Source organism: Thermobia domestica, chromosome 4 (assembly GCF_964235325.1).
Source record: "Thermobia domestica chromosome 4, izTheDome1.hap1.1, whole genome shotgun sequence".
NCBI classification, from domain to species: Eukaryota; Metazoa; Arthropoda; class Insecta; order Zygentoma; family Lepismatidae; genus Thermobia; species Thermobia domestica.
In genome coordinates, this window is record NC_137457.1 from 1,263,782 (window position 1) to 1,335,870 (window position 72,089).

Genomic DNA, 72,089 nt, shown 5'->3' on the forward strand with positions numbered 1-72,089 from the left:
TTCTTGGGAAGCTGAATCCAAATATAAATCCATTATCAGTCTATTACCGTCTTCGTTGTGTCAGAATGAATATTTAAACCTGAAGTTGTAGCAGATTCATATAAGTTCCGTTTTGTAACGTGCGTGTTTAAATAAAACATTGAAATAGTAATAGCGCATCGTCACTGGTCAGGGTCACAATTCGCCACCCCCAATATTATAATAGAGAGTAATCAGCATACGAGGTTTGTCCGGAAAATACGTATAAATGTTGAATAAGAACTTTATTTTACAAGTTGCAGTCACCGCCAGGTGGCACTACTGCTGTAGCCTGGCACTACTCGTATAAAAAAAGAAATAATGAGTATATAAGCAGGTATAGCACTCAGCTATTAATCTGCAAAGGCGGTTTTAAATTATTTGGTTCCAGCTTCTCAATTCCACGTACCAAGAATATTATTCACTAGTATCGATATTCCAATTTTTTAGTTAGGTTGAATAACAAATAGCTTGAATATAAATGTAAATAATTACTATTTTCGTATAGAACTATAATTCGGTACAACAAATTACAAGAAAATGTAACAATCAAAAAACCGTCCCAGTATTGAACTACCCAAGGAGTTTTTAATCTATAATCTATGTTATTTCAGGAATCAATAATTATAGCAATTTCTATAGTAAGACTATTCATGTAAAAATATACAAAGTACAAAGTGAAATTTCATAACAAATATGATAAGAAGAATAGAAATGATGGAGGACGAAGAGGAAGGAAGGAAGGAAGGAGAGCATACAGAAATTCTACAGACAGTTAGAGAAGAACGGTTACAGCAAGAAAGAGTTAGAGAAGGAAGAAGAACGCAGGAAGAGGAAGAGAGGGAGAAAGAGGAATGAAGAAGATGAGAGTGGAAAATGGCATGGCATAGAAAGTATGGGAGAAGAAAAGGAGAAACTGAAGAATTTATTGAAGAAAGGAGGGGTCAGAACTTATAGAAAGAGTGGAGAAACTTTATTAAGATCAATAAAGAAGAAGAATAGAAAAGGAACTAAAAAGATTAATGAAGAGGAAGAAGGGGTCATTTACAGGGTATGGTGTGAGGACTGCGATATGTCATATATAGGAGAGACAGGAAAGAGAATGAAAGAAAGGATAAAACAACATGAAGATGATGTTAGGAAGAAAAAAGATACCAATGCCATATACAAACATGTTAAGGAGACGAATCACGCAATTAATTGGGATAAGACGGAAGTATTGGAGATGGAGAAAAGAATGATAATAAGGAAGTGGAAAGAAGCGGATTGGATAAAGAAGGTAGGAAGAGATAAACTGATGAACTGGACAGGGGGATTACCAATTAATGAATCATGGCAAGGAAGTTTGAATAACATAGAGAAAAAAATGAATAAATAAAAATAAAAAAATAATAATAAAAATAAAAGGCCCTTATAAGAACCAAAAATAAAGGAAGTGATTAAATGGAAAGTGAACACGAAGACTTATAGGATGTGCTGAAGGCCTCGGTAAATAAGAAAAATAAATAAATAAATAAAAATAAAAAAGTACAACAATGACTATATATGACTGTTAAAAGAATTTAAAAATTTTTTATAACAATGAATATATATATATATGACGGTTAAAGAATTTAAACTCTGTTATAACAATATTTATATATATGTCTGTATTTTCATTAATTTCGATCGTGTCTGAAGAAGGATATGCTAGATATCCGAAACAGTTACAAATTATAATTTAAAATAAAGTTTTAAGCTTTGGTCAGTGTCTCTTTTGTTAAAGCAATTTCTAGTAATGAAATCTGTCCTTGGAATCTTCTTAATATCTGAACAATATAAATTTAAATCAATAGCTGGAATATAAAGTTATCCGTAATACCATTTTAACCTTCAGCTTACACTTGTATAATTAAATTCGATGACGGCCTTCTTAACAACTTCTAAAGATTTAATTAAAGTCAAAATTATCAAAATCATAGAACAGACTCATCCAGTTTTAGCTGTTTTTGCACTGAGTACATTCTCGTATTCACAATAATTAGTTCTTATCAACAAATGAACATAATACACTATGCAAATTTATAAGATTTACAACACATCCTCAAAAGATCCGATCAGTTTCAATTTTCCCTGAATTCTGACGTAAACTGTATCTACAAAATATCACGCTGAGATTTTTATATTCCGACGCTAGATGGCATAATTACCAATTTATCAGTGTTACCAATACTTATTGATTCCAAACTTTTGACTGACTTTTTTTTTCTTTATTAACATACAACAGTTTGCAATAAAGATATAAATTAGGAAATGGAGTGTGTTCTTGTGATATTGAATCCATATTAGAAAACTGCTTTTCGCTATTTATTACCGAGCTCCCTCGTGGCTAAGTGGTTTGCGTGCGCGCCTTTGGCGTAGGAGACCCGGGTTAGATTCCACCATGTGGTTCCGATTCCACCTTAAGATGTAGGTCTACGTCTCATGTAGCCTCTCAACCCAAAATCAATCAATCAATCGCTATTTATCACCACGCAAAAGGAAATTGTAAAGCAATTTTAGCTTTGATTATTGTAATAAAACTATGCTATTAGAATTCTTTTCTTTTGACATAATGATAATCATAATCACAGAGCGTTATCATCAGTAAGGATATTGCCACTATACATTTAGAAAATATACTACCGAAGGTATTCAGGAATAACTCATAGATTTACTATCATTTTCATTTTCAATTTAAACCTAACTTTCCCCTTCTAAATTAAACTCTGAATTAAACATTTCTCCCGTGATTAAATCATCTACAAAATTAATTTCATTTTTGTGTAGTACTAGCAGAATCTGCGGTCTCTACACAGCCCATCATTCACATATGAGCATGAATCTCCTTGTCATTCCTTACAACATCTGTACGTGTCCCTTTACAGACAACACAACACAAGTTAAAGGCGTCTTGATAAAAACCAGCAACGGGTACGACAAAGGTGAGTTTTCTTTTTTCGATTATTTCTTCAATATCTCGCAACGTTTGCAAGATTTGAGCCTACTTCCGACTAGAGTTTCTAATTCATGTATGATCAGTGTTTTCTTTCTTCTTGCATGCAGTATATAATAAGCAAATACATTACATACACAATTAATTATAATATCAATGATATATAGTGTTCATTTGGAAAACACTACAAACAATAAAGATTCATCTTAGACTGGAGAAATTGTTATCCTTAGTTTTTCATTATCATTTGGCCATGAAACAAACACCTGAGACATATGCAACCCCTGTATACAACTAAGTGGTGTTGGAATGTATAACTCGTAGGGTATGATGCATTGCTTTTTTAAAATTTCAACATTTCCAATGTATTCCTGAATATGTATTAAAGAAACAACGGCCATGTGTTTTTTTTTTAAAAAAAATATTCAATTAGAACTGGACAATCTACACAAAATTTGGAATTGACTAGCGAAAACGGCACGTTTCTAGCACTTGTGGTTTTCTAGATCTCATTATCGAAAGGATTGGAGACAAACATATAAACTTTTCTTTGAATACAAACATATAAACCTAGCATTTTAATATACAGAAGATGTTAGATGAGAATCTTTTTTCAGAAAGCCAATGTGGAAGAAGGCAAACGGCCATTGACAGAGAAGAATGAGCCACTTTAACACAAATTCACATAAAAAAAAAGAAAGAAAAATGCAATGAACACAGTTTAGGTGTTGCTGCGAAATTGTACCAAATATACTTTATTACTATAAGAGGTGAAAAATTAACAACACTTCAAAAAAATGTCAGAAAATTTTTGTCTTTTCGCTATTATCCGTAGTTGTATCAGCCAACAAAATAATATATCCGAAGAAAGCTGAATTGAGGCTTATTACCACAAACCGAAACTGTATACTTTATTGGGATAATATATATGTACCTTTAAAAAATGAAATCTTTAAGTTTAACGTCCCACGGTTATGCCGGTTAGGCTAAAGGAGACGGTGATCGTGAGAAGTGAGTGAAATGTTGGAATGAAAAAAGTGGGAGGAAATGGGAGAACCCTGAGAAAACCACGAGCACAGTGTTTGTCCCCCACAAAGTCCACAAGGCGCGAGTTGGGATCGAACCAAGGACAGCAAGCACCGGAGGTGAACACTCTACCACTGAGGCACCGTGCATCCTGCTATACATATCTTTAATATACACATTATATCTGATTCGATTCTTGGTGGATGTGACTTTCTCCGATAGATTCTACAATTGGTTCGGATCCTACTTCAAGTAGTAGGAGTCCTAGTTTAACGTCCAGTAATTGCCCAGGTTGAGTAGCCTAAGACATTAAGATAAATATTTATCTATCAGGAGTTCGAATCCCACATAGAGCATGGTTGTTACGTATTGTCCCCATGTTTATTCATTAATTAGGTGGTGAAATCGAATACAAATTGTCCATGCTTATGATACTAACAATGCGTTACTACTTACTTCGTTGGTATGTTTCACATACTATTGTGTAAAGATGTAAGTGAAAGATGTGAACAAATGTAAGAAGGCGAAAACAATGTTAGAGTTAGGGCACAAGAAGCTCAGACATACCATAGCAACAAGCTCCATCTGAAAAGCGCTAATTAGCAGAGTGTACCATTCTGGTAATCCCAAGATCTTAAGCTTCTAAAGAAGAAGATAGGGTATTAGAAGCTCTCCTTAAAGCTTTCAAAAGCCACAACGAAGGATCACGTCTCTCGCCTAGTCAAAAGAAAGAAAGAAAAAAAAAGTTTCCAACCGGAGAACCTTCCAACAACACAAGAGGTTTCGATAGACAATCTCCTTATTGTTGGTGGAGATTCTCATCCACTCACCAGAGTGCAGCACTGAGTGAGAAGTTGAAGTGTTCCAGAAGGGAAAGGATTTGGCCTAAGAGATGGTTCTTAAGTCGAATATTAAACCGCCCGAATGGGTCAAGAGTCTTAACTGCAAAGCTTTATCTGTGCCTTTAATCTGCTCACTTTTCCACTGTTGTATGCGAAACGGATGCTCTTTATGGAATTACTGCTCTTTATATACGGATTCTCAGCTCTTTCCTCCCTTTGTAAAGCTCTCTATTACCACACACGAGAAGCAAATACTTAGCCAACTGTTGAGAACTCAGTATTGCAAGTTCATTGGTCAAGATATCATGTTCTCTGTTCTATTATTTAGACTGATTAAAACCGAGTTTACCTCTAAAACAAATGGCTTTCCTTTTAACATTCTGAAACTATAGTAGACTTCCAAACAATAGGCAATCAATACTGAAACCAGAAATAATATGTCTATAACTATCGGTTTAAATAGAAAAATAAGGTCAAAGATGAAATTTTTTCTTGGAATACTGAATCCATTTAAAATAAATCTCGCTATCTTTTTTTTATTTCCAAGCTATACTGTCAGTGACTATCGGACGTCTTATAGAACGGATCTATGCGTTTGTTTGTCTATCACTCTGTCAACTCGTAGAGAATATCAGAACAAAAAATAAAAGATAGTGAGAAACGTTTTTGTGATTTGATTCAGCGTTCCACAAATAGATTCCAACGTTTCCTTCATCCCTCTGTCCAATCGGAATTAGCAGAAACTTAGTATTTCTCAATTTAATGTTAATCAGAATAAATCACCATCATCATCACCATCATCATCATCATAGATATTATGCCATTAATGACATTTTATATGTCACAAGTGAGAAGCTTCCATGCTCTACGATCTTCCTGTAGCCTCTTGGTCTTCACTTACAATTTTTCTGTTTTGATATCGTCCAATTATTGTAATCACCTTCGCCTCCTCCTTTTCTGTCCTATCACCATATCCTTTAGCACGTTCCTCACGATACAGTTCCTTCTTAGCCAATGTCCCAACCAGTTTCTCTACCTCTTGTTAATAATGTCTAACATTGTTATCTTCTTCCTCACTATTTCTAACACGTTCTCATTCATTTTCCGTCAAAACAGTTAATCCTCTCCGTTCTTCTCCACGTCCACATTTCGAGAGTTTCCAGTCCTTTCCCATCACTTTCGCGTAATATGCATTCTTCTTCCCTATATAGTACAATACTCCACACAAATAATTTTATAAGTCTTTTCCTCAACTCTTTATGCAAAGTTCCACAAAATAGTATTTTCATCCTCCTAAAGACTTCTTTCGCCATTCCTATCCTTGGTTTTATTTCACGTTCGCACTGCTTATGAAGGGTGTGAGGAGACAACATGGTAACCCAAAATTTGGAATTACTGCTTTTTGCAGCACCCGATAAAGAGCAACGCATACCTCTTAGTTTAATCCTTGATGTATAGTCTTATGTGAAAAATCAGCTTTCCAACTTTGAAAACGAATTGTGCAGCACAAAACCTCTAATTTCTTCCAACAGTAAAATTGTTGGTTGCCATGTTCTTGCCTCGCATCCTTCACATCATCAGTAATAATAGACTACTAATCAGGTATCGAAAACGAGTCACGTGTTCTATTTTCTCCCCTCCTACTTCTATATTTGACACCATTCGCATTCATAGGGGCGCAGTGGCTCAGTGGTAGAGCGTTCACCTCCCATGTTTTGGGTCCCTGGTTCGATCCCAGCTCTCGCCGTGTGAACTTTGTGGTGGACAGACACCGTGCTCATGGGTTTTCTCGGGGTTATCCCGTTTCCTCCCACTTTCTTCATTCCATCATTTCATTCATTTCTCATAATCACCGTCTCCTTTAGCCTAACCGGCATAAACGTGGAACGTAAAACTTAAAGATTTCATTTCATTTTTTTTATCGTTCGCATTCGTTCCAATCAACATGGCTTTTGCTTTTACGGAAAAAGAAATCGAGTAAATGTTTTGTAGTATGAATTTAGAGTCGTAGTTATATATTTCAACTTTTTTTTTATCTGTATATTACAAAGTTAATGATTCCATTTTGAACAGTAATCAGAATAGAGCAAATATCATAAAGATAGTGAGAAACGATTTTGCGGTATGAAATTTGCATCTCGAGAATAGACACGTTCTCTGACCTTACCACTACCAAAACCGGAATTTTTGAAATTCACTGCAACCTTTTGTTTCATTAGTGATTATCATATTATTAAAATAGTTTTATAAAATGCAAGAAATTAGTGGCTGCTCTGAATTTAAGTACTGCAAGAATACGTTTACTCTCAGGTTGAATACCTCTATTGAATACCACGGAAACAGAGATCTACTACTAATTCTGGTTTCAATTTTAATCCACACATACAACCTATGTCCAGAAAGTTTGATGAATGACGTCATAATGCTCACTATCGTAAGAGCGAGCCACTGTCGCATTCCGCGTCAGATAGGTCAAGACATTTCTCGAAAAGTTTCCGAGCGGCGACGCTGTGAATGTGCTTATGATGTGTAAACCAATGTTCGTAGTTTGAGGGAAATTTCCCGTAATTTAGGGGAATTTCGTAGATAGATTCAGCAAAAAGGAGAAAGGGAATTTTGCGGTAAAATGTGAAAATCCAAGGAAATCTTCGCGCTGACTGATTCACCAATTTAAATCCTTAAATTTTCATTTTTCTACATAAATAAACCAATACAATAACAAAATAATACAATACAATTGCAATACAATAGCAATACAATAACAATACAATAGCAATAGCAATACAATAACAATACAATAGCAATACAATACAAAAGCAATACAATACAATAGCAATACAATAGCAATAGCAATACAATACAATAGCAATAGCAATACAATAGCAATATAATAGCAATAGCAATACAATACAATAGCAATACAAAAGCAATAGGAATACAATAACAATACAATACAATACAATAGCAATAGCAATAAAATACAATAGTAATACAATACAATAGCAATAGCAATAAAATACAGTAGCAATACAATACAATAGCAATAGCAATAGAATATACTAGCAATAGCAATACAATAACAGTAGCAATACAATAGCAATACAATAAAATACAATAGCAATAGCAATAAAATACAATAGCAATAGCAATAAAATACAATAACAATGCAATAGCAATACAATACAATAGCAATAGCAATAGGATATACTAGCAATAGCAATACAATAACAGTAGAAATACAATAGCAATACAATACAATACAATAGCAATAGTTGTGTGTGTTCAAAGTAGCATAGTTTGCACCCATTGTCGGCTGGGTGCATGTGTGTGTAATTTATAAAAAAGAAAAGAAACAAAAAGTAAAACTGAAGGAAAAGTAAAAACAGTGGAAGTCAAAAAAAATATGATAAACATTTCTTTTAATATATATCTAAATAATCTTATCACTTAACTTTTATCATAGAACTTGGACAACTCAACCAGAGATGGAGTGAGTCAGTGGGTCGGTGGGTCAGTGAGTCAAGTGGGTCAAGTTTTCTGAGTGGGTCAGTGGGTCGTGGGTCAACATGTAACCCACTGTGACCCACCACCCACCGTGGCCCACTGCAACCCACCACCCACCATGACCCACAGTGACTCAGTCTGACCTACCGAATCACTCTGCTCACTGCATTGTAGACAGTATCTTCTGAAGACTGGTAAATTTGTCTCCGTTTTACTTTCAAGATCTTCATTTCCCTTCCTTTTCCACTTGTTTCTGTCTAGGCCTACTTACTTGAGGTGAGTATATCTAACCAAGTGAAAAAAAGAACTTCACGCACTTTTGGATATTGATATTTTTAATAGTAATAATAGCAATAGGACTTACACTACAACTTGGCTTTCGAGACCTGTGAGTTTTTAGAGCTAACTACTGGAAAAATACCTTTTTGAATCACTGTAATATATAAATTATTATATAAAAAAATTGAATGTAACCAGGGCTGGATCCAGGATTATCTGAGGGGGTGCACTAATAACTACCAAAATAACCAATCACACTGAAATTTCAAAGTAACATGTGACAATATTCTTTATACCTGACAACGATAATATATTGAACGGAGGGAGGGGAGAATTTTAAAGAGGGTCGCAAGTGTTATGCAGGAAAAAATTCTTCTCTCCTCTTGGTTTCTGTTTTCTTCTCTACTTGACAAATGCTAGGGTCCATATTATTTTGCTTAATGAATCCTTTTCCTTCAACCTTTTGACAATCGACTTAAACTATTGCTTTTGCAAAACTCTGCTTTCTTTTAAGCAAGCTTCTCATTTTAGGTAGTGCATATTTACAACTAATGGGGGGTGCAACCCTCCTAAATCTGGCCCTGAGTGTAACTATGTGTGCCTAATCATCACGGTCAAATTGCAAAGTCAAATGAAATGCGGTGGCTCAGTGTTCGAGGGTTCACTTTCGGTGCTTGGTGTCCTTGGTTCGATCCCAGCTAGCGCCGTGTGAACTTATGGGGGACAAACACCGTGCAGTTCTACCACTGAGTCACCACGCTCCCTCTTAAGCAATTAGCAATACTAGATTACAGAGAATAATTAATTATTTAACACAGGACGATACAATCAATCAAAGCAGAAATAATAAATAATACATTTCGAGCAATAAGAACTTACATCCTGGCAACATTGTTAGAAAGTTTAAAAACAAGATATTCTCGAATTTTCTGTCCTTAGTTACGGCTTTGTATGGCCACAGCATTTTAATATTTTCTCTTTCATTCTGAAATTTCTCATCCGATTAATAATATTTCATCTCGCTCTTCCATTTCTTCATCTTAATTCTTCATCTTAAACTCTGTGTTAATTCCTCTAATTACGCAACCCACGAGGATAGGATTTTGACTGCAACTTGTGAGCGATTTATGTTGCAGAAATTCTAATCTCCACTTGTGAGAATTGTGGGCAACAAAATGGTGGAAAATCAGAGAATACGAAGATCCAAATAACATTTTTCGTTTGTTTATCTAAATGATAATTCCTTCCTCCCTGTCTGTCCTATTTTTCTTAAATATACACTAGTTTAAAATGCTACATTTCAATGTTGCAATCTGTCAATAGATTCCACTAAATATTCTTTCAAGTTTAAGACTGGGATTTCAATCTAAACTATAAAATTGGAAGTGACCTCTTAATCTCTTGAACCACCCAACCGATCTCGATCAAATTTTCAACATAGATGAGGTTTGGGCCTGGGAGCGCTTTTGTCATTTCACTTTGACGATAAAGCTTAGGGGAGGGGGAGGAGGGAGAGTGATAAAAAATAAGTAAACGTCATTCATCGTTGGAAATATATAAAAATAAATAAAACTTTACTCTTGAGCCACCCGACTAATCTCGATCAAATTTCCAACATAGATGAGTTTCAAGGCTGAGATAGTTTTTTTTTATATATATAGTTTGAGGGTGCAACTTAAGGGGCGGGGAGGGAAAGAGACACATAAAAATGATCGGAAATGACCGATATTTGTGTCGAATATATACACTGAGATAAACAGTGACACTTTCGATGCTGTTTAAATCCAAAATTCATCCTCGCAGCTCCGGGCAGGGGGAGATGGATATGGATATATATATATATATATATATATATATACGAGGAGCATTCAATAAGTAAAGAGACAAATTGCTATAGCTCAATAAAGATTTATTTCAATCTTTCAAAACTAAGGCTATTTTTCAATATAATCATCCTTTACAGTTATGCATTTGTCCCATCTTTCTTGCAGCTTCCTAATTCCCTTGGCGAAGAAATCTTTCGATTTACCCCGAAGCCACCTTTGCACCGCTGCCTTAACTTCCTCATTGTTAGCAAATCTTTTTCCACGTAGGGTGTCTTTGAGTGGTCCAAACAGGTAAAAATCAGATGGGGCGAGGTCTGGGCTGTAGGCAGGATGAGGTAAGACCTCCCAACCCAATTCTTGAAGCTTATCTCGGATCAGCTGGGCTGTATGAGGGCGGGCGTTATCGTGCTGAAGAATGACTCCTTTTGACAAGAGTCCACGGCGTTTGCTCCTGATAGCTGGTTTAACTTTGTGTTCTAGCATCTCAGAATAGTATAGGCTATTGATAGTTCGCTGATCTTCAAGGAAATCGCAATAGATTGGACCCTGTGAGTCCCAAAAGATGGTCAGCAGCACTTTACCAGCGGAAGGTTGAACCTTGAATTTTTTGCGAACTGGAGAGCTAGTGTGTTTCCACTCCATACTCTGCCTTTTGGTCTCAGGGTCGTAGTGATGGATCCAGGCCTCGTTGCAAGTCACTATTCTTTAAAAAAAAAAAAAAGCGTCTCCTTCAATCAAACTTCGTTGTGTTAAGGCTTGACAAATGGAAAGCCTTGATTCTTTATAAGCGTCAATAAGCTGTCTGGGAACCCATCTGGCACACGTTTTTCTGTACTTTATAATGTTCCTAATGACATTGTGAACAGTTCCAACACTTACTTGAACTTCCTCAGCTATCATTTCAACAGTAATTTTTCTATTATCACGAATAAGTCCGTCAATCCTCGATTCCAACGAAGAACCAGAAACTTCCACTGGACGTCCACATCGCGGTTCATCACCTACACTTGTTCGGCCACTTTTAAACCGATCAACCCACTTGTACACATTCGCACGGTTCATACAACTGTTACCGTACTGTCTCAACATTCGAGAAAAAATTTCACTTGGTTTTACACCTTCTGCGACTAAAAACCTAATGACGGAGCGCTGTTCTTCTAAGGTGCAATCTTCTAGAGGACTTGCCATGATGAATTGATATTTTTGAAGTTATGTTGACATAAAATTACGAAACAGCAGATCAGAGCATATCCCAAGATTGCCAGCTAACACCCCTGAAACAAAAAAAAAAAAAAAATGATTAGTGTTAAAAATATAGACTTTGTCTCTTTACTTATTGGATGATCCTCGTATATATATATAATATAAAATGATCGCGAATGGCAGATATTAGTGCCAAATCCATAGTTTTCGGAGTAGCTGTGATGAACAGTCATTTCCGATGCCGTTTTAATCTAAATTCAGTCAGGCAATATGGATGACGAGGAGAGGAGAGAATATATAAAACTAATCGAAGATGACCGATATCAGAGAGCTCTTTAGTAATACTAAAAAGTGATTGACTAACGGAACATATTACGACTTTTTTCTTAATTTAACCCAGCCAAGTGAGTTATTGATACTAGTTATAAATAAAATTAATGAAACATTTAGTTGCTTAATACTCTATGAAACTAGAACGAAAGAATGATTTTTGCTTCCCTCCTCTCTCTGAGAATGTTTTTGTTCTGTAAGAATGCGTAAGAGTCTACAGTCGAGATATCCTTTTGTCGAATGTAACAATCGATTACCTTAACAGATTTTCTAGTATTATTACTCATTATATGAGAATGCTGACTACAACCTTTAACTTTGAAATGAAAAGAAATCTTTCAGTTTAACGTCCCACGATTATGCCTTGCAGGATAAGAGAGACGGTCAATAAGGCAAGTGAATGATGATGAAAGAATGGGTAGAATGAAAATGTGGGAGAAAACAAGAGTACCCCGAGAAACCCCAGTGACACGATGTTGTTCAGCAGAAAGTTACGAACCAAGGACCCCACTCATCAGAAGTAAGCACTCTACCACCGAACCACCGTATACCCATAGAACCTTCAACGTTCGATATTGTACAAACATTTCAAACACATATATTTATCAATTTAATAGAAACATGATCAATGTTAGGAACACGTCACACATCTCGGTTTCCAACGGTCAGGTGGCGACCGGAGACCCAACCTGTTGATGGTGATGTTTTAGGACAATTCCCATACTACGGCATGATTAGTTGAAAGACAGTATACAGTGAACTAAGGAGATGGTAATAGTGTTAAATGGATGAATTCTATGATTTTCGAAAAAAGGCAAATTTTTGGCACTCGGTTATAAGTGCTGAGCGTGGCTAAAATGGAAAGTGTGCTGGGTATATTGTGAACTACAGTATTCAAAGTGATGACATACTACAAACTTCACGATAAAACTACATCAGGACAGAGGAACAGTAGTTGTATGATAACACTCAGTGGCATCTTACGCAAAATACTAAAGCGAATTGGGATTCGCAGTGGCTTAGTAGTATAGCTTTCACCTCTAATATGTGTAATGCATGGTTCGACTCCCGATCGCGCCAAGTAGACGAACACCATGTACGTTGGTCTGTTTGGGGTTGTCCCATTTCCTTCTACTTTCTTTGTTCTACTATTTCATTTATTCTCATAATCACTGTCTCCTTTAGTCTACAGGGCATAATCATGGGACTAAAACTGGAAGGTTTCATTTTGATTAAAGTGGATTGTCACTGTGTACCTTTGTGCCACGTGGTGCAAGTGACGGAGGAATTCAAGCCATGCCTCTCACAGCCTGTATCTTCAATCCCAGTCGGCTGTGAAATACATGACATGGACAGATCGGATTTCAGGGGAGATACCGCTGATAAGGTACCATAACGCTATAGCACGATGCCAGTGGTGCCACGAATGGAACATGGCCGAATTAGTTATCTTTCACTGTATTTCAAACCACGGGCCGTGTTTATATGTGATGGACGCCTAAAGAAACATGTGAACCGCACTGTCTTCGCCAAACCATGAAATATGACAGCGGCTCAGTATCACTGTGGGCCTCAATGTCCTAGTTTATAATAGGTTCTCTCGTCGGGTCACTGCTGGTGGTTGTGTCACCTTTTCGAGGAACCTTGTGCATCCTATAGTCCAAATTTTGTTTCCAGAACAACGATGCTATTATATTCCAGGGTGATGAGCACCCATTCAAATATAGCAGAAGCGTAGTTTGAGGAACACTTCACCTGGCCGGCACACTCCCCGGACTTGAATATAATTGAACTTTTGTGGTCCGTTTTGGAAACACGAATCCGAAGCAGATTAACATCGCGTGCGGATTGGTGTAATATTGAACTTGCTACCATTTCCGACCTCTATGACTCACTTCTACGTCTCATCAGAGCTATTCTGACAGAAAATGGTGGTACATCGCTATATTAATCTGGTAAGTTCATCCCCCCCCCCCAGATGTGTCCATTTAATTTATAAGGATCTGAACATACATACACACAATAGAAAGAAGAGACTTACAATCATAATAAAAGTAGGCTATAAAAGATAAAGGTCTCTCCCCTTTCGGAGGGGCCGCGGGGGCTCAGTGTTAAAGCGTTCATCTCTGGTGCATAGGCTCCCTGATTCGATCCCAGCTCGCGCCAACTGAACTTTGTTGTGGACAAATTCTGTGTGCATGAGTTTTCTCCCACTTTATTCATTTCACCATTTCATTCACTTCTAATCATCACCGTTTCCTTTAGCCTAACTGGCATAACCGTAGGACGTAAACTCAAAGATTTCATTTCATTTCTCCCCTTTCGGAATAGACCATAAAGGACTTGGGGTTTGTATAAAGGAAAACGATCCACTTTTTCTTGACTTGGGCACTCACGAAGGTAATATGGACAGCACCATACACTGGCCTTCTTTATTTTCTGAGGTTGCTTAGATTTAAAGAGGCTGGATAAGCCTAAGAGTTATAGTGAAACGAGAGTAGAATAAGAAAAATCCCCATCCTTATCTAGAATGAACCTAGAAATTTTCCGCTGTTATCCTTCTACCAAAACCGGAAGTGGTCGTAATTCACTATAATTTCCGGGTTCAATATTGATCCTCAAAGAGAAAAATTGGTGGCGTTAGATATATATATAAACTAGAAGTCTAGAACGCGATTGAACAATAGTAGTACCATGTACCAGAGATGGAGTGGGTCAGTGGGTCGGTGGGTCAGTGGCTCAAGTGGGTCGTTTTCTAAGTGGGTCAGTGGGTCGTGGGTCAACAGCATGCGACCCACTGTGACCCACCGTGACCCACTGCGACCCACCACACACCATGACCCACTGTGACCCACCACCCACCATGACCCACTGCGACCCACCACACACCATGACCCAATCGTGATTCCTCCTCTCACCATGGTTAAGTGTGTCTGTTAGTATAGTGTGTGAGCTGTGATCACACGGCCGAAAACCCCTCCTAAACTGAGTCGTTTTCAGGAGGAGTGCATTCTATAACTTTTCCAAATATTTATGTTTTCTCGCTGAACCGAACATGACGCCCAAGCAGTCGCGTTTAGGAAGGTTAAATTGTAAGCCTTTAGAACGCAAAGTTTAGTGTTTCAATGATCAGGAAGCAATGTAAGGTCAAGGGTTATGACGTTATCTTGACCTTAATCAAGAATGTGATTGGAAAGTAAAAGAAGTGTAAAAGTGTGTGTCTTCAATGTTCAGTTCTCAAACACGAAAACAAGGCCGTGCTTACAAGCTACTACCGACATGCGGGCGAACAAAAGAATCCCCCGATCCAAAAATAGATGGGAAATTCTCTAAACGCGTTTTTGAGAACTGTCAACCGCATCTTCGTCGACAACTGAATTTTAAAAAGGTGCTCAAGGGTAGTGGTCATCACTTTACCGGTGCCTACAGACAGAAACAGGTATAACGCTCGGAACCAAAAATGGCGGAATATCACTACCTTGGCTGAGGCGTGGATGTATCTTTGTGACTATGCCAAACCAAGATGATGATGATGATGATGTCTTTTAAGCTTAAAAAAAAGGTGGATGATTAATGAAAGTGAAATATAATGAAGGGATTGGTGGAATGAGAAGGTGAAGGAAAAGGGGGAACCTAGAGGAAAGCCGCGAACACGCTGTTCCCTTCAGCAGAAACACTCTGGGATCGAACCACTAACTTCCATAAGCAGAGGTGAGCGCTCTACCACGGAGGCAGAATATTTTACCTCTCTCCCAGGCAAAAGCCGAAATAATGATCCAGTTTCAATCTGATGGTTCTATTTCACAGTTTACAGCAGAAACTTCTTGCTCAATGATCAACTGTGTCATTAAAACAGAATTATACAGTTTAAAGCCGTTTTATACAAAAACATTGCTTGGGATTTGGGCAATAAATATGAAGATAATAACTTATCTCCGGGAAGAAAAATAAAGAACCGAGAAATGATGTATCACGTGAGTTCATATCTTGGATTCATAAATTCTTAACTATTTTCGTTCTCCTTTGTTCGGAAAAAGAAAACAAAAATGCAACATTTTTTATATTGTTCTGGTTTTACACAAGAAAAAAAAGAAGAACGAAAAAGGAAAATAAGAAATGTGGCAAACTTTGCAATCATCCTCTGTTTATCTCATAGTTACACGTGTATTCTATTCCATAAAGAAGAGACCAGCAGAGTCCTCTATCAACGAAATCCTGAATTACTGCTACTGATTCTCTCTTTCCCCCTGTGCTCTGTCTAGAGATTTCAAAGGGTCCAGAGGCAGGGATTTCTTTCAAAGTGGAGAAAGAAGCTGCAAATGCTTCTTATTTGATACCAGCAGGTTCCGGTTCATGTTTACCAAGATCCGCCAACGGAACTATCGATCTCAATGGGGAAAAAAGGGGAGGGGAAGGACTTGCGAAACTACTTTCCCACAACCGGAAGTGGACTAAAACATTCATTAGCAGAAAATTGGATTGACTTTCATTCATGCTTTGATCTTATTTTGAGGAGGCATCCAACAATACGAAAATATGTCATATGTGCCAATAGAGCGAAGACAGGGCTTGGGATTAATTGTCCCTACATTTATAATAAAGTTTCTATGTTCTTAATGGTTTCGTACTATTACCCTCCACATATGTAAAATACAAGGTGAGCCACATTCGGTTTTTATTTTAAGAGTCTTCATCCCGGCGAAATTAAAATACCGCTAATTTTACCGTTATTATGTGATATCTTCAAATAGATAAAACATAATCGAAATGTGGAACAATATTATTTTACATGAGAAATAGTTATCACGACTAACTTATAGTAGTAGTCCCCCCGTTATGGCGAACTGAGTCAGCAAAATTTTTTGTGACGTCATAGGTCAAAGGTCAATGACCTTGGCCCGGGGTCAATGACCTAGGGGTACCTAGGACCACCCCCTCTAAATTTTGGCAGGGGTACCTTGGCCCACCCCCTAAATTTTGGCAGGGGTACATAGGACCACCCCGCTTAAATTTTGGAAATTGTCAAATCTAAAAATTTGGTATGGTAGCCTAGGACCATAGTATGTACCTCCATTAGTATTGGGTGTCTATGTCGTTCCCTTTTATGGGTAAAAAATTGCCAAAAATTCAAATTTCGGGGTTTTTTGACCTAATTTATCCCCTTTGATGAGGTATCATTACCTTATATAGTTATATGGGCGTATACAGGGGTCCATTCCCTTTCATAACATATGTGTACATTAATGCACCCCTTGAAAAATTTGGGAGGGGTACCTTGGCCCACCCCTTAAATTTTGGAAATTGACCAATTTAAACATTGGGTATTATAGTACAGGACCCTAATATGTATTATGATAAATTTGGGTGGCCCACCTCGTTCCCTTCTAGGGGTACAAAATTGCCAAAATATAAACGTAAGTAATACGTTGTACCACGTGTTTGGTTTCGACCTAAGTTATCCCCTTGGATGAGGTCCTATTACCTTATATGGTTATATGGGCGTATACAGGGGTCCACTCCCTTTCATAAGATATGGGTATATTGGTGCACCCCTTTAAAATTTGGGAGGGGTACCTTGGCCCACCACCTAAATTTTGGAAATTGCCCAATTTAAACATTGGGTATTATACTACAGGACCCTAATATGTATCATGATAAATTTGGGTGGTCCACCTCGTCCCCTTTTAGGGGTACAAAATTGCCAAAAATATAAACGTAAGCAATACGTTATACCACGTGTTTGGTTTTCGGCCTAATTTATCTCCTTAGATGAGGTCCTATTACCTTATATAGTTATATGGACGTATACAGGGGTCCATTCCCTTTCATAAGACAGGTATATTAATGCACCCCCCGGGAGGGGTACCTTGGGCCACCCCCTTAAATTTTGGAAATTGCCAAATTTAAAAATTGGGTGTGGTAGCCTAGGACCATAGTATGTACCTCTATCAGTATTGGGGGGTCTATGTCGTTCCCTTTCATGTGTAAAAAATTGCCAAAAATTCAAATTTCGGGGGTTTTTGACCTAATTTATCCCCTTTGATGAGGTGTTATTACCCTATATGGTTATATGGGCGTATACAGGGGTCCATTAGCTTTTATAACATATGGGTATATTAATGCAACCCTTGAAAAATTTGGAAGGGGTACCTTGGCCCGCCCCTTAAATTTTGGAAATTGCCCAATTTCAACATTTGTTATTATAGTACTGGACCCTAACATGTATTATGATAATTTTGGGTGGTCCACCTCGTTCCCTTTTAGGGGTACACAATTTCCAAAATATAAACGTAAGCAATACGTTATACCACGTGTTTGGTTTTTGACCTAATTTATCTCCTTGGATGAGGTCCTATTACCTTATATGGTTATATGGTTATGTATAGCGGTTTATTTCCTTTCATAAGACATAGGTACATTTGTGCACTCTGGGAGGGGTACCTTGGCACACCCCTTAAATTTTGGAAATTGCCCAATTTAAGCATTCGCTATCATAGTACATGACCTCAATATGTATCATGATAAATTTGGGTGGTCCACCTTGTTCCCTTTCATGGGTAAAAAAATTGCCAAAATATAAACATAATCAATATGTTGTATCACGTGTTTGGTTTTTGGCCCAATTTATTCCGTTTGATGTGATCTTATTACCGTATATGGTTATATGGTCAAGTATATAGGTTCATTTCCTATCATAAGACATGGGTACATTGATGCACTCCTTTAAAAATTTGGGAGGGGGTGCCTTGGCCCACCCCTTAAATTTTAGAAATTGCTCATTTTATATATTTGGTATTATAGTACTGGACCCTAATATGTATCATGATAAATTTGGGCGGTCCACCTCGTTTCCTTCTAGGGTACAAAATTGCCAAAATATAAACGTAAGCAATACGTTATACCACGTGTTTGGTTTTTGGTCGATTTTATCCCCTTTGATGAGGTCCTATTACCTTATATGGTTATATGGTTATATATAGGGGTTTATTTCCTATCATAAGACATAGGTACATTTGTGCACTCCTTTTAAAATTTGTGAGGGGTACCTTGGCCCACCCCTTAAATTTTAGAAATTGCTCATTTTATATATTTGGTATTATAGTACTGGACCCTAACATGTATTATGATAAATTTGGGTGTTTCACCTCGTTCCCTTTTAGGGGTACGAAATTGCCAAATTTTAGTACAACCACGTGTTTGTTCTTTTGGCCCATTTTATCCCCTTTGATGAGGTCCTATTACCTTATACAGTTATATGGTTATGTATAGGGGTCTATTTCCTATCATAAGACATAGGTACATTTGTGCACCCCTTTAAAAATTTGGAAGGGGTACCTTGGCTCATTCACTCAGTTTTAGAAATTGTTTAATATAAGCATTTGGTATCTTCGTACAGGTCTTCAATATGTACCACTATAAATTTGGATGGTCCACATCGTTCCCTTTCATGGGTAAAGAACTACCAAAAATCAATTTTTCGGAGGTTATTGACGCCTTTGATAAGTATTTAGCACGTTATATGGTTTATTACCTTTATATGTGTATGTGCCCTTTTAAATTTGGGAATTATCAAATAACAAAATTCGGTAAACGTTTTTCTAGGACCCATTGTAAATGTTGGTGTTCCTTTATGGCCAAATATTCAAAATTTAAAGGTTATTGACCTATCTTTTGATACGGCTTTATTATTGAATAACTACAGGATTTATTACTTTTTCATAAGACATAGGTGTATTTGTGTACCTATCTTAAATTTTGGGAGAGGTACATTTCTTATTGTCATATTAATAATTGGTAATTGTTCTTAAAATTGGATAGTATCTCATTCATTGGATAAATCATTATGATCACGTGATCAGTTATTGACCTATGCTGGGATTAGGAGTCCAGGACAGTGGTACATTTAAACTTTGTAGGATAATTTGAGAATTGTCAAATGAAATTGCGTCATTGGTTTCGATTATTACAACCTATGGACCAAATATAAACGTAAGCAATACGATGTACCACGTGATTGACCTTGATGAGGTAGTGTACAGGGATACATAGCTAACCTTATTGAATCTTATGACTCATAGTCTTAAGGGAATACATGCTACATCACTGGCAAAGTTATTGTTGATGCAATTTGATTGGTTGATCACTATCTTTCGTGCAATCTGATTGGTTGCTGATTTTCAAATCTTTGCTGCATTCAGTTTTAAGTTTTGTTTAACATTTAAAAAAGTTTTTGAAATTTTTGTTTGAAACTTTGGTTTGACATTTTTTCGTTTGATATTTTTAGTTTGAAAATTTTTGTTTCGAAGTTTTTGTTTGAAATTTGTTTTGAAATTTTTGTTTCAAAATTTTGTTTGAAATTTTTTGGTTTGGAATTTTTGTTTCAAAAATTTTTTTGAAATGTTTTGTTTTGAAATTTTTGTTTCAAAATTTTCTTTGAAATTTTTGTTTTGAAATTTTTGTTTGAAATTTTTGTTTCAAGGTTTGATTTGACATTTTTAAAAGTTTGTGCACTCATTAGAAAAGAACCGGAACTGTTTAAAACAAAAATCTCTGGCAACATTGTTTATCATGGTGCAATAATACACGTCAGAACATGATAATGCAACGTCATCAGTTTTGCATCATATATAAGTATCGTTCGAGTTAGTATTCATGATAACATCATCATGGCTACTTGTCTGCAGTTTCTAAACACACCTGATGTGATGAAATCATTTACCAAGATTACTGATTTACAACAGAATGTACCTTATAGAATCTTAGCTAGCCAAAAAATCCCTACAAAGTTTGGATTAAGAATCGTAGTGAAGCTTGAAAATGATAAGAATATAATTTTACCATCAAGATATTTTCCCATGGAAGCATCAAAACAAGAAGAACTGCTGCGTTTCTTAAATACTGGATCTGTATCTTTATGTTACAAAGGATTCTTGGGTCGAAGTCATCAGTTTGAATTTAGTACACAGCCGGATTCGTCAGCAATTGCGATGAAATCATGAATTCAAACGTCAGCACATTAGACATAGTTCTACGAACTTGGGCCGTCAGCATGACGGCTGCAACTGTGATGAAATCATGAATTCAAACGTCAGCACATTCCTTTCCAATGACGTCAGCCGTAGTTCTATAAATCAACCAATACACTGTCATCCCACGAAATCATTTGAGCAAGTGCTTTTCAGGAGGAAAGATGTGTACTTCTAACGATAAAGAGTTCATCTTCTCAAGCTATTATTCAATAAATGTATTTTAAACAAAACATGTGATAATTGGTATCAGTGCTAGAACATTTGAACCAGTGATTCGATTGGGCAAAGCAGAACAATTTGGTGTACAACTGACCTGTGAAGAATGGCAAATATTATGTTCACAAATCGATCAAATAAATGACTATTTTCATGATGAGCTAAATGTGGCCATAGTCAAATCATTTGGCTCAAATATTGAAGTGGTGTTGCGTACAGTCCTCGAAGAAAAGATGGTGCTGTTACGTAAAAAGAGTACATTCCATGTCCCTCGCAACAAGGTGTATCTAACGGAAACAGAATGGAACAAATTCATCAGCGTATTTCAGTGTGTGAAACATGCAGTGGAAGTGTGCTACAAAACAAGTATATTCCTGAAAAAGTACTATTTTGAAAAATGTGTCATGCATATTGTACAACATGTATCTAGATGCTGTGATGGTTGTCAACATCGTTGGTGGGTGCATACCTGTATTGATAAACAGTTTATTTGTGATCAAATGGACATTGAGTTTCCACCAATTGATATTGCAATAGACCTTAAAAGACTTCAACTGGAATTAAAATTATACGCTAAAGATATACTAGTGCAAGAAGTTCAAAATACATTGTATCAACAATATCCAGATAATTTATCTGGTATGGATGTATGTGCAGTGTAATAAAATGATCCATTTCAATGATTTGTGTTTTTTCATTTCAAGTACAACCCCATATTCTGACGTGTACTATTGCATCATGATAAACAATGTTGCCAGAGGTTTTTGTTTTAAACAGTTCCGGTTCTTTACTAATGAGTGCACAAACTTTTAAAAATGTCAAATCAAACCTTGAAACAAAAATTTCAAACAAAAATTTCAAAACAAAAATTTCAAAGAAAATTTTGAAACAAAAATTTCAAAACAAAACATTTCAAAAAAATTTTTGAAACAAAAATTTCAAACCAAAAAATTTCAAAAAAAATTTTGAAACAAAAATTTCAAAAAAATTTTTTTAAACAAAACTTTCGAAACAAATTTTTCAAACTAAAAATTTCACACGAAAAAAATTTCAAACCAGTTTCAAACAAAAAATTTTGAAACAAAAATTTCAAAACAAATTTCAAACAAAAACTTCGAAACAAAAATTTTCAAACTAAAAATATCAAACGAAAAAATGTCAAACCAAAGTTTCAAACAAAAATTTCAAAAACTTTTTTAAATGTTAAACAAAACTTAAAACTGAATGCAGCAAAGATTTGAAAATCAGCAACCAATCAGATTGCACGAAAGATAGTGATCAACCAATCAAATTGCATCAACAATAACTTTGCCAGTGATGTAGCATGTATTCCCTTAAGACTATGAGTCATAAGATTCAATAAGGTTAGCTATGTATCCCTGTACACTACCTCATCAAGGTCAATCATGTGGTACATCGTATTGCTTACGTTTATATTTGGTTCATAGGTTGTAATAATCGAAACCAATGACGCAATTTCATTTGACAATTCTCAAATTATCCTACAAAGTTTAAATGTACCACTGTCCTGGACTCCTAATCCCAGCATAGGTCAATAACTGATCACGTGATCATAATGATTTATCCAATGAATGAGATACTATCCAATTTTAAGAACAATTACCGATTATTAATATGACAATAAGAAATGTACCTCTCCCAAAATTTAAGATAGGTACACAAATACACCTATGTCTTATGAAAAAGTAATAAATCCTGTAGTTATTCAATAATAAAGCCGTATCAAAAGATAGGTCAATAACCTTTAAATTTTGAATATTTGGCCATAAAGGAACACCAACATTTACAATGGGTCCTAGAAAAACGTTTACCGAATTTTGTTATTTGATAATTCCCAAATTTAAAAGGGCACATACACATATAAAGGTAATAAACCATATAACGTGCTAAATACTTATCAAAGGCGTCAATAACCTCCGAAAAATTGATTTTTGGTAGTTCTTTACCCATGAAAGGGAACGATGTGGACCATCCAAATTTATAGTGGTACATATTGAAGACCTGTACGAAGATACCAAATGCTTATATTAAACAATTTCTAAAACTGAGTGAATGAGCCAAGGTATCCCTTCCAAATTTTTAAAGGGGTGCACAAATGTACCTATGTCTTATGATAGGAAATAGACCCCTATACATAACCATATAACTGTATAAGGTAATAGGACCTCATCAAAGGGGATAAAATGGGCCAAAAGAACAAACACGTGGTTGTACTAAAATTTGGCAATTTCGTACCCCTAAAAGGGAACGAGGTGAAACACCCAAATTTATCATAATACATGTTAGGGTCCAGTACTATAATACCAAATATATAAAATGAGCAATTTCTAAAATTTAAGGGGTGGGCCAAGGTACCCCTCACAAATTTTAAAAGGAGTGCACAAATGTATCTATGTCTTATGATAGGAAATAAACCCCTATATATAACCATATAACCATATAAGGTAATAGGACCTCATCAAAGGGGATAAAATCGACCAAAAACCAAACACGTGGTATAACGTATTGCTTACGTTTATATTTTGGCAATTTTGTACCCTAGAAGGAAACGAGGTGGACCGCCCAAATTTATCATGATACATATTAGGGTCCAGTACTATAATACCAAATATATAAAATGAGCAATTTCTAAAATTTAAGGGGTGGGCCAAGGCACCCCCTCCCAAATTTTTAAAGGAGTGCATCAATGTACCCATGTCTTATGATAGGAAATGAACCTATATACATGACCATATAACCATATACGGTAATAAGATCACATCAAACGGAATAAATTGGGCCAAAAACCAAACACGTGATACAACATATTGATTATGTTTATATTTTGGCAATTTTTTTACCCATGAAAGGGAACAAGGTGGACCACCCAAATTTATCATGATACATATTGAGGTCATGTACTATGATAGCGAATGCTTAAATTGGGCAATTTCCAAAATTTAAGGGGTGTGCCAAGGTACCCCTCCCAGAGTGCACAAATGTACCTATGTCTTATGAAAGGAAATAAACCGCTATACATAACCATATAACCATATAAGGTAATAGGACCTCATCCAAGGAGATAAATTAGGTCAAAAACCAAACACGTGGTATAACGTATTGCTTACGTTTATATTTTGGAAATTGTGTACCCCTAAAAGGGAACGAGGTGGACCACCCAAAATTATCATAATACATGTTAGGGTCCAGTACTATAATAACAAATGTTGAAATTGGGCAATTTCCAAAATTTAAGGGGCGGGCCAAGGTACCCCTCCCAAATTTTTCAAGGGTTGCATTAATATACCCATATGTTATAAAAGCTAATGGACCCCTGTATACGCCCATATAACCATATAGGGTAATAACACCTCATCAAAGGGGATAAATTAGGTCAAAAACCCCCGAAATTTGAATTTTTGGCAATTTTTTACACATGAAAGGGAACGACATAGACCCCCCAATACTGATAGAGGTACATACTATGGTCCTAGGCTACCACACCCAATTTTTAAATTTGGCAATTTCCAAAATTTAAGGGGGTGGCCCAAGGTACCCCTCCCGGGGGGTGCATTAATATACCTATGTCTTATGAAAGGGAATGGACCCCTGTATACGTCCATATAACTATATAAGGTAATAGGACCTCATCTAAGGAGATAAATTAGGCCGAAAACCAAACACGTGGTATAACGTATTGCTTACGTTTATATTTTTGGCAATTTTGTACCCCTAAAAGGGGACGAGGTGGACCACCCAAATTTATCATGGTACATATTAGGGTCCTGTAGTATAATACCCAATGTTTAAATTGGGCAATTTCCAAAATTTAGGTGGTGGGCCAAGGTACCCCTCCCAAATTTTAAAGGGGTGCACCAATATACCCATATCTTATGAAAGGGAGTGGACCCCTGTATACGCCCATATAACCATATAAGGTAATAGGACCTCATCCAAGGGGATAACTTAGGTCGAAACCAAACACGTGGTACAACGTATTACTTACGTTTATATTTTGGCAATTTTGTACCCCTAGAAGGGAACGAGGTGGGCCACCCAAATTTATCGTAATACATATTAGGGTCCTGTACTATAATACCCAATGTTTAAATTGGTCAATTTCCAAAATTTAAGGGGTGGGCCAAGGTACCCCTCCCAAATTTTTCAAGGGGTGCATTAAAATACACATATGTTATGAAAGGGAATGGACCCCTGTATACGCCCATATAACTATATAAGGTAATGATACCTCATCAAAGGGGATAAATTAGGTCAAAAACCCCCGAAATTTGAATTTTTGGCAATTTTTTACCCATAAAAGGGAACGACATAGACACCCAATACTAATGGAGGTACATACTATGGTCCTAGGCTACCATACCAAATTTTTAGATTTGACAATTTCCAAAATTTAAGCGGGGTGGTCCTATGTACCCCTGCCAAAATTTAGGGGGTGGGCCAAGGTACCCCTGCCAAAATTTAGAGGGGGTGGTCCTAGGTACCCCTAGGTCATTGACCCCGGGCCAAGGTCATTGACCTTTGACCTATGACGTCACAAAAAATTTTGCTGACTCAGTTCGCCATAACGGGGGGACTACTACTCTTATCTGCTTTCGATTTCGAGCCATTTTGAAAATCATAATTTATTTTCGCGTTTCTAAATGGCTGAAAACGGAAAGCAACTAGGTGACTTGTGATAACGGTACCTCACGCAAAATAATATTGTCTAGGGCGGTCTTGTTCCATATTTCAATTATCTTTTATATATTTGAAGATACCAGATAATTACTGTAAAATTAGCTGTATTTTAATTTCCCCGGGATGAAGACTCTCAAGTCCCACAATTATGGTCTTAGGCTAAGGGAGACGGTGATGATGCTAATGTATGAAATTGTAGACTGAAGAAAGTGGGAGAAAACTGAAGACTCTTGAGAAGACCCATGCATTCGGTGTTTGTCAATACCCACTTCTCGATAGGTAGGTTCGAATCTGGAACTCCACGCACTAGATGGAAGTACTCCCGACTGGTGTGAGCATACTGTCTCTTGACAGTTATCAATTGACGAGAGTAGTAGTAGCTGATTATCATAAGTCGCTTGATAGTAGTAGTTGTTCAGTTCTCAGTTGACTAGAGTAGGAATAGCTGGTTGACGTAAACGATACGTTATGGTGCGATTGGTGTATAATAGCCAGTTCGTGAATACGTTGATTGAAAGTTGTGATTTTATATACCGATATTTTAAATATACGGCTACTGTAATACGTGGGAGCATTTCATAAATACTATGTATTGCTAGCAAGTGCTCCAACGTGTTACTGTGGACACGAGCGTCCTTTGGAGGAGTCGGGGAGACGCGTCCCCCCAGATTTTAGTCAAATGCTTTTAAAGAAAGTATGCTACTTTGTATATATAACTTTTGTCGGAAAGAGGATTTTGATTCTGATTCATCCGACCTTCCCAGATTTAAAAAGCTAACGACGCCAGTGCTGTGGGCAATATTTATCTTCTTTATTCTGCATCTTTGATATAAAAATTTGTCTGAACTTTAAGAATCGCAGGAAATTCGAACACCTCACTTGATCATCTTAGTGATCCAGTCCCACAATTTTTTCTTCCAAATATACGAAATGAAAACTTCGAATGGTAATTTTGCGTCTCTAATTTATTAAGGCTCAAACTGGTTTTCCTAGTGCTGATAAAAGTTCAACAAATAAGGGATTCCGAAATACAGACATCTTATTGTTATATTCACATAACTCATCCGTTTTAATTTCCATCCTTTTCTTCCTTTCTAGGTGAAATATCAAGAAACATTCAAACACATGTTTGAAAACAAAATTTTATTTCTCTACTTTAAGAGATTCGGAGCAGAGATCTGTAAATTTTATTATCACAATTGCAACATTCATTTCACGCTTTCCACATTGAATTCACAAAAATCCAAATTCGTGTCCTTTTTCTAAAGTGATGTCTTCCGTCACAAACATCGTGTACTCACCACAATTTCAAGTCTCTTGAACCAGAAAATGAAACCAATGAACAAACCCACGTTTATTTTAAAATAATAACTGTGTGACTGTTTCGCCAACCAACTGAACAGTGGCTTCATCAGACATGTAAACCTCTAGTTTTTATAGTGTCTGATGGAGCCAAGATGAAGCCAATATATTCAGTTATTTGGAGAAACTGTTACACAGTTATTATTTTAAAATAAACGTTGCTTTCAGCACTGCCAGATCTAGCATAATTTGCATGTCTTTAGCATCTAGCATCTTGCTTTTAGCATCCTTTGCAAATCTAGCATAATTTCAGCAAGTTTATCGAAAGAGTCACAAAATCTGGAGATGAGAAAGAAGTTGGTCGTGGTAAGAAAACGGCAGAAATGTATCCTCTACCATTGATTCATACAGTCGGTAAATCATACAGGCAGTCTTATTCTTCGAAGCAAGTTTGAAACCTCGGAAGTTCATCCCTTTACAAATACATGTGACTCAAAGGCCTTTCGCTATATGTTTGACCCAGTCCACCCCAGAGATGCATTTTTTTGTAGCTCCATCCAGGGTTTTTTAATCCTTTGACTGCGACGTCATTTTCTTTCGAAATATGTAAACAAACACTTTCCATTTATTTATAGGACATATTTTCCTTTCTTTATTCTTCTCAGAAGCCAAGCTTTTCCTGCTCTTAAAACTAAAGACTATTCAGAATAATTCCAAGCTGTGAGTCTGGCAACGACTGCACTAGTTTAGTTAAAGATTTGGTGCATAAAGTACTGAGTTCTATTCTAGCATTCCTGCGCTCTGAGTATTTTAAGTTACGTTACCGTATCTCAACTTCGTTTTTTTTCTTTTCTTTAAAAACTCCTGAATTAGTAATTATGAGGATCTAGCATAATTTGACCGAATCTAGCATAATTTCGATCAGGTTTTGGAATAATTCCGAGCTATGAGTCTGGCAACGCTGGTTGCTTTCTTCAGTGATTTGATTTTCTAATTTAAGATATTTAAGACAGAAAAGCTAATATGAACTAGTTAGTTATTCAAGTTTCTAGTTTAAAAGTAGTTTCACCTACGCGTTAATTAGTCAAAGTTTTTTTTTTATAAATAAAGATTTAAACTTTATTGCAATTGAAATTACTTCTTACGTGACAATTTTATTGAATGAATAAGCAGACCAGGTGCCAGTAAATTGTCAGCACGTTTAGCAGATCTCAACCCAGGGCCGTAGCCAGCCCAAAAATTTACGAGGGGCCGGACCCAATCATATTATACTTCATCACCATATTATAGTTCATTTGCAAACCTACCGTGAAATTTTATGGGGGCCAGCCAAAGCTTACGGGAGGCGCGGCCTCCCTTGCCCACCCTTCCCCGTGGATACGGGCCTGTGTCAACCCAATGAACCTTTTGCTCTGGGTAATAACGAAATATAACATTTATGTCCTTAAGAACCAAATATATATGTGTAGGACATTTAAAAGAGCACATTACTTCTGAATTTAATAAATTATCATCCAACAACGTTAATAGTTTAACGTGATCTTCTGTGCTTAAAAAGGTATAACTAATATTTGAATTTGAAATGATAGTATGATCATTTAATTTTAGGTAACTTTATTTCTCAACCTAAGATAACGTTACGATACAACTTATAATAATTCATAGTTTCGTACTTGATAAATAATTCATTTCAAATACATTTTTTTTCAAGCGACCTACATTTCTACTGTGTGTTTTTTTTTTTTAAACCTGTAACCGTTACTATGTAACTTTACTTGAAGTCTTAACAGCTTATGCAACTTTACTTTGAGATGTTTTATGAGCCAACATTACAAATATTTTTCACTTAAGAACTATGTTATCCATAAAAAAAAAAAGTGAATTTCGTTTCAAAGTTTGGAATTACCGTAGACCAAACTATGTGCATTCTAATACCGAAATGGGGGGCGTGGTGGCTCGGTGGTAGAGCGTTCACCTCTGGTGCTTGGGGTCCCGGGTTCGATCCCAGCCCCTGCCAAGTGAACTTTGTGGTGGATAAACATCGTGCTCCTGGGTTTGTTTATTCCTATCTCTTCCTGTTGTCTCTCTGTGGAGACCAATATTGAAACCGAAAGTAAGTGAATTTATACAACTTCAGATTTTAGTAGAGAGATGTATGTGTGAAGATGGTATCTTTTCTTCAGACGTTGAATCGATTCCAAGAAACAGTTTGTACATATTGTAAGGATCCCCACCTTCAGCACAAGCACATGTTCGCTCAACACGTACTATTATTTACAAACAACACTAGCAGACAAGAAACTACAACAAGGAAGACACGAAACCAAGACGACGGAGGCCGAGAAGGAACGATCCATCAAGAGACCAGTTATAAAAGCGAAGCCTGAGGAAGAACCAGCTATCAGTTTGACCGCCAATCAAATTATCTACACTCAAGTAGGGATGCGCACGAGACAAGATTTGTGGCTGTCTCGTCTCGAGAATGTGCTGTAAAAGTGATGTCTCCACTCGAAAAATATATATTTCTCTATTGGAAGAGCCGTGTCTCGACTCGAATTTTGTCAGAAAAATCTGTCTCGACTCGTCTCGCGCGCATCCCTACACTCAAGGGCGCCCATGTTCTGGTTTCCAAGGGGGGCAAGTATAAGCGACATTTCAAATGTAGTGTCAAATTTTGCTGTAACTATTCTAAAAAAAATTATTGGGTTTTCGATCATCCTAAGTACAATTTCCTCTAGAGTAGTGATGAGCAAGTTCAAGACCAAGACTCGGGTGGTCTTGGTCTTGCGCACCCAGTCTTGGTCTTCGTCTTGCACTGAAATACTTAGTCTTGGTCTTGGTCTTGTAAACCCATTCTTGATCTTGGTCTCGGTCTTGCATGCAAGAGTCTTGCAAGTCTTGCTTTTAAGAAAGCTTATGCTTTTCATAGGTAAATTTTACTCTCGATATAAGGGATAATATATTTCCTGTTAAGTGCCAAAAATAGAAAAACTCGGTCTAATGTAAAATGTTGCTATGTGCCTAACACTAGGCCTACTCAATGAAAAATTGGTTACCTAGTATTCACTGTGGAAGTAGTTCAAATAATCCCCAGAATGTGACGCATGCCTATATGTCACATCAGTTCTAAAGTAACATCTGAGCTGTTTACTCAATATTTTCGTTTTGACACTTAGCACGGATTTAATACTCAGTCTACAACTGTCCATGTCTTTTGTGTAAACTTAATTTATATTACTTTTTACCTATATTAGAAATAACGGCATCAAACTCTAAGTTATATTGAAATAACTGTACAAAATCACTCTCACTTGTGAAAATGGATTATTCACTGTTGTATAACGGTAAATAGGTAAAGATTCGGTAAATAGGTATAACGGTAAATAGGTATTGTTCAATCTTCGATGTGCCGCAAAGTGGTCGAAATGAAAAAAGAACTGGACAAAACCTCCAAAATGAACTCTGAACGAATCACTGGAACGAACGTCTATAATCTTTTAGAAGGAAAATGTTCACTCTATATAGGACACATCTGTTTTTCATCTTTTCATCACTCGTTCGTGAGGAAATACCTGTCGAAAGTGGATATGGCCATCCTTGTAGAAATGCTTTTTGTGTGTGGTAGTATGACGGATCTGTTCTGTTACTCTTAAGTATGTTGATACTTATGAAATGCTAAATTTGGTATTGTTGATCAGAACAATAGCAATCCTTTAAGGCCAATGGCAGGCCTCTGAGGTACTTGGTATGCGCACTGAGGGCATTTTTACAACACTATCTTCAAAATCAATGCTTTGCTGTATATTTGTAGATTTTCAACATTTTCCTAGCAAGTCCAAGATTTCATTTTCATTTTAATAATTTTTGTGGTCTCTCCATTAATGATTTTTGCTAGAACTAGCTGCTACTACCTGCTACTTGACAAACTTTGCGAGCTTCAATGAGTCTGGGCGCGCGCTCAATGGACACAGGAAACTTGACTGCTAGTCCCGTTGTGTCGTGTCATCTTGCCACCAAAACAAGTCTTCGCGTAAATGACAAATCGCCTCCCAATAGAGATGCTAAATGAGGAAGCTTAGACGTCTCGAGAAAGACTTCCGCAGGTATCGCGAGAAATGATACCGGAAAACTTTTTTTTTTTTTTTTTGTTATCGTCTGACCCGGTAATTTTATCCGGCTGAGACCCAGAATGCCCCAAATCATAACAATATGCCGAACGAAATTTTACAACTTTTAAATATCCATCGCCAATCTCATGTATGAGTACCAGAGACTTTTGAAACTGATTAATTTCACAATCGAATTTTGTGATTTTTATTGTAGTTGATTGGACAACTCTCACTGTTTTGTCTTCAAATACGCAAGTTGCGAAAATAGTTCCGTTTCTGTAAACATTTCTTACACGGGCTGATTTCTGGTTAAATTCATTATTGGTGTCGTTACCGTCCAAAAATAGGTTTATTTACTTTAAATGAGATCTTTATTCTGCAATTTTAATAAGAATGGCATTACCACAGGCTCTAACTTACTTTTTTTCCATAAAGACCCAAGATGGTATTTGTAAATTTTATTTTGAAAATGTGGACTTTCTTTCGCTACCTACATAAGCAACCAGCATCCCTAACCATAAACGATAAATTACTATTCACATTACAGCAGAATAATCGATAATAGCCTAATGCGTCTTCAAAAAATACCATATCGACAAAAACACGCTTTCAATACGCTCCCAAATAGTTTCACAGAATTTTCTGGTCATTCCGAACACTGTGTGCCGTATAAAGGCATACAGGAGGCTAAAAGTTATATTAATAAACAATTATTCAACGTATAAGCATCCGGCCATGAAATCAAGGTTGCGATCACATGCATTAAGTTTTGTCAATGTCATGACAATGTTATTTTGATATTAATTTTATGAGCACACATTAAAAATTTCCAATGGATGCTTGAGCCTCGTAGCCAAGACCATATCCATGTTGTCGGCACCTATGGTGTATGGAATTACCGATGTTCAATACTACATTTCTCTTCAGTTTCGAAAGAAAAACACCACTAATGTTTTGAAATGAAATTAAATATCCAGTTTAACGTCCCACGTTTATGCATCGAGGTTATGGAAGAGGGTATTGATGAGAAATGAATGAAATGGTGGAATGCAGAAAGTAGGAGGAAACAGGAAAACCCACTCACACAGGGTTTTCCCACCAATAAGCTCACATGGTGCAAACTGGGATCCAACCAGGGACCCCAATAACCGCACGTGACTGCTCTACCACCGAGCCGGTACTTGTGCAAGAGTCTTGGTCTTGGTCTTGATCTTGCAGGTATGGTCTTGGTCTTGGTCTTGCATTAGGATTCCTGGTCTTGGTCTTGGTCTTGCATGCAAGACTCTTGCGCTCATCACTACTCTAGAGGGGCCGAGTGCACCACCTTTCCTCCCCTAATGGGCGCCCTTGCCTACACTCGCTTCCAAGGTCGCTTTGGACTAAGGAGTTCATCTATACCTAAACCCGACGTGGCTTTGGACTAGGAAATCCTAACCACAACTAAAGCTCGCGAGGCTGCTTTAGGCTGAGGAGGTTTCCTGCAAGTACTCACCTAAAACCCTGTAGATTTTCTGGAGGCTGCTATGAGCAAAAGGGGCACTGTGCAAAACACATTTCTCCTTCATCTTGGTCATTTATAAGGAAAGACACTAATAGATTTCTCTTTGTAAATTCAAAGATATTTGTATTTAGATTTTATAATAAAATTGGTGAAGGGAAAACACCCGGACCGTTATTGACTCTACCTCAAAGACATTACAATGTGTTGTAGACTTCTTTGTTGTATGGTGATAAACGTTGAAACCGGAAACGGTTAATTTCTACCACTTGCTGATTGAATAGAGAGCTACCTCATGAGATAACGAAGAAAGAAGAAAAGAAAGTTTCTCGATCTTTCTTACCATTTTTGGTCTGATAACTGTCAACGGAGAAACAGACGAGTAAAGCCGTTTTATAAGGCTTTCAATATTTGCACTGGAAGACCGGTAGTCAAAGTTTCATATAAAGGCTACGTTCGTCTGTCTATATGTCTGTCGGGAGATATCATAGCAAAAATGGAAAAGAGGTGGTAGAAACCTATTTTCTGATATAGGTTCGATCTTCTCCACTAAAGGTCTAAACGAATTGGAAGTAATACAAATCTACAATTTGTGGTTTTAGTGTTCATTGCATTAGAGCAAAAGCGACACATCATATTGGGAAACGGTTTTCTACATAGATTCAGGATTCAGTTGACAAAATGGCAGAAATTTCAACTCCGACCTTAAGGCTGTGTCCAACACTCGAAATGCGTTGGGATTTCCCTATATAATAACATGGCATATTTTTTCCAAAATATTATGAAAACTATTTATTTTATACATTTCAAAATTCGTCCGAATGTTTGTTAGCATTAATATTGTATGCTCACTTTTACTTTTTCTTGCTAAGGTAATATTAGAGCGCGCTAATTAAAAATTAATTTTCTTTCATATAAAAGCTGTTTAATATATGGCCCCAGATTTTGCAACAACGCAGAACAACAGATAGGAGGCTAACCAGGTAGGTTTATTTCATTCTCTGCCCCCCGCTAGGTCACGTGCGTGAACTTTGGGTTGTTTCCGCAGATAAAGAATCGATGGAATGCTGATTGACAGCAGATAAGAGCAAAGTCTGTTTTCTCTCTCTTCATAGATCTTAAAGATTTCATTTATTCTAAAAGATCTCCGCGAATAGTTAACTCTAGGGGCATATTGGAACTAACGACGTACCAAAGTTTCAGAAAATCTGTCTATGTTGCTTTCAAGTAAGGGAAGTGTTTATCCTATAAAAGTAATTTCAAACTGTGTAGTGTAGAGTAAACTCTCTTATTTGTCGCATCAAGTGACAAAAGTTTACAAAGAGGTAAAAGAGAATTTACCCTGTCGTGATGTGTAGCGAACTGCAAAATGGTTAATATATGTGTAACAAGAAAACGATCGAGAACTGCTTTTCGATATATATCGTATCGTTTTTGCGCTATGAAAATCAATATTGAAACCGGAAATAGCATTAAATTTCTACCAGTTCCGATTTTCAATAGAGAGATAGAGATAGGGAGGTATATTTTCTAGAGTCGTTGAATCAATTCCCTAAAACCCTCGTCGCTAGCTGTTATAGTTTTTGATTTATGGCCCTTAAGTGGTCGATCACTATCATTCCAGATTGACGGATAATGTGGAACCTATTCTTAGGACGCTAGATAGATTCCTCTTACCGTTGCCCTGTGCTTCGGAGATTCCCTTGAACCGAATAGACCAGGCCCATTTGACCCACATACATTGAAATATTGTCATAATATGAATGAGGCTGCTGATGTGATCCTAACAAATGTGATTCTTGTCTCTCTCCCTATTTTCTCACTAAATTTCTAATTTCCCTTTTCTCCTGTTATGTGTTTCTGCGTGTAGCCTATATATTAAAGCACAGCACTGAAAGATAACTGCAAGATATAATAAAGTTTAAGTGCGTGAGAATCACAGATAATAAACCTGTATGTTTTTTTTTCTCATAAACAGTGATGATTTCACTGGGTGGCCTGGTGAGAATTTCCCCTCGGAGCTACAAAATCCCCCAATGAGGCACATCTTTGATCGTGCTCAATGTTCAATATTAATATTTTCGAAGTATACTTTTACCCAAGTGTATTGAAAGTTACTCCTGGGAAGAATCTTCTAAAATTTTCACTTCTTATGATGATTCATCAAATATTACTTGAGCATGCTTCTAAAAATTTGTCGTATAAAATATGAGAGATTCCGCTGATCACAAACAGTGTTTTTATGTAAAATCTTTTTGTGTAAATTGTTTTCCAACAACCCTATAATTTTTTTCAGTTTGGATAATATGAATAACCATAAAGTAATGTTTCAAATTTTCTACACATGGTACCAGGATAAAGTAATCTCCTATAAACATTTACAGTACTATTGTATAGCTGATACTATCGGTTACTTTCCGCTTACCGAGTTTCCAGGTATGTCTAGATCTCAGAAACGAGACCTAGATCCGTGTGATACGAACAAACGTTTGCTCCGGACTAATGTTATCCAAGTAACTCAGGTGACCTGTGGGGAAACACGGTGGCTTAGTTGTACAGAGCTTACACATGGGATCCTTCCTCGATCCCCGGCTAAGTAAGTTTGTGGTGGACAACATCGTGTAGGTGGGTTTACTTAAGGTCTCCCCTTTTCTCCCATTTTCTCATTCCACTAATTTTTCATCATTATTCACTTGCCTTAATCATCGTCTCCCTTAGCCTTAAAGACATAATTGTAGGACGTTAAACTGATTTGATTTCATTTTATTTCAGGTGATAAAATGACAGAGTAGGTAGATGGTTAGCGCATTGAACTTATATTCCGGAAGCCTGGATTCAAATTCCCGCCACGTTCAAACTTTTAAAGGGCTGCGGTGGCTCAGTGGTAGAGCGTTCACCACTGGTGCGTGGGGTCGTGGTTCGATTGTAGCTTGCGCCAAGTGAGCTTTGTGGTGGACTAACACCGTGTGCGTGGGTTTTCTCGGGCTTCTTCTGTTTTCTCCCACTCTATTCATTCCACAATTTCATTCAATTTTCATCAGTGCTTATACCTACAAGGCATAAGCGCGGGACGTAAAGCTCAAAGATTTCACTTCACTTCAAGTGACCTCTGACCCCTAACAATACTCTTCTGTTCCTCGGTATATTACATGCGAAGACATGAAGTGTGAAATAGCAAGTCAGTCCTGTTTCATTTTGCGAACAACGGTAGACTTCCAAACTACATAAACTGAACACTGAAACTGGTCGTAATAAATGAGATCCATAATTTCTAGTTGTAAAATGGTGTAAGCGGAACTTATTCCTGGGACGTTGAAGGCAAACCAAAAAAGTCTTCCTTGTTATCTCTTATTATTTTTTCTATATGAAAACTAATATTCAAATCGGAAGTGGTAGCAATTTCTACAACTTCCGGTTACACTACAGAAACAAAGTCGGAAGTGGAAGATATTCTTTGAACGATTCATCATCATCATCATCATCATAGGTATTCTGCCTTTATTGGCAGGTCACTTGCCGCAGCTGAGAAGCTTCCATGCTTCAAAGTCCTCCGCTAACTTCGTCTTCGCGTATCATTTTTCTGTTTTTATATCATCCATTAATTGTAGTCTCCTTCGCCCCTCCCTCTCTTTCCCGCCACCATACCCTCTAGGACGTCCCTCATGATACAATCTCTTCTTATGCAATGTCTCAACCAGTTTCTCTTCCTCTTCCTAATAATGTCTAAAAGTGTTCTTTAATCACCCACCATTTCTAACACTCTCTCATTCGTTTTCCGCTCGACCCAACTAATTCTTTCCATTCTTCTCCACACCCACATTTCGAAGGCTTCCAGTCGATTTTCATCACCTTTACGTAATGTCCACGTTTCTGCCCCATACAGTACAACACTCCACACAAAGCATTTGAACGATTAATTGATTACAAAGAATTGCTTCTCATTATCTCTTATCGTTTTTGTTCTATTGAAATCCATGATAAATCCGGAAATGCTAGTAAATTTCTGTCACTTTATCTTACCTTGAGACGTTGAATCAATTTTAAGGAAATGTTTGTCGTTACCCATTGCAGTTTTTATTCTATGAAGAAAAACGTTGAAACCGAAAAAGGTTAAATTGTACCACTCTCGGTTTGTTTAAGGCTTAACGGATGAGGCGAAACCTGTTCTTCGGACATTAAATTGATAGCCCCTACCAAACAACAGCTTCTTGATGACTTTTTCTGCTTTTGCTCTGATATTTGTTGACAGACAGACAGATGGGCAAAGACATTCTGTAAGATTTGCCTAGCATAGTATGTAAGTCTAAAGCAACTGTTAGAAAAGCGAAAGAATCATTTAGGAGGACGGAAAGTCAATTTTAGGGATCTTTGAATAAAGAAATGAAATGAAATGAAATCTTTGAGTTTTATGTCCCACGATTATGCCGGTTAGGCTAAAGCAGACGGTGATTATGAAAGATGAATTAAAATGGTGGAATGAAGAAAGTGGGAGGAAACGGAAGAACCCCGAGAAAACCGACGCACACGGTGTTTGTCCACCACAAAGTTCATTTGGCGGGGGCTGGGATCGAACACGGGACCCCTAGCACCAGAGGTGAACGCTCTACCACTGAGCCACCGCGGCCCCTCTTTGAATAGAGAGTTAAGGGGAAAAAATCTCACAAGTTGTTTCATGAGGAGTGTTGAACTTTATGGAAGGTAGAAACGTGTCCATTACAATAAAGCAACAAAAGGAAGTAGTATCGAAACCTTTCGAAATGTGGGTCTGAAGAAGAATTGAAAACATTATATCTGGGTCGAACGGTAAACGAATGAGGAAGTATTAGAAATAGTTAAGGACCGGAGAACAATTTTAGACGTAATTAAGAAGAGGACTAAAAACTGGTTGGCTGATTGGCTGAGAAGAAAATGTATTATTTGAGGTACGGTGGAAGGAATAAGAGGGAAGGCGCGAAATAGGTTACAATTGATGAATAATATTAAAAAACAAAAAATCGCTACGTCAAGATGAAGAACTTATCTGAATATCGTGATTCTTGCAACTTTTCAGTTTCCGGTTAAATAACCTGCCTCAGCAGCGAAACATGCAGAAGTTCGTCACGGGGGATTCAAGTTGCTAAATTCATATAATTTCAGGTGTCTATATACATATCTTAATATGATAAATGCTTATTTTTACATAATATATTCCTCAATGGGGCTAAATCCCGCCCCCAACCAGGACCAGCAATATATAATTTTCCGCCCCGTGTAATGACGTAATTTGCCGCCCCTCCCTATTTCCAGAAAGAACAAATCTTAAAAGCCTCGATTTTAAGTATGCTACCCCACCATGAACAACGAAGAGGATTGAAAACGCACTCGCACTCAGAAAGGCCTAAACACTACAAATAGAGTCTCGTTATTTTTCCTTTTTTCTTTAAATAGTAATTTATTATGTTAGTGAAATATAAAACAAACACACCTGCAGAGGAAAATGGTAATTCTATTTATAGAATTTTATATCGAGTTTCAATCTCAATATATCTGTTTACAATTTCAGTGCAACTAGCTCTTTTATTTCTTGATTTTCCTTCTACATCGGTTAAAAAAAAATTAAAAGAACTTGTTTCCACCGTCAAGGATGAGGAACTTGTGACAAAGACAAGACTAGTTTTCATATCTAAACTGTGATAACTAACTGAATGGAACAGGTATTAGCTTCTGTTCGAGAATTTAGTTCTTGTATTTGACAACAATCAAGCTATTCATGCTGGGATTTGTTTGGCCATTTCCTTTATTACTGGCCATGCTACCTAAACATGATTCATGATTTATGACTGTAATATTCAAATAAAAGGCCAGCTTAGTAAATTTAACTACCATCATCATGAGCAGCGTTTCCCAACCGGTGTGCCGTGAATGGGCCGCTGGTGTGCCGCGAGGAATCGAAACAAAATTATTAATTTTATATCAATCAAATTGCAAAACGTAGGGGAAAATGTATATTTGTATTTCGCATTATTATGAACCTCTACTATGAGCACACAAATTTTAAGTTTCATACCGAGTTACTGTTCTGTACATTTCTAATGTTGAATAAAAGTATTTGTTATCATTGTTATGACGATTATTGCTTCTTTATTGTTGCAGACTATTTCGTAACTTGAAAATTTAAAATATCGTTAAATCCTTTCGAAAAATTACCTACATTTGTGTTTTAAAAGTAAAAGAGATTTGTTTGTTCGCTCGTTATTTAGTGATCTTCCTTCTTAGTAAAATGTTGGATACAGTTTTTAAAAAGAAAGCGTATTTTTAAAAAACCTGAGTCCAATATTTCATTGCAATTGTTTTTTATTTTTAAATTAGAATGAAAATAAGCATAATGATTTACCACGGGGAAAAAACAGTGATAGAGCTTTTTTCTCTGTGAGATCAACAATCACAGGAAAAATACCACTGTGTTTAATATTTACAAATAATAATATCTATAAGTGTGCCGCGAGAATCCAAGTAACACCCGTAGTGTGCCGCAAGATGAAAAAGGTTGGGAAACGCTGATCATGAGTCTTTCTCCAACAAGAACTATTTATGTTAAATAATATACAGTGAAACTTGTCTACGTTGGCTTTCATCGATTGCGTTGAAAAGCGGCCAACTTAGGCATGTGGCCAACTTACAGAAAATGTGTGATTGGTGTATTTTTAGAATAGGATTTCTAATATTACTTCATTGTAGAATTTTAATAAGCAATGGCACGGCAGCTACTTTTAAATAATATATATAGAGTTGAGTTGATTTTGAGTTTAACGTCCCTTGTAGCAGCGAAGCTGTATGAGACGGGCCCTATTGATTAACGTGGAATCCGAACCACATGAGCTTCTGCCAGGAATCAAAAGGCAGGGAAAGGAGGGGAATACGAAAGAATTAAGAAAAATAACAAAATGGTGTTTTCCATGGCCAAGATACACAGATAAATATATCATTATCATCGTAGGGTAGACATTGCTTCAATACGGCCATTTTCCAAGATAGAGGTGGTCACCTTACAGAGAATGTTTTATGGGAAAATGTAGGTTCAAGACGAACGAGGCCCAGATGAGAAGATGGCCAACTTAGTGAGGTGGCCAAGTTGACTTTTTTTTTTTTTTTTTTTTTTACTGTAGTTATGACAGTTTTTACCGCCTCGTGTAAATGCACGTATTTCACATATGGTAGAGCCGACCCTGCTCCCAACTCCTTTGCGTACGCCAATTCCTGGTTGTAATGGAAAAATACATATAATATGGTGATGGCCATGATACAAAGAGAAACATTTTTGAATACCATTTTGTAAGATAATAATAATAATAATAATAATAATAATAATAATAATAATAATAATAATAATAATAATAATAATAATAATAATAATAATAATAATAATAATAATAAAAATTCGTAGAATCACTTACAAATACCGTTAAGAGGGATATGACGTACAGACAAATCAAGGTCAATTGAAGCAAATTTTCATCCACTTCCGTTAGGCTTACTTTTGAGAGGAAAGAAACAATATCAAGGAACGGAAATTCAAAGAAAGGAATGGAAACTTTTGAGGTGGGAAAAGAAAGAGAGAGAGATAATAAAGCAATAGAATAAATGTAACTTAATTACGGTAAACAAACTGCGGAAACGGAAAAGCTAAAAATTGCATTGGGCGGGAAACTAGTCCGACAACTTCCGTTTCTTTTTTTTTTCCGCAATTAACTTACCTGATCTGGAATCAGGTGTAGTTTTGTCTGTGGCTTCTTTTCACTTTTCAGTTCAAGAAAATCTTCAAAACTTGTTTCTCAGTGATAAGAAAACAAGGGGGTAATAATCTCACAGCTTCTGTAAGATCATTATACGCAAGATGACACACCCCTTTTTTTTTCATTTTTACCTTTACTGGCTTGTTTTAACCACTGTGAAAATTGTCCCCACCCCATTTACAGAAACGGGGAAGGGTGTTTCTACTCGTACATCCCCTTACTCTCTCTTAGAAAAAAAAAATATTAGAGGGTTAAGGAAGGAGAGGGTACGAGAAGGGTTTGTCCTGCGATATTTTAGCTTGGCTGTTTTTGTTAGCGTATGAATATTATAACTGCGCGTCACAAACCGCGTTGACTGTATGAAGAAACAGGCTATTGTTAGCTTAAAAAGACGCTTTAGAAGCCGAGCATAATTCTTGTTCTATCTGCGGTGCTTGTTATCTCTCTGGTAGAAAAGAAAAAAAAAGAAATGCAAAGAAGTTTTTAAAAAAACAGAAAAGAAAGTTTTCTCGTGGAGAGATGCGTTGTGAAATGTTAATAAATACGAGGTCCTCCGTAGCGAACTCAACTGCCTTCTTGGTTTCTTGCCCTCCCCCCTTCCGTGCTCTCTTTTTCCTCCCTTTTCACTATATAACACACACACACACTGCAATACTAACACAACTGTATGCTTGAATGAAAATTTTTCACCTTTTTCGCGAGAGTTTAAACTTCGCGAAATATTTAGAACATTACATTTCATCCCTCCCTACGTTTCACATAAAGACCTTGAGAAGAAAGGACAATTTTGTAATTAAAACAGATGAAACAAACCCACTAAATTTTGCCACGTTTTAATTTTTGATTGTCTCTTCTTTTTTTTTCTTTCATACTTCTTCAGCTACGACTGTTTGCTTTTTCTTTGGTAAACGACTCCTTGATACAAACTAAATTCTTAAGTTGGGGAAATGGGTTGCCAAGAAAATACATCCCTTAGGGTATATTTTCTCCCCGTTGCTTCTGATTCTCCGATGATTTCTCTCTCTCTCTCTCTCTCTCTCTCTCTCTCTCTCTCTTTGTCTGTTTCTACGATATCTAGGCCAACGAAAGTTTTCTTCCTGCGAAAATCTTGGAAGAATTTCCCCAGCCGAGTGCTATCGCACCTCCGACTACCTCGCTCGGAGCGCCGCGCCTGCCTCCAAGCTAAACACCACGACCGAATAACGCTATAACTCATCTATCCTATAAGATTACTGATCTTTAATCCCCTAAAAGTTAAGATTTACTGCACTCCCGGAATTATTGTGCTGCTCGTTCCGTAGAATTATGATGATATATCTAGACGAAATCGCTACGTTGTGGCTTATCTTAAATGTGAGGGATAAAATATAGGGTCCTTTCATGAATCTTATTAAGATATCCCCGGGCGAATATAAAGTTATGAGAAAGAAGTATATAATCCGCGCTATATATCACGCGTTGGTGCAAAAGGAGGAAGGAACTCATGTTCCAGTTTACCCACAGTTCCTTACAAGGCGTCAGTGCCTTGACAGCGGGTAAAATATAGAGACACGAGGTACATGTACTGCAATACTACCATGATAATCTCAATAACACATAAATATCGCCATCCGCAAGCCTTCCTGGCTTCTCAAGGATCTTCTGACGCAGGAAACTGTGTATATGTGTGTGTATGTGTGTGAGTCCTTTACAGGAAAAAAAAGAAAGCACCACCCTACATTTGCGCCAGTTTTCCCCACTTAGTTCCTTTCAGCCCCATTCTACCTTATTTTCCTCAGATTTTCTTCTTAGTGGAAACTTATAGGATAGCACAAAAACACACACACACACACACATAAGAACGCTCAATAAAGGGTTTCTAAATTGTTTTTCCGCAAACGCATTAATATTTATTGAAGGTACAAGGATTTCAAGGCTCAGATGCTATACCGTCTTTGTATCTTTATTTGCTGTCTAGTTCATGCATCTACATTTTTCTCATCTAAAGCAAATTATTTGTTTGCTATATTTAAGTAATAAGTATAAGATTTGTTTTTAACTCTTTACAAATTTGTTTATTAACAAGGTACTTTACGTTGCATTTCAAATGCGTTTATTTTTCTTCTACCACCTGGAATATTCTTCAATTATTCAGTTAACTAGTGATGTGATGCAGGGGCGAATCCAGGACGGACTTCCGGCGGTGGCGGTCGGTATTAATACTGCTGCTTAGAGCTACTTTTAAGAGCTCCAAACTTTTTATGGATGAGTTTATTTATATATAAAATAAGAAAGTTTCCTCTTCTGGGGGGGGGGCGATCGCTCCGATCGCCCCCCCCCCTGGATCCGCCCCTGATGTCATGAAGGAAATGAATCACGATTGAAAAATAAAATTTCTTAGTTTTACATCCACGGTTATGTCCTTTAAGCAAAAGAAGACGAATAACTACTGAAAATGAAAATTATGAAGTATTGGTGGAGTGTGAATGTAGGAGAAAAGCCACGCAGGCCATGTTGTCTACCACAAGCTCTCATGGCTCGAGATTGAACCAGGGACCCTTCGCACTAGAAATAAGCGCGCTTTAGCACTAAGACACCGTGTCCTTTGAATGATTATTGGTCGCTGGTGGGTTTCATTTGTACTTACGTCCTTAGTCATTCAATAAGGTACATAGCCCTCATTTTCAACTGAATGCTCTGAGACGTCAGAGTTGTCTGCATCACTTCTTAGTAAAGTGGACGGAGAGTGGAAGGAGCTGACAGGTAAGCTGGTGTTAATAAAAGACAGTGGTGACGGGAACCCATGCCCTAACCTCTCTGCTGTTAAATAAACTCAAGAATTTATGACTACGCGAAATCTGAAAAGACTTGACTATTCCAATCTCCTACGTCATTTTCTCTCTTCCTTTGCTCTATTGTTTATCTATAATTTCCGCAGCTTGTACAGTCCGCAACAAACGTTCTTTCTGTTTGATAAAAAATTATTTTGGAAATAATGGTGGTAATGCTGCAACGTGTGCAAAGTTACATTCTTTTTTAATTTACTGAAAACTGTACTCAAACTCTCCTTCAGTTCTGAAGTTATTTATTAAACTAATTTCGTCAAACACAAAGAACTTTTGTTGCTGACTGTACAAGCACACTCGTGTGTCATACATAGGCTAGCTAAAAGTGACTACTAACGTAAGACGAAACCTAAATCACCGTAATGTGTTCAGAAAGCTCCGCCATCGGGAATCAAACTTAAGACTACGTACACCAAAGGGGTGTGTACAATCCGTCAGACCACTGAGGAGACTTAAAAAGACTTGAATTGTTCGCCAAGTCGTACTTAAACTCTCCTCGTTAATCTAACGACTAGCCGCGCGTCTTTTGCGCACGTGGTTCTAAGTTCGATTCCCGGTGGATAAACATTGAACATATTACCTTAGGTCAGATTCTACTTTAAACTGTACGTCTACGTTCCTTAGAGCCTCGGTGTTGAAAAACGGACCCTAAACTTAAATAAAGAAAGAAGTAAGTCACACTGAATCAGATTTCGTTTAGGATTTTACTTACTCGTACCGGAGGAATCTTGAGATGGTACCATGATTCTACCACAAGTTCCTTCCCAATTTCCATTTTTAATACTTCGGGTATAAAAATGGTCGTCTGCCTAAATCTGAAATCATTTTCCTTTCACGCAAATCAATCATTATTAAATCTGTCAGTCTAACGTCTCACGATTACGCCCTGTAGTCTAAGGGTGGTGCTTGGGGTCCCGGGTTTGATCCCAGCCCCCGCCAAGTGAACTTTGTGGTGGACAAACACCGTGTGCGTGGGTTTTCTCGGGGTTCTCCCATTTCCTCCCACTTTCTTCATTCCACCATTTCATTCATTATTCATCATCACCGTCTCCTTTAGCCTAACCGGCATAACTGTGGGACGTAAAGCTCAAAGATTTCATTTCATTTTTTTTAGTCTAAGGGAGACGATGATTAAGGCAAGTGAATGATGATAGATGATCTGGTGAAATGAGAAAGCGGGAGGAAACGGGAGTATCACGAGTGAACCCACGAATACGATGTTGTTCACCACAAACTTACTTCGGCAAACATTATTATTTACTTTTAAATCAATGAATTTATAGAAATAACTTTTTTAAAAAAAGAGCCTGGTTCACCAGTTAAAAGTTCTTTATAAAGTATACTGTAAGGATCCCCACATCAGGACAAGAGTACATATCAACACAACACGTGCTATTGATTAAAAACAGCAGAGCAGAAGAAAAGCCAACACGAAAGGCACCGAGGAACGCCGAAACAAGACGGACCTCACGGAAGGACCCGAAGAGGACAGATAAAAGGCGGACCACCGAGGGACCCAGCATCAGTCGTCCAACTAATCAAATCACTTACACCGCCCTGAGGTCGCACTGGACTAGGGGTACACCTATACTTACTCGAGGTCGCACTGGCGCGAAGCTGCCTTCAGATGAGGGGGGCTATCCTTCAAGACTCACCGGAACCGGCAGTTGCCTTGGAGACTGCCTTGAGTGAAGGGGCACCGTGCAAACACCTATTTCCTCTCATCTGGATATAACGAAATACGCACTATTTTACTCTTTGTAATCAAAGACGTTTTGTACTTAACAAATTTTATAATAAATTGGTGAAGGGGATAAATCTCGGTCCATTATTGACTCTACCAAAATCATTACAATATTTACCCTTTCTGTCCGTGTTCATCCGGGAGATAAAATACCTAAAGAATTACTGGATAGATCACCATCAACTTCCGTCAAGATGTCAAAGGCTCAAATTTAAGAATCGAGCTCTTTGATGGAGCTGATTTATTCAAAGCGAAAGTGGCTGAAAATAGGGTTTTAACGTTGAATCACTACACAGAAAGGTGGTAATTGATACCTAAAAGTGGCATCCTGTAATCGATTAACTGCCCCCAAAACAGATTTTAATTCCATTCTTAACTCTCTACTAAAGCCGGAAGTGGTAGAAATGCACTACAGCTTCCGGTTTCAATAGAATCCAAGGATAACAGATACCAAAAAGCGGTTTACTGGGATCAATTAGCCGTTCTAAGAATACTTAACATTCCTCTTAACCATCTATTCAAGCTGGAAGTCCCAGAAATCAATCATTTCCGATTTTAACGTTGATCGCTATAAAGTAAAATAAAATAACATGATAGATAGCTGGAAACGCTTTCCTGCAATCAATTTAACGTCCCAATGATAGACTATATTTAATTTCAATTTTAATGCCTCTACTAAAATCACAAGCTGTAGAAGTCTGCTACCATTTCCGGTTTTAAGTTATAGACAAAATATAGCCCTATACAAACCAAAGTCTTTCACGTGCTATACGCGTGACATTGGTTCTTGCTTACTTAAATAAAGAAACGAAGTAAAAAAAAAATAGATAAGTTTTGGCTTGTTTTAGGTGCTTTAGTGACGGAACGGTAAGCACATCTAACCTTAGTTTTGTACGCCCATATTCGATTCCTGCTTACGGTACAAAATATATTTTGTGCTAAGCTCACATTGTAAGACAATTTAATGATTACCTGAGTTCAGAGTTAATTAAAGCACTAATAACTGCGATAGATATTGACTTGTGATTTACTCATGAATTATCATAAATTATTCGGACAAAGAGATGTTAATGAGAACTGACAATTCAAAGAAAACTAATATTGTGGAAGGTTATGCTTCAATATATAAATGAGACTCTATTAACCGTGAATAAGATTGAAGAGTTTCAAATGACAAAATAACGACTATATTAGGTAGAAGGTAAAAGAGGGGAGAGAAGAAGGAAATTAACTATTAGGATAGGATACAAGCACTTGCCTTGATTTTCCTTTGTTCTTGATGCTTTGGTTGTTCCAATTAATGAGAAGACTTACCGAAGTTGCTGCTTGACTTCCTGGCGTGGATGCAATGCAACCAATGCTGATGTTAACGATTCGATTTCATAACCATCAAATCTGCCAGGGGCAATGGTAGCTGAACTTGATGATGACATCTGGATGACGGTCTGCACTCTTGCAGGTTCGAAGTTCCGGGCAGCCTGGAGACGGTCCTAGCCTCCAATAGAGTCTGGTTGCTTCTTCACTTCATGTGCAACAACACAATCCGCCACTTCAAGAAGTGTCTTCCAACAGTATTGATGAGAGAGGACAATAACGTCTTGGATCATGGAATCCGGACGGCTCGTGAAATACAAAGGAATGTGGCATGATGACTGAAGGAATACTAATCTATTGTTTATTGGCTTTTCTTACAAAACAATGAAATGAATGTAATGATTTTAGAAATACTTGTGTGGTAATGTACAGTCTGAGTATTATGTCCTTTGAGAAAAACGAAATAAAGTCTTTGAGTTCAACCTCCCATGACTATGCCTGTTAGACTAATGGGGCGTTTACACCTAGTCGATTTGCGTTCGATTCAGTTGAATTGACGTCACTTTCAACTTAATCGACCGTGTAAACAGGACTTCAACTTAATCGCTTGTTGATCGAAAGCGACTAATCGACTAGCAACTGAATTGAAAGACGTTCTATTTTCTGTGGTCGATTCTATTTTCTTCTGCTATAACACCGCAAATTTTACCAATTACTTTTTGCTTGAACATCTTTAAAATTGCCAGTCGATTTCGAATCGACCAGAGGAGAGCGAGTAGACAAGCAGCATTCAATTTCGGTTGAAACAATTGAACACATCCATCGATCTCATTCGGTCTAGTTGCTTCGATTTAGTCGCAAATGCCGTGCGACTAAATCGACCAAGTGTAAACGCCCCATAAGGAAGATAATGACTAAAGCAAGTGAATGATGATGGAAGAATTGGTGGAATGAGGATGTGGAAGGAATCTGGAGTACCCCCGAGAAAACCCACGACAACGATGTGGTCCACCACAAACTTACTCAGCCGGGGATTGAAGCAGAGACCCAGAGGTAAGCGCTCTACCATTGAGCCGCCCATGTAATTTGAAGTTAAATTAATGAATTGAGTGATATTTAGAAAGGCTTTTGAAATTATGTAATTTTAACAGTAGTTTCATAGTATTGCACAGTATTTCACGTCCAAATTCTCTCTAAAGAAAATATATAGTGTGCGAAACGCGTAATTATATATTTATATGATTCTGCAGACAACACGTTCAGATTCTCGACCGGGCTTAGAGCAACATATTCATTCACGATGGCGTGTTTACCACAGAATGACTAACACAAGGACGCTACGAGGATTTAATGTCCACTACAAACCCGGTTTTCTCAAATTTAGAAATCAGTTTCAACTTAGTCGATTTATTCCATTGACCAAACATTCCACGGAGTTTGAGAACAGTCTCTGCATACAACGATATTGTATATCTATGCGATAAGTTACTTCCATTTTCGTATCTTGATTTTGGGCAACGGTGCGTAAAAGTACACAGTCTATTGAGTAGAAAAAAAAAGAAGAAAAGAGATAATATGTTCTTGATTCTAAATATAAAGAAATAAGAAGTGTTGCCAATTTGGGGGAAAAGTCGCAAAATCTAGAGGATTCGACTTCCAGGATAGCGACAAAAAGTAAATTTTCCGATTAGCGCCTTTTTTGGTGATTTTTGAATGACAATTTGGCGATTTACTCACAAATCTAGCGACTTTTGTGCTGCGAACAACTTGTCCTGTAACCAAGCACTATTAGCTCGAATCAGTTCAGATATATCTAGGTTTACTTTTCTTTTGTTTATTTGAATCAGCGCAGGTGTTGACAAACGGGGAAAGTAGATAGTATTTATCTCCAAATTCCCCCTTTGATTGCTGTTATCTCGTGTCCTCTAACGAGAACCAACTCCAACCTTTAATATCCTTTAGTTTACAGAGCTTCTGTTCAGAAGCGCAAATAATATATTACCGATAGCAAACTGATTATCTGTACAAACGTGAGTAGAAGTGAAGCGTATAAGATTTTTTTTAGGTTTTTATTTCTTTTCGTTTTTCTAAACTCATATTTTTGATTTCGTTGAAATGAAATTGGTTATAAGGTTAAAAAATATGCATTGTATGAAAAGTGAAATTATTGTTAGTTACATATAAATCTTTCATTATATATATATCTGAGAAAGAGAAAGAGAGAGAGAGAGAGACGAGATTCCACGAATATATTTTTAGCGATTTTTCACCCAAAATTGGAGTTATTTCATTTCCTATTGGGCGACTTATTGTATCAACTTGTTGGCAACACTGGAAATAAGAGTTAATCGTAGTAGCTGAAAATCCATGTTGGTTTTAAATGTATAAACTGTACTCTTAGTTATCGTAATAGTAAATAGTTGTTTAAAAGGTTGCTATGACGACCGAAAAAGATTATTATTAATGGAGTTGCGAAAAGAATAATAAAAAGGTAATAGAGATATGTGACGTGTCTGATTTAAAGTAATTTGATCGTGTTGACATATAGTTAAAAATTATACGAACGGTGGGCTAAATGTAACGTGAAAAAATAATAAGTTAATAATTTTAGATGGTGTTATCTCTCGGTGTCTTCATTAAGAACACCGGGAATTAAAAAAATTAATATTAAACTCGAATAATGAACATTATTAATAAAATACAAAATGCTGCAGAGATATTTCTGTTGTTTCCACAGCTGCTTGGACTACCAGGTCTCTCCGGGTCACTGGACCTGTCTGGATCTCCAAGTTTGTCCGGGTATCGGATCTGTCTGGATTCCCAGATCTGTCTGGATCCCTTCGTCTGTTTGGATCATCGAATCTGTTAGGATCCCCAGGTCTGTCTAGGCTACTGGGTCATTTTAATTTGAATCTCTAGGTCTGTCTGAGTCAATCGGATCTATCTGAATCCCTAGGTCTGTCTGAGTCAATCGGAACTATCTGAATCCCTAGGTCTGTCTGACTCATCAGAGTCAATCAGGTCTGTTTGATCTCCAGGTCTGTCCGGATTATTGTATTTGCTTGGATCAACAGGTCTATCTGGGTCACGGGGTCAAACCAGGCCAAGTAGCAATACCCAGACCTGCATTAGCCGGACAAAACTTGTGATACAAATGATTCGGTGACGTGAGACTCATTTTATCGGTAAGTACACAAATATTTCTATTAAATTGTATATATATATATATATATATATATATATATATATATATATATATATATATATATATATATATATATATATATATATATATATAGATATAGATATAGATATATAGATATAGATATAGATATAGATATAGATAGATAGATAGATAGATAGATAGTTAGATAGATAGATAGATAGATAGTTAGTTAGTTAGTTAGATAGATAGATAGATAGATAGATAGATAGATAGATAGATAGATAGATAGATAAATAGATAGATAGATAGATATAAATAAAATCACAATCCAATCCTGTAAAAATATACTGACGCTTCAAACTGTATGAAATAAATCAAACCATGAACTCTTTTAAAGAGTTAACAATCAATAACTGAACAAGTTAGTTCCTCAGATAATGATTAAGTTATTAAAGATGGCGGAAGAACGTAAAGATTGAAGTAGATTTGGGAAACTCATCAAATTGTGAGCTGTAAGGACCCACAAAGATGACATTAAAACTGCTTCTGGAGTACTTAAGTAGAAACCTAAAGTTTTTATCCTATAAAAACACCTTTTAACGAAAAACTTGCATTAGACTTTCAGTTGTTTTCTATTTTTTCGTTCACTCTTTAATTTTCCCACCTTTTCTTGTGCATCAACATCATCATCTTTTGTCGTCTTCTTTTTCACGTAATCTGGGAAGTTTATATTCGATCGACATTTTATGAAGGATAACTTTCCTGCAGGGCTACTTAAGATTTAGGGCGAAGGTGATTTTCTCTGGAAGAACCAACGGAAGGGGTGTAAGGGGTAAAAGGGGAGTTGTGCATTGTTAGATGCTAAGGTGAGAGGACTCTAAGAAAGGGATTTTACGGTATCTTGCCTCCGACACGTCTAATCGTTCAATGTATGTCTTAAGTTCTTCTCCCCCTTTACAAATACTCTCCTCGTCTTAGTCTACGGAAACTACCAATTTTCTAGGGCCTTCGTTCTCAAACCTATTTTCTTTACGCCGCTAATTTTCTTCTCTTAACAACTTTTGCCTAATTCTAGAAACAAGACGAACATTTGTAGCTATATATATATATATATATATATATATATATATATATATATATATATATATATATATATATATATATACGGGTGTTCTAAAACTCGCGTTCGTGTTGATTTGGGGTCGCTGCTAAAGATAAAAAGAAAATGAAAACATAATATAACATTTAATTTCCAGTGACTTGTTTCAGTGATAGGGACCAGTGACGTAACTAAGGGGAGTGGCAAAGGGAGATTGTGCTTTGGCTCCCGATTGGGGAACACAAAACTAGACAAATAATTATTTTTACTCTAAGGCATAGAATGGAGTTTTAGGAGATCATTTAAAAAAATATCTTTAGTTAATTCAGAAACTTAACAGAACAACAACGAATCACCAACCTTAGAATCATATCCATAGTGCATAAGTTAGCTTCGAAGCTATTAAATATCTTTTGGAACATTGCATAAATCTTTGCAGCCAAAGGAGCCCACTAAGTTAAATTTTAGTTCCAGCTTTTTGTGTTTTCATTTAACTTAAACCGGTTTCAGAGATTTGTAAAATATCAAAATATAATACTCGAGATAATAGCTTGACTGTTTGCCATAATTAAATAGTCTATTCTAAAGCAACAGATTGTTAATTCATTTTATACATATGTACACCCCGATATAATTCCCAAAACATTGTGATTTGCGGTTATGATAAGACTATAGGAATATATATGTCAAGCACGCTTTTCTCAGATTATTTGGCAATCAAATACTAATTAGTTTAGTGTTTTATCTTATACTAAAAATAAAATTATGTACTGCAATTTTGAAATCAAGCTTTACCACTTGAAGAAAAAATGGAACAGAAGAATGCCAATACCAGGTGTAGTCGGGGAGTGTTTTGGTTTGGTGGTCAGTGGGGGAGGAGCGCTAATGCGACAACTAGCCTAGTTGCATCGCTGGTAAGGACCGGTGAAGCTTTTACGATGTGGCATAACCATAAGGCACAGGGAAAAATAAGTGTCCAACAGACAAAACATAGGTGTTTAATTTGGACTACAAGGTGTACAACGTCCGGTTGTAGACTTGATAAACACAGAAGCAAGTTATATACATATGCATGATATATGAATTCTTTGCATTCAAAGCTCTAGGACAGCGTTTCCCAACCTTTTTCAACTTGCGGCACACTATGGGTGTTACTTGAATTGTCGCAGCACACTTATAAATATTGTTATTTGTAAATATAAAACACAGAGGTATTTTTTCTGTGATTATTGATCTCCTCCTCATAGAGAAGAAAGCTCTATCACTGGGTTTTCCCCGTGGTAAATCGTTATGCTTATTTTTCATTCTAATTTAAAAACAGAAAACACTTGCAATGAAATATTTGACTCAGGTTTTAAAAATACGCTTTCTTTTTAAAAACTGTATCCAGCCTTTTATTAAGAAGGAAGATCACTAAATAACGAACGAACAATCAAATCTCTTTTACTTTTAAAACACAAATGTAGATAATTTGTCGAAAGGATTGAATGATATTTTAAATTTTCAAGTTACAAAATAGTCTGCAATAATAAAGAAGCAATAATGGTCATAACAATGATAACAAATACTTTTTTCTACATTAAAAATATACAGAACAGTAACCTGGTATGAAACAAAATTGTAGATTCATAGTAGAGGTTCATAGTAATGCGAAATACAAATATATATATTTTTCCCTACGTTTTGCAATTTGATTGCTATAAAATTAACAATTTTGTTTCGATTCCTCACCGGTTGGAGAACGCTGCTCTAGGAACCTCAACTTCAGTGTGTACACAAGCCTGGTTTGAGTCCCGATGTTGACACGTTCAGACTTTCATATGGTAAATCTCTTTATTTCTGTTTACTTACTATTACTCACGGGATGATACGAGACAAAAGAACCTTATTTTCTCGTCTCATCTTGCTTTGTAACTATTAAAACGATATAGAAAATATGAATGTAAAGCTTATGTAAACCGTAAACCGTGTTTCTTTCTAATATACTTCCTTGATTAAATTTCCTTCTCATTCCGGAACTGATCGACCGACCTACGGAAGTTCAATCATATAAATTAAATTAAGATTTCAGATTACTCTTGCCCGTGAGAATGTGACAAGTGGGTAACATGAAAGAACATGGATAAGAACTTCGGTGGTCATCTTAAAACCAGTCATATTTGATTTTAGCCAGAATTATTAAACAGGAATTATAAAATAAGCATCGATTACCCACTTCAAGGAGTTAAAATAAAAGTTTTAAATGCACAACTCCTTATATCATGTTCTTGGTATCTGTGAATTATGCGGTTTTTGCTTTTAGTGCATGGATTTAAACGGCGTAGGAAGTAGCACTGTTAATCTCACACTGATTGGACACTAATATCAGTCATTTTCGATAATTTATAAATGCCTCTCGCTCACCCCCTTTCGTAAGTTGTACCGTCAAAGTGATATGACGAAAACCATCTCAAGCGCGAAACTCATGTATGTTGAAAATTTGATCGAGATAGGTCGAGTGGTTCAAGAGTTATTACGTCACAAACATAATCACTTTCATTTTTGTAATATAGACTATGTTATGCTCTGGTAAGATGGACTATTAAAAAAGACAACAGTGTAGGTACTTTTACTCTGTTTTGCTGATAACGAAATTGTGATCTGTTTAATGAGAGTAATGACAATGATGCTTTTATTTCTCCTTTTAGGCGATGAGATAAACTAAGATGACATTGATAGCGGGTAAGCAAAGCGGAAACTGTGTCACATCAGGAGAACACAACACAAATTCATAGTAGCTAATTGCAACCACCATCTGAAAGGATCTGTATTGCCCATAAGACTGTAGTAGAACATGTTGTTGAATTAATTTAGGAAACCAGGAAAAGTAAATTGACCATAAATTCGTTACGAATAAAGGTGGAACAAAAGCAATCACATTGATATCATTACGGAAATCGCGCACTACCAGAAAATAGCATCATGTTTCCCGGTTTGCATGATTGGTTCTAAGATGGACTTCAAGCAACTGTAAAGATGCTCATTATGTATACCGGTGAATACAACAAATTTTGTAAGCTAAAAGGAAAACAACACCAGCACAGACAATATCACATTCAGCACGCCTTCAAGACACAGCTGCCACATTAGCTTCAAGACCTGAGCCTAAAAGATCACGCACTATCGCAGTTCAACACCGAAGACGTCTCCTGATGATACCCCATCCATTGAAGACTTCATCCAAAATATTATAGAACTTCTTCAACTTCTGATGGATTTAAACCTGACCAACATATTTCACACTCTATGTACCTACATGACAAAGCAGAGAGCCTCCCCAGATCTGCTCAGCACTCACCATCCTCACGGATTTTATCTCTGAACTATTATCTAGAATCAAGAAGCCCTTTCAGCACTTCAGCATTTCAGCGCTCTGAACTGCTACCGTAGAGTCGAGAAGACTTTTCAGCACTTCAGCATTTCAGCGCTCTCAACTGCTACCGTAGAGTCAGGAAGCCTTTTCAGCACTTCAGCATTTCAGCGCTCTGTACTGCTACGTAGAGTCAAGAAGCCTTTTCAGCACTTCAGCATTTCAGCGCTCTGAACTGCTACCGTAGAGTCAAGAAGCCTTTTCAGCACTTCAGCATTTCAGCGCTCTGAACTGCTACCGTAGAGTCAAGAAGCCTTTTCAGCACTCCTTTCACAAATAAATAAATACTAACGGCCCAAGAGAAGACGTTAACTTCTGTGTCCCGCCCATTTGCAGATGGAAATGAAAGTGCACTTTTAAAAAATAAAAAGGAAGTATATCAAGATTTTCGAACCGTCCTGCCCATTCATGTTTTATCACTATTGTTGTTCACAAGAGACGAGACGAAAAATAAGGTTTTCTCGTTTAGTAAATTTTGTATGTCTCGTCTCGATTCATTCTTGGTAAGGTTTCTCGTCTTGTGTCGTAGATTTATGTAGAAAATTTATGCTTTGATGTGTTTCATTAATTTCATTTAGAAGTTATGAGAATTATATTGCGACAAGGAGATCCACGAAGAATGTGTATGATATGACAACATTTAAAGAATATTTAATATTGGAGCACTCGTATATGTAGTAATAATTTGTGTATCTTTAAAACTTAATCATAAATTCTCTTCATTCCGCTAGGTCAATCATTTTATCAATATATAGTGTTTATACGGTTTGCAGATGATATGGCGCTTGTTGCAGAATCTGAAGAGAAAATCAGTAAGACGTAAAAAAAACAAACAAAAAAAAAAACTTGAAAATGAAATGAAATCTTTAAGTTTAACGTCCCACGTTATGCCGGTTAGGCTAAAGGAGACGGTGATGATGAGAGATGAGTGAAATGGTGGAATGAAGAAAGTGGGAGGAAACGGGAGAATGCCGAGAAAACCACGAGCACGGTGTTTGTCCACCACAAGGTTCACTTGGCGGGGGATAGGATCGAACCCGGGACCCCAAGCACCAGAGGTGAACGCTCTACCACTGAGCCACCGCGCCCCCCCCCAAAAAGGAAAACTTGAGGAAGGGCTGTGAAGAATATGGAATGAAAATAAATATTAGGAAGACTATAGGTATGCTGATTGGAACGAAGAAGTATGTCACAAATATAGAAGTAGGAGGGGAGAAAATAGAACAGGTCATTAGTTTTAGATACTTGAGTAGAATTATTAGTAATGATATGAAATGTGAACTGAAATAAAAGCAAGGATAGGAATAGCGAAAGAAGCCTTTAGCCCTTTCCGCACGGGAGTAGAAATTCTTAGATTACTTTCATGAAACCCGTTTTTTCCACACTGAGAAAAATCCATTATCCGGACAGCGGTATATTGTACAAATACAAGGATTCGTTATGTTTACTAAGGAAATCTGTACGGAGCGTACTTTATCCATATACTACATAGGTACTGCCTTTTACCCGCTTAGATATTACATCATGTCTCTGCAGGATGTCTGATATCTAACAATCTTCTGTATTTTACATACGTATACGTATGTTAAATACTTCAGCTATACGTTATATACGTCCATCTGTGTGTAAGATCCAGACCGCCTATAGACACTCTTTCTTTCGCCATGGCTGACGTCATTGAACTACCGTCTTTTGCTTGCGAAACGAGGTTGTTTACAAACGGAACAGAAGAGAGGAAGGAAACCTGGGAAGCCTGGGTAAGTACAATAGTTAACTATTACTTTAGTTAAATATTCCCATTAATTATATATTCTTTTAGTGTAACTTGCTTTAATATAGTACTAAGTAAGTAATGTAGTTTATGACTACAATTCTTACTATTGTAACTCGTAAATGATTGAGGAGAATGGAATGGGTGAATCTGAATTTTGAAAAAAACTTTGAATATTAATGTTTTGAAACATATTATGTTTCAAGGTAGCAAAATGAATGTTATGTGTTTATTCATTCCATTTTATATGTGACGATTTATTACTTGGTGCAGATTTACTACAGGACTGCTTAACATAATTGCTAATAAACCGTTTTCAGCGCGGAAATTTCCTTGTGTAGTGAAGATTTAGGATTTAGATTTCTGGGCTTTCGGCATCAATGGCCTTGTTACCCCATATGAGGGATGACTTTCCTCGGCGAGTACACTATCCGGGGAAAGGAAGGGAAGAAAGGATTGGGGAAGGAAGAAAACGGCCTGGGACCTATATGTTAGGTACCACTCCGGCATTTGCCTGCTGTGAATGAGGAAAACCCAAGGAAACCTCATTCAGGATGGCTGGACTTAAAATCTTTTGATACTTTTTCGACCGAGTTCTCCCCCGGGATCGAACCCGGAACCGTTCGCACCGAAGGCGAGAGCGCTAGCGACTACCCTACGCGGGGCCACTTGTGTAGTCTAGAAAACTCATTTTTACTAGGATATTTGCAAATTTTTTTTTTTTTTTTTTTTTTTGCTTTTAGTTTAACGCCCCATGATTGTACATCAATGTAAGAGAGAAGGTGACAATGAGATACATGATAATGGTGGAATCAAGAAAATGTAAGGAAACTGGAAAGTCTTAAGAATAACCACACCTACAGTGTTCACCAAAAGGCTATTTGTCGGGAGCAGGAATCGAACCAGGGACCTAACGCGTCAGAGGTAAGCGCTCTACTACAAAGCTTTCTTTTGTTTAAAGAACTTGTTTACATTGAAATATATATATTTTACGAAGATACTAACATATTTTACAGCCTCACTGAAATTAAAAAAAAAAAAAAGTAGTCAGGGAGAGTTTACTTGTCAGATTTTTATTTTTTAATTTAATTTATTTTTATTTTTATTTATTTTTGCTTTGTTATGTTCCCTAGTTAATTAATGTTTGGGTTACTGAAAATTAAAACCTTTTTAGTATTATTGTTATGTCATCACTTTGGAACCAAAAAAGTTACATTTTTGTTTTTTTTGTGTTCTCATATAGGAAGTTGGTAAGTTTGTGCCTTAGCATTGGTTTGGTTTCTAGAACGTAATTGAAGGTCATGTTGAGTTGAGTCTTGGCGGGTTTAGAGTTCGTGAAGTGTCAGGCACTGCTTGTGCCCCTGTCTTCTGTCTGTGATGTTTCCTGGCTTTGGGCTGTGAGGTATTTATGTTGAGGAGTACCAACGCAGGCCGCGTGATATACAGGTAGCTTCAACAGCTACGAGTGCCAGATGTTCATCTTTCGTTACGGCGTGACTAATGCAGTATAGTACTAGGTTCAAATTCTATGGGTGGTAAAAATGGTCGTGGTGTGGTAAGAAATACAACGTAATTGTTATTAGTTTATTAGTGTTTCTTCATAGTATAGTTTCACTATTTCTAGAAGGAATTAAGTATTAACGAAGTAATAAATAAGCAAAAGCACACTTTGATTGGCGTTAACTATTTCTCATACTCCATTGAGAATGTTTTGATCCTCAGTTGCGCAAACATCCAGTGTGCGTTTTTTTGTTTGCTTACACTGCCTTATAGATGAGCTCCCTCGTGGCTAAGTGGTTAGTGAACACGCCTTTGGCGTGGGACACCCGGGTTCGATTCCCGGCCGGGGGCCGCGGTGGCTCAGTGGTAGAAGGTTCACCTCTGGTGCTTGGGGTCCCGGGTTCGATCCCAGCCCCGCCAAGTGAACCTTGTGGTGGACAAACACCGTGTGCGTGGGTTTTCTCGGGGTTCTCCCGTTTCCTCCCACTTTCTTCATTCCACTATTTAATTCATTACTCATCACCGTCTCCATTAGCCTAACCATCATAACCGTAGGACATAAAACTCAAAGATTTCATTTCATTTTTTCGATTCCCGGCCGGAGCTTATGTGGTTCGGATTCCACGTTAATCTGTAGGTCCACGTCTCATACAGCCTTGCTGCTGAAAGGAACGTTAAAATCAAATCAGCACTGTTTTACAGATGCAATTGTTCGATTCCGAGTTCGAATGAAGCTTTTTACGGGCAGGGGGCGACTTTTATATATACAATCCAAGGATTTTAGTTATTAGTCAGTGATGCAATATATAGACCTATATATATTACAAAATTGAAAGTGACTATGTTTGTGACTCTTAATCTCTTAAGAGCTGCGGTGGCTCAGTGGTGAGCGTTCACCTCCGGTACTTGGGGTCCCGGGTTCGATCCCAGCCCCCGTCAAATGAACTTTGTGATGGACAAACATCTTGTGCGTGGGTTTCCTCGGGGTTCTCCCGTTTCCTTCCACTTTCTTCATTCCACCTTTCATTCATTGCTTATCATCAGCGTCTCCTTTAGCCTAACCGGCATAACTGTGGGACGTAAAACTCAAAGGTTTCATTTCATTTTTTCTTAATCTCTTTGGAATCTTGTACTTAGGTTCACAGCGGAAGCGACGAAATAACTCGACTCATCCATTGTAGCTCTCTTCGCAACCAGTTTCCAAAATGTTGGCAATAAGTTTGCGAAACGGGATATGACGACTCCAATTTTGGGTGAAAAGTCGCTATAAAAAATAATAGAGAAATTCATTGTCTATAAGCATTGTTTTAAAGTTGTAGATGTAAACTAAACAATATGTTCTACTCACTGGCGCAAATCCGTGGGGGGGGATGACGGATACATGTCCCCTCCAATCTTGGAACTGAGGGGGACTTCTCCCCAATAATCCGATTTGAAATGTGTTTTTTGGGAGAAATTTGATTATTTTTGTCCGATTGCTACAAAGGAACGTGAGATAAAATAGATGTCCCCCAGAATAAGCCTCAAATCTGCAGCCTCCCAACGCTGAAAACAACTCTGATCCTCCACAACATTGTTTTTCTACTTCATAAGTATTTTGGACATCGTCAAAAAAAAGTATGGTAACGGTCTTACCCCCCCCCCCTCCCAATGTTGAAGACAGATTTGCGCCGCTGGTTCTACTCACATCTTTGTAAATAGGGCGCAACCAATCCTTTAATTCAGGGATCATTTTTTTGTAAAAGAAAAAGTGCAGAATAATTAAAAGACCCCAAAGGACAAATATAACAAACATCTTCTTCGCCTTTATTCACGCAATCTATAGCTAATCTTGTTGCTATCGGTAATGATGTATTACGTGTGTCTCTCAACGGAAACTCTGCGAACTAAAGGACATCAAGTTTGTAGTTGTTCTTCGTTAGAGGGCAAGGGTAACATAATGCAGGATTGTGGGGCAGTGAGTATGCTGTATTTCCAAACTCTTCATCAGTTGCGCTGATTAAAACAAACAAACAGAAAAAAAGAACGTAAAAACTGTTTTGAACTAATAATGCTTCTCTACAGATGAACATTTTGTTTGGAGCAGAAAGTCGCTAAATGTGTAAGTAGGTAAATCGTCATTTAAAAATCACCCAAAAAAGTCTCCAATCGGAAAAAAATATTTTTTGTCGCTATCGTAGGGCGACCATACGTCCCGTTTTGACCGGGACAGTCCCGTTTTAGTGGCATGTCCCGGCCGTCCCGTCAGTTGATGGAAAAAGTAGTATTCGTCCCGTTCTATGTAAATGAAAGAAGTAAATAACAAACCCAGTATCTTTACTCCTTTTAAAAGTATTAATAATTAATAATAACAAAGAGGCAAAAATTGAACTGAAATTCCCTATATTAAACATACTCTATAGTTCGCAGTACTGCTCGAAAGGCAGCAGAGGTTTTAGCAGTTGGTTGTGTGTTGAACAAATTTCAACGTGTCTTTCCTTTTTCATAAGTACCCGTTCTGTAACAAAGAGAGAGAGGAGGAAATCTGATATCAAGGCACTGATAAGAACAAAGGTAGATCTAAAAGTCTAGGGTTGCAAGAACCTGTCCCGTTTTTAACTGAAAATTTTATGGTCAACCTACGCTATCGTTGAGGTCGAATTCCCCTTATTTAGCGACTTTACCCAAAATTGGCAACATTGACCCCCACCGAACAACCAGGGTTGAATTCAGGGGGTAGCCCGGGGGGAATCTCCCCCCCGAAGAAAATTCATTCCCCCCCGGAGAAACTCCCAAAATTTCAGTCACAAAATGTAGAAATTACTTCACCCAATTATTTGCTTTTCTGTCCGTGTACGTGCAGACGAAATCCGATCTCTCAATATACATATAAATGACGCAGACCCATTCTATATAAATGTTAACATGTAACATCTAAGATAGAATACCAAATAGTGAATAAAACTTGTATTTCTTAACGCTATGACTGAGTTTGGCAGAACATGAAATTGTTAACTGTTGAAGAAAGGTTTGTATTTTAGTAGGTACTATACTCTCGCCCTATATTATATACTAGCAGCGTTCACCCCGCTTCGCTGCGGTCACCCCGGAACGCAATAAACTTTGTTACTTAGATAATTTTTACTTTTTCGCTTTCAAGTGATATGATAGCAGCGTTCACCCCGCTTCGCTGCGGTCACCCCGGAACGCAATAAACTTTGTTACTTAGATAATTTTTACTTTTTCGCTTTCAAGTGATATGATAAAAACCATAGAAGATTGCAGTAAATGTTAACATTATATCGCCTGTCATTTATGTTAACCCGCCCCGCTTCGCTGCGGTCACCCCGGAACGCAATAAACTTTGTTACTTAGATAATTTTTACTTTTTCGCTTTCAATTGATATGATAAAAACCATAGAAGATTGCATTAATGTTAACATTATAGCGCCTGTCATTTATGTTAACCCGCCGAGTGACACGGTCATGCGGGTTGCATATAAATACGTTTATTTTTATACCTATGATGAACTAACAAAGGATTTGTACGTTATGGACACTTGAATGGTCAATTATCTCAAGACACTGGTAATTAAAAATTAAAGTGATATGATAAAAACCATCTAGGGTCCAAATCCTAATAACCCCCCAAAAATGAAAGAAATTGGTTCAGCCGTATTAGCGTGATGAGCTAACAAAGGATTTGTGCGTTCTCTTTTATATAATAGATTAGTAGGTAGCACTAGCACAGGTTGAGATACGAAAGGAAAGATAGGGAAGATCTTTCGATCATTCCATATAATCTCTCATGTCAGCAGACTTCAGTTCTTGAAAATATACAGTTCCTACATTATTTGAAATAGGGCGCCTAAATCCCATTTCTCGCATCGGAAGTAACAGACGTAAATGTGTTTTACGATTGTTAAAGTAAACACATCTTTCTTTAATTAAAAATAATTCAGTTAAAGGGTGAGATTCAGTGGGCGTCATTTAGAGGGATCAGGGAGGAACAGTTATCCCTCCTTGATTAGAGACTTATATAGAATTTATCAATATGATAATAGTATATAAGTGAAAGATTGCTATTGAAGGTGGCCAAGATCCTGCTCAGTGCCGTTCCATGGGGGAGGGGCAAGCGGGGCGACGGCCCCGGGCGCCGAAGTAAGGGGTGAAAAATTCGGGAGGGAAAAAGAAAAAAGAAGGAAAGAAAAACAGAGGAATGAAATACATGTGGACATATATAAAATGAAAGGAAAAAAGTAATGAAAAGTGCTCAAAATCAAGGAAAAGCAGGGTTTACTTTTTAAAATTTTCCCACCTTTGGCGGCTGGTCTGTCGACCTCACTCATATATACGGGGATGCCGTCGTATACTCTCGCGCCAAGCGCTGATTTTCCACGACACGGCACTAATCCTACTGAAGATTTCGTCAACTAAACTATTGATGTATATGCAGTGAAGAAACCAAGGCTAATATGTTTGATTTAGAATCAGAAGTGTGAGAAAGAATGATAACTTTTTATTAAGATATTCCTAAGTATGTTTGTTTTAGGAGAAAAAATATTTCAGTTAATTTAAATCTTTTTAAAAATTTTTACATTAGTAACAAACAGTAATTACTGAATATAGGAAATAATAAAAATAGTTACTGTAAATAGCAGTTAAAGTTTAGTGTAAACTATTTTTGCCAGTCTTTATTTAATGTTTTAGATGAAATCAAACGATTGTTTTCTTAAAATTATAATCTCATTGAATATTTATCAGCAATTAGTCTCAATATTAGGTAAGATGTGTATGTGAATGGAATTGTTAAATATGCTGCTTTCTTGAAAAAAATACAGAAAAATAACCCTCCCCCGAGCAGTTGACATTCCCCCCCGGGTGTAAATGTCTGAATTCAACACTGCGAACAACACCCCGTTATCTTTAGCCTAGCCAGCATAATAGTGGGACGTAAAACTTAAAGATTTCATTTCGAACAACACTCCCAGAAACCTATTGTTATACCATTCCCAAAACACCCTTTTGTACAGTTCTCCCTATTCGAAAAAAAAATTGTAAATAGCAGTGTTCATATATAAATATGGAACTCAATTTCCCTGAATTTTCCAGGTTTTCCAGGTATTAATTTTTCAATTTCCAGGTCTAGTGGAAGAAACTAATAGTACGAGAACACATAAATTTTAAGAATACTATATTTATATATTTGAGAATGGCCAACCTTCTCCCCAATGAACGATTGCAATTAAATATTGAGTCACAAGAAAATAAATAATTAAAATAAATAAAATTTAAGTTGAAAAATATGAAGTTGAGAAACCTACTAAGGGAATTATATAATACTTTTGTTCCATACTTGAATACATTCAAAATATACAAAAATATTGGCTTGGGGAAGAAAAAAGGGCCCGCGAGATTTTAACTGATTCTTATAGTACTCGACAACAGAAATAAATTACTGAAAGAATTTTCAAAATCGGCGCAGGTAAACATGCAGAAAATCGCATTTTCATGTACCGGTTCAAAATGGGGAAGAAAAGACGACCGCGAGATTTTAATTGATTCTTGTAGTACTCGTCGAGAGAAATCGATTAGTGAAGGAATTTTCAAAATCGGCGCAGGCAAACATAGAGAAAATCTCATTTTCATTTTCCGGTTCAAAGTGGGGAAGAAAAAAGGGCCGCAAGATTTTAACTGATTCTTGTAATACTCGACGAGAGAAATCGATTAGTGAAGGAATTTTCAAAATCGGCGCAGGCAAACATGGAGAAAATGGCATTTTCATGTACCCGTTCAAAATGGGGAAGGAAAAAGGTTCCGCGAGATTTTAACTGATTCTTGTAGTACTCGTCGAGAGAAATCGATTAGTGAAGGAATTTTCAAAATCGGCGCAGGCAAACATAGAGAAAATCTCATTTTCATTTTCCGGTTCAAAGTGGGGAAGAAAAAAGGGCCGCAAGATTTTAACTGATTCTTGTAATACTCGACGAGAGAAATCGACTAGTGAAGGAATTGTCAAAATCGGCGCAGGCAAGCATGAAGAAAATGGCATTTTCATGTATCAGTTCAAAATGGGGAAGAAAAAAGGGCCCGCGAGATTTTAACTGTTTCTTGTAGTACTCGACGAGAGAAATCGATTAGTGAAGGAATTTTCAAAATCGGCGCAGGCAAACATGGAGAAAATGGCATTTTCATGTACCGGTTCAAAATGGGGAAGGAAAAAGGTTCCGCGAGTTTGAACCGCTACGATGTATGTTCACGAATGTCCCCGTCTTCTCAAATTTAGTTAATTACTGTGACACTGAAACATGTGACACAGAGTCACATTGTGGATGACTGCAATCGGCAACCACTGCACATATACTCCTCCCGCCCCACAGTTTGATTATTTCGATCCATTCCTCACGTGCTAACGGCATGGTTCAACATCTGCAAGAAAGAGGTAAATGTAACGTTCAATTGGCAATAGCTTTTCACCAAATTAAGCTGCATGAAATCTGATTGCATATTTGACATACTGAGAAAATTCTAGTCCGTGGCCATATGTATCACATATCCCATCAATTCATAAAAATTTTGAACACAAAATTACGGTCGTCCGTGTGACGTACTCCCAAAAGGCCTAATGTGTATCACCCACCTCACATTCAATGAAACCACATCCGTGTAGAATTTAGAAAGGAACTTCTTATGATGTATACAGGATGTCTCAAACGTTCCCTGACATAGGATAACTCTGTTATTATCAGAGTTACAACAAAATGTAAGAGGAAAAACATCTCGAAATATGACGTTTTCAATCTAAAGTGAACACTTTTTAAAAAAAATCGGACGAGATGTTTGTGCTGTATACTGTTTATGCACCCAATTTTAAATGAAAATGCAACGTTGTCATTTACCTGGACCCACAACATAAGTGAATGAAGTTACTGTTTGAAACGGGGGCTGGCCATCGACATGTTAGCGTAAAAGACAGTAACTTCACTCACTTACGTTGTGGGTCCAGGTAAATGGCAATGTTGCATTTTCATTTCACATTGGACGCATAGCGAGTGTACAGCGCAAACGGGTCATCCGATTTTAAAAATTCCTTCACTTTAGAATGAAAACATTATATTTGGAGACGCTTTCCAAAGTAGTATAATTTAGTTTGTTTAAATTTACAATTTAATACAAGTAGATTCGGATTTATATGCGTAGGATTTTGTATGCATCTAACTAATGAATTCTTTATTTTCATGCTTAACTTAGTGACTTGGCTTTGGACTGCAACTGATTATTGTAACCCATTATTGCTTGAGAAGAAACAAGATATCCGAATCTTCATTTGGAGAAATCAAACGTCTATTGGAAAGCTGGGGATAACAATCATTAATTTCTACATTTCAAGGTGCGTAAATTATATATTCTGTGTTTGTTGTTAAATTACTATTACTATTATTGGGTTTAGAATCAATCAAGCACTTCATGATATTTTATGGGGATCAAGATGGGTGCCGGATAGATAAGTATTTGAGCGTCAGGCTCTTATTTCTTTTCAATTTAATATTTAATCAATGATTATTTTTCTCCCTCATTATTCCACCAAATCGTATTCCAAGATCATATATCCATTTTTGATCGATATATCCATATTTTTGATCTCTTTCATATTTCTATATTTTCGATTTTTGATATTGTTTATATTTCGATATTGCTGTATTTTTCGATATTTCGAACAAGTTTCGATAGTTTGTCAATATCGATTATCTATATCTAAATTCGGATATCCCAAAGCCCTATCGAACCCCCTCCGAAATGAAGTTTTTGGCTATGGACCTGATTAGGGATGCGCACGAGACAAGACGAGACAGAATTTTTGTTACGAAATTCGAGACGAGATAGAGCTCTTCCAATAGAAACGGATCCAGTTTTCGAGACGAGACATAACTTTCGCGGCACCTTTTCGAGAGGAGACAATCTCAAATCTTTTCTCTTGCGCATCCCTACACTTGATCATGAGGTATCAAAAAAAAAAAAAAAAAGTTAATGAGAAATACCGGTAACATGTAAATACAATATAGGTAGCTAAAACATTTTTGTTTTCATTCTTCAGTAATGCATTATTATTAATCTCAGGGGGGCGCGGTGGCTCAGTGGTAGAGTGTTAACCTCCGGTGTTTGGGGTCCCTGGTTCGATCCCAACTCGCGCCGTGTGGACTTTGTAGTGGACAAACACCGTGCTCGTGGGTTTTCTCGGGGTTCTCCCGTTTCCTCCCACTTTCTTCATTCCACCATTTCACTCATTTCTCATTATCTCCGTCTCCTGTAGCCTAACCGGCATAATCGTGGGACGTTAAACTTAAAGATTTCATTTTTTATTAATCTCTGTATTTTATAGTGTATTCTCAAGCTTAAGGTGATGTATAATTAAATTTTGAATTCAGTTAACTTATTTTGTTTCTCAGATTGTTTTTAAAATGTATGTACAAACGTTTATTTTCATTCTTGAGAGTTTAAAGTGACGTATAGTTATTAAACATAGTATTTAATATTGTACTCTTAACGTGGAAGTGATATACAGTTAACTTTTGAATTCAGTTAACATTTTTCTCTCTGAAATTGCTTTAAAAAGTATGTAAAAACGTTTTTATTTTATTTCTTGAGTGCTAAAAGTGATGCAAAGTTATTAAGCTTACTACTTTATATTGTATTCTTAACCCTAAACTGATACACAGTGCGTTTTTGAATAAATTATGTCAAGTTATTTGAGTGACGAACACTGGTAGAAAATACTGACTACTACTGGAACATTTTGATTTTAAGGTGACGACTACTGGTGCAAGGATTTTAAAATATTGTTTTTCCTCCAACGGCTACTCCTTTTTTAATTCTAACTACATGGTCATTATAGGAAGGATCAGTGAGTCTTTCCAACTATGGTACAGCTCCGACAGATTCACGATGCTCAGAGAAGAGACAAAATAGTATGTTTTCAACCTTAAAGTGAGAACCACTGGCGTTTTTACCCTGCTATGCAAAAGTAAGTGAGTACTCCAATGGAGTTCCAATGCGGTACTTAATTTCTGCGTTTTAGATATATGGAAATAAATGTCTCTAAAATGTAAAGAACTGTTTTTTTTTTTTTTTTTTTTTTTTTACTGAAAACTGCAACTCGGTAAGCCTTATGGATACCGAGGTATGGGAAAATAAACTATAGGTATGTGGGGCTTGCATACTTGACGCTACAATTCGGAAATTGAATTAAAATATGACTAACGGCTATCAAGATGTTGTCAAATAAAGGGAGGACCAACACAGTTAAGGGGTTTTCGTGTTAGATGCTAAAATTTCCGAAATCGGTCATGGAAAGTTAATAAACACCAGTAGCAATTTCATCTTAAAGTAATTAGATATCTTCATGGGGTGTTAGAACATCATGGAGTCTACCAAAATTAAATTTTAAAAGCTTTTGAAAATATAATCTGACATTTGTAAACAGTATTTGAAATATGTATTTACCCAAAACTTCCAGCTAGTACATCTAACATCTGGAGAAACACTGTGAAATAAAAGCTTGAAATTTCGGAAACAATTATTGGTCGCAACAAAATTAAATAAGATGGTACTTCTATGGGTTAAATCAGTACCTCAGTACAATTTCGATCGAAAGATTAGTTCAGTCCTAGGTTTTCTTCAGGCAATTCCAAGGGTTCATCGAGCTGTGCAAAAGAATGAAAATTCGCTGTCAATATCTAAGATAGTAAATAAGATATAAGGAATTATATATTTTATGACGTGAAAATAGAGATCTTTATGGATTTGTACTTTTGGGTCTTTCCTAAAAGAAAAAAATTCAGAAAACTACTGTATATACCTTAATAGACAATTCAGTGGGCGGGGACACAGTAGCTTAGTGGTAGGGTATTTAACTAATCTTTTTTTTTTTTTTTTTTGCAGAAACTATTGGAGTATTCACTTAACCCATAGAAATACGATCATACTTAACTCCCTATTTAATTTTAAAATTAAATAAAAGGAAATATTTCAGTGTAGCGACCCACGATTATGCATTTTAGTCTCAGGGAGATTATGATTAAAGCAAGTGAATGTTGTTGACAGAATTGATGGAATGCAAAGGTGGGAGGAGAGTACCCCGAGAAAACCCACGAATACGATGTCCACTACAAACTGACTTGGCCGTGGATCGAACCAAGAACCCAATACACCAGAGGTAAGCACTCTACCACTAAGCCACTGTGCCCCCGCCCATTTAATTGTCTATTAAGGTATATACGGTTGTTTTCTGAAATTTCTTCTTCTTACAGCAAATACTCAAAAGTACAAATCCATGTGGGTCTCTATTTTTACGACGTCATAAAATACATAATTCCTTATATCTCGCTTGCTATATTAGATATTGACAAAAAATGTTCACTTTATTTCAGAGCCCGATGAACGCTTGGAATTGTCCAAAGAAAATTTAGAGCTGAATTAATCTTTCGATCGAAATTGTACTGACGAGTCTGAGGTTCTCACTTAACCCATATAAGTACCATCTTATTTAACTTTTGTTAGGATCAATAATTGTTTTCTGAAATTTCAAGATCTAATACGCTTTTATTGTATGGTGTCTCTCTAGCTGCTAGATGTACTAGCTGGAACTTTTAGGTAAATACATATTTCTAATACTCTTTACAAATGTCAAAATATATTTTACAAAACTTTTAAAATTTAATCTTGGTAGACCCCATGATGTTCTTAAACTCCATGGAAATACCTAATTATTTTAAGATGAAATTGCTACTGATGCTTATTAACTTTACATGATCGGTTTCGGAAATTTTACCACCTAACACGAAAACCCCATAACTATATGGATCCTCCCTTTATTTGACAATATCTTGATAGTCATATTTTAATTAATTTTCTAAATTGTACTGTCTAATATGCAAGCTCCACGTACCTATGGTGTCGCTTTTTATTTCACCATATTTCGGTAACTGTTAGGCGTACCGACTTGCGGTTTCGGTAAACACACACCTCTAACGTTCTTTAAAACGTTATTAAGACATATTTTAGAATATTTAGAAATGAGAGTTCTGTGAATATCATGGTACCCGAAAACCCCCATCAGGGCGTGTGTGTAGTGTATTTAATTGAAACTACTTTTGAGGTTGTTGTAAGCCCTCGTAATTACGTTTCCGAAACTGCACCATCTAGTACGCAAACTCCACAGTTCTGTAGTGTCGCTCTTTATTTTCCCATATCTCGATATCCATAAGGCTTACCGAGTTGAGGTTTTCGGTAAACAGATGTCAGTTCCTTACATTTTAGAGACATATATTTTCATATATCTAAAAAATACAGACATTAGGTACCCCATGGTAGCCCGAACACCATTGAGGTACCCACTTACTTTTGAATGGTAATACATTTTGAGTTGTTGTTCAGCATCAATAAACACTTCATAGTTTTTCTACGTGCAACCCAAAAGTCCATACCTGACCTAACAGATTTTGTCCATTTAATCTCAAAAATGTTAAGATACTTTGTATTGTTAAGTACAACCAAATTAAGCACACTGAATATAACATTTTAAATATTTTCTGATTTTTGTTGCAGGTATTTCGTGCATCAAACCAGGATTCTGCTTGAAAGACAGTCAAAAGAAGCAGTGTAGGTTGTGGCTAAAAGTACGCCCTTTCTGAAGACAGACTCAGTTGTACTTACATTATTTTGTACGAATATATAACCCTAATAAAGATACTATACTACAAATTATTTCTTTCTTCCATAAATTATAATAAAATATTATCTCTGTTTAAAGAAAATGATTGTTAATGTTAAGTCATTTTAATTCTTTTTCTCTGTAATAAGAACATTATCCCTAGCAATATTTTTTATCTTTGTGCTATTGCGATTGGATGAAGTAAAATTCTATACGAAGCACTATTATTTCAGACATGCATTAATAACTAATGTATTGTTCTGTATGAAAGACAATGTGTATACTGAACATGTCTAGCGAAGGTGTTGTTTTAATACAGAATCTATAACTCAGCTTTTCAGTAGTCAACTTTATTGGGAATCCGAAGAAAGAAGTTAAAAAAAAAAAAAAATGTTGGACTTACCAGCGTGTGTGTGTTCGAATTCTGGACTAATCCAAATTATCCAGAGAAATCATTATATATTTCTTTGTTGCTATTTCAGATGTATCCTTTATCCAAGTCGTATGAAACGGAGACTTCATACATCGCTATACTTTGTATGAACTATGTTCCGTATTTACTTAATCACTTTGTAACTTTCTCTAGTGTTGACAAGGCCGCAGGTGTCAATCGAATAGTTTAGTGTTTCACTCATGTCACCTTGTGACTAAGGTACGTCCTGTCGGTATATATATGGTACTGGGTTCAATTAGCGATAAAATACATTTTTAGCGTTAAACAAATGCAAAAATCTATACGAAATGAGATACCGTGATCTCTGACTTACGGATAACACCAAGCAACTAATGGTACTGAGTGTGATTGAGTTTACTAATTACTATTTGGCTAAAATCAGTGTTCCTTTATCTATAGTTCTTTTCGTGCTTTGAATTGCAAAGTTTGAAATAACCGTTTTAAATTATTGTGTATATATATCTTCCGAGTAATTCTGAGAATCATTGCTCTTTCTTTAAGCAATGTATGAGACTGTTAAATTGCTCTTTCCTTAAAATGTTGCACTAAGAAGGATGCATCCAGGAAAGTCCAAATTTGCAGAATGTCTATAGCAGGGAAGAATAAATATGTTTAGTCGATGGCTGCAGAACGCCTCCGCTGTCACCACGTTGTCACACAGCGAATACAGCGAACGTTTAAGAGTATTCTGCACTTACTATTAGGTATCGGCCTGGGAACTTTGGCGCATCTACCCAGTCTCCTTCTTGGTGTTTCATTTTTAATGGCGAGTACTGAGTAGGAATAATATTGTAAGCGAATGCGTTTCCGGCTGACACCACACTTTTAATTATTGCGACATTAAAAAAAAAAACTGTTAATTAAAATGTACAGAGAAGTTATTTCTGGAAAATTCTATTCAGGCCTCTTGTGGTAACAACTGCACTTTAGTAGAAGATACTATTAAGGAAAAGAATGAGGTAAAATAATCTTTATATCGTACAAGCAATGGATGATAACAGCTTAATAAATGATTGTACGTAAATCTTGTTTGAGTTTGAATATAGGATTGTATAAGGCTGTGCATTTTGCATTATTATTGAGGTGCTGCAACTAACTAACTGCAAACCATATGATAAATTCTTACAGTAATATATCACATATTGATTTACTCTGTATGGAAACGAAAATAGTTTAATATATGGTTAACCTCCTTTGTGCCAGGGGCGGATCCAGAGGGGGGCGATCGGGGCGATCGCCCCCCCCCACAAGAGGAAACTTTCTTATTTTATATATAAATAAACCCATCCATAACAAGTTTGGAGCTCTTAAAAGTAGCAGTATTACCGCCGACCGCCCCCCCCCAGAAGTCCGTCCTGGATCCGCCCCTGCTTTGTGCCCATAATTTTAAAATTAACGCTTGTGTCACTTTTCAACACTTGACTTTGCAGTAGCTTTCCAACGAATTAGCAGGAAGCCCAAACTTATAGGACACCCTGCAGGTAAATACATTTCTTTGGACAGTTTCACTGCTCCAAACTAAGATTTGAAAAGTGTAGTATTGTTAATTTTATTATTATTGGCACAAAGGAGATCAACCATATTTTAAGCTATTTTTGTTTTCATACAGAGTAAAACAATATTTGACAACATTACAGTAAGAATGTATCATGCACTTTGCAGTATGTTGCAGCACTTTAATAATGGTGCACTATACGTACACTCTAGATCCTGCATATGTCCGATCCATACATTACAAGAAGGCAATACGTATTCGATACAGGTAAAATCTGTATATTTCATATGGACAACCTATTAGCTATATACATCCAATCTATACATTACATATGGCCAACCTGTACGCGACATACGTATAATCTATATGCTGCATGCAGACAGTCTGTAAGCTACATATATGCACTCTGTATGGTGCATACGGATATTCTGTATGCTGTATCTGGACAAGCTGTGTGCGACATAAGGAAAATCTGTATAATACATACGTACAATACGTATACTGTATCTAGTCGTACGTATGGGGCACAAGTACAATATAGATGCTGTCTCGGGGTTGAACGCAAGAAACATACGTACAGAACGTATATTGCATACTTCTTGAAATCATGCTCCGTCCTGATAGTCAGTGTATGTCGTCATTATTAACCCACATGCTACATACGACCCTGACGTCACAAAGCTAGATATTACCTCCGTATATACTTGTTACTGCAGATAACGTCACACGAATGACGTCATTGCACTTGTGCAGACAGTACGTATAATACATACTTTTTCAGCTATACGTTTGCTGCAGGATGTTATATACGGTTGTACGTTAAGTCCAGAAACTACAGGAATTACGAATGTAACCTACGTTTTTAAGTATGCCACCTACATTTTTTTTTCTCAGTGCATACTACATGAAACATGTATAGAACATTTTCATTAAAAGAATGCGTGGATCCATCGTGCGTTCTGAGAAAGTGGACCAGCACAATTGTGCGTGGTTTGAA